Raw genomic sequence first — 72,089 nt, 5'->3', positions numbered from 1 at the left:
AGAATACAAACCACATCTGGAGAAGTAAATTGGGAGTCATTATCCCTCAGATACTATTGAAGCCAGAGAAGGAGATATCATGGCCCTAAGGAGGGGAAGAACAGAAAAGTGAAGAGTAGCAAAAGAAAAACTAAAATCTAGATTTCTCATCTCCTGTTACAGTGTGCTTTCCACCAAGTTTTTCAAAGGGAAACTTACTCCAAGACTAAGGTAAAGAAAATATAAGTATTAAATCATTAATGAAGCTTGGACATCAGCAAGTAGCATCATCAACAACAAATCAGTATATTAGAATTACCTGAACAGCTTCTAAACATTTCAGTACATGGGTCAATATCGTGGATAATCACCAATTAGAAACATTGCTTCTAGAATGCCAATTCCTTCAAGGAATGTCTGCCATCCATGCTATGCATTATGATGGGATATTTTGCAGAAATGTTATACACCTTTATACACTTTTATACACCTTTCTAATGTATCTTCACAATAAACTTTATACACCTTTCTAATGTATCTTCTAATGTGCTTCCCCTCCCTGCCATGTATTCCACTGAATTATAAGCCAACTGATTATCCTTCTTGCTTTCTTTTTTTTCATAATAGTCACCACCATCTGACATACTATTTATTGTACTGAATACCTTTTGTTTTGCCTCTCCCCATTTGAATAAGATCATTAGAGAAGGGAATGTTTTCTACTCTTTTTACTGCGTAGAACATCTTAGGTGCTCATCAAATATTTGTTGTAAGAAAAAAAAGAATAAAAGGGAAAATGATAAAAATTGCTTTCTACTCTTGGGTGGCAAGTAGTACTGAAATGCTGTGTAAGATTTAGCAAAATCAGTTTGCCCTGTCTCACTCAACTAGAGTGTTAGCAAGGAGATAAACTTGTAGAAGCAGTTAAACCACATCTTATTAACATTGAAACATACAATCAAAAGTCATTCTGTTACACAGTTTCTTTATTCTATAGAGAAGCTACCCGAATATAGATAAAGAGAATTAGCTTGCTTGTAATTAGACTTATGGGACACTAAAGGATAACTGTTTCAGTTTCAACATCCTATACTGAATGCATTAAATATACTGTATTACACTGACAAAATGAAAAAAGTGGCATTAGCATGCACTGAATCAGTTCATGTTTGTTAAGAATTTCCCTGTTCAACGGTGGTACAAGCTGTTTACATAACATTTCTGCAAAACATCCCATCATAATGCATAGCATGGATGGCAGACATTCCTTGAAGGAATTGGCATTCTAGAAGCAATGTTTCTAATTGGTGATTATCCACGATATTGACCCATGTACTGAAATGTTTAGAAGCTGTTCAGGTAATTCTAATATACTGATTTGTGGTTGATGATGCTGTCTTTTAGCTCCATATGCTTTTCTTTGAAAGGGGCTGGGTGTGAGGACGATCAGACTGTATTCTCTGATATCTCATTACTCCCCAGGGTCCATTCACTAATCTTCTCTCCAGCCTCAGAGCTCCAGGACCATACTTCCAGAAGCTTCAGGCATATAGCTGATGACACTTCCACATAAAGAACCATTCTGAGAATACCCACAAAGAGCTCAGAACACTGGATTCCTCTCAGCTGGCTACATTTCTACCACCTCCACAGTTACCAGCCCTGCCCAAGCCTTCTTGGTCCACTGTGCTCTCCATCCTTCTGTTTTTCTGCCTGCAGTCTTTTCTCCAAACGTGGAGAAGCCAAACTGCTTACTATGTTCTATAAGGCTCTGTGCGATCAGTCTGAATCTCTCTCTCCCACCTCAGTCTACTACAACAGGGTACTTAGAGAACCTCTTGCCTCCTACTGTTGCTCAAATTTGGAAAAACTCATTCTTGCTTCAGACACTTCTACATTTACTGTTCCTTCTCCCTTAAATAAACAAGATTCTTACTCCCTATTATCCAAAAGACCATGTTCCATAAATTATCCTTTCCATAGATTAATTAATTCCATAAATTATCCATCACTACTGCTTTCCCTTTTATGCCCCACCTCTGAATCATCCAATCTCAGGGGACATGGCCTTTCACCTGTTGCTTTGTAGGAAGGAAGAGAGAGGGAGTATAGAAAGGAGGAATGGAAGAAAGGAAAGAAGAGAGGACAAAAGGAAAGAGTCATTCCCTTTTTGAGATTAAAAAGATAATTAAATATTGTGTATTAACGTATTGTTGTTAGTACTGTCAAGTTGACTTTGACTCCATGCAAGAGGAACCCGGTATTTGAAATACCAGTAGCAGAGCTTTCAGCATCAAAACAACACACAGTGGCCACAGCATGACAACTGTCAGAGAGGTGGTGTGGTTCCCTGACTGGGAAACAAATTTGAGCCAAGGCAGTGATAGGGCCAAATGTTAACCACTAGACCATTAAGACTGGCTGTATTAATGCATACATTAGGATATTAAGGTCCAAGTCTCTTATACGTCTTCTAACATACATCGCTCCTTGTCCTTCATCTTCTCAATATAGTTATAGGGCAATGCTTTTACTTTGAAATCAGTATTCGGTAGGTATGCACATTAATATAACTATGTGAATAAAACTTATTTCTGAGCTACAAAGTACACTAGGATTATATTTATTTTCTTACAAAATTCCTCTCTACTTTTCTTGGATATAATAATTGTCTTGTTTTCTCTTTTCTTAGTTGTCTATGTATTTATCTCCACTTTATCCTCAAACTCTCAAACAGAACACTAAGACTCATTTCCACCTGCTCAAATACCTTGAGAATTTTTCCCCCTTTTGAAACATCTACCCTGGAGTCTCCCCACATCCAGTTGAGATTTTCTTTCTAGACTTTCCACCAGCCACTATTCTGGGAGTCTCCCTCAGTGTCATGTTATAAATTCCTTTCCCTTATCTCCTTTGTTGGACTCCTGTTTCTTGGATCAGCTTCCCGTGAATTTACATTAAAATTCTAGATTTTTAAAGATGCTGCTTCATTATCTTCCAGCCTCCAATTTTACCATATGTCCGCTGCCACTGTGACTTTAATCCCTGATATGAAACCTGATTTTGTTTGTCTGATTGCTATACCAGCTTTTCTTTAGAATCTAAAAGGATCTTCTCTTTATCTATAAGAACTCACAAACAAATTTGAATCTTCGCTGTGCTAAGCATTTGGCTGACCCTTATAATTCTAGAAACACATGCCCTTCAGTTCTAGGAAATGTTCTTCTAATTTTTTTTTAAATTTTACTCATGTATGTATTTGTTTTATGATTTAATGTAATCTTTATCATTAGTTTGATTTACATTTGATTCTAAGCCAAATCCTTATGTACACAATGCCGGAAAACGAATTCCTACTCCGTCCATGGCTTGCCCTGCTGAGAAGAAACAATATGCTCCAACGTGCAAGAACGTCACGGTTTGCTTCCTTTCCTTTTTTATTCCCAAAAGCTTGAGGTGTCTGCCACTTGGTACCATAAGTACAACAAGCCATGCTTTGAGTGGAAGGACAGCAAATGGATGTGAAGTCCTGTAGTCTGAGTCCTTCCTTATGGCCTCCCTTCAAGGTCTTCTTGGCCTGACCTCAGCCACTGGCTGCCAAGGGCTCAGGGAAAGCAGAGGCAGCTTCACTTGGGGCCCCATGTAGCTGATACCCTGACAGTGCCACTCCTCCTGGCACCAGAGGGCACTGCCATCTAGGGGTCCCTTCCACTTTTTTTTTTAAAGTAGAGATTTTACCTTATGTTAGTTAAACATATTATCAGCCTAATCTGTTGGTCTTATTTCTGCTATTGACTTTTATTCTATCTGCTTTGTTTTATTTTTCCTTCCTGTTTTGTGACCTACAGTGATCTGGACATGATAAATCATGTTTTCATCCTACTATTGATTAGATTTATCAGCTATATACCTAAAATTATATTTCTCAGTCTAAAATAAAACATAGCCACTATTAATTGAGCACTTACTCTTTGCTATTCACTTATCAGACATCAACTCATTCATTCATCACATAATGCTGTGAGGTCGGCATCACTGGTATAATTTTATGCGGAAGAAACTGAAGTTTCCAGTTAGTTTGAAGTACTTGCTCTCAAATTATCCAAGAACTGAAATTCAAATCCTTATTGGTCTGATTCCAAGACTATGTTCTTAAACAATATGCTGTACAGGAAAATTACTAATTTTTATGTACTCATTTATTCTCAGAAAACTCACAAAACCTTTCTTTTGCACTAACTGTTCAGTTGCCTTACATTCCCAGGTAACAATCAAATGATCTTCTAATAACAGTAATTTTATCTTGATTTACCTAATATTTACTCATACTTTTCCTGTTTTACTGATTTAAGTACAATATTAAATAATAATTGTAATAGCAGGAACCTTTGTCATAAACTTGACTTAGTGGGGGTTTCTTTAGTGTTTCATTGTTAAGTATCTTTTGGCTGATGGTTTGACAAAGAGATGATTTATCATACTGAGTAAATATCCTTCTATTCTTCTTAAGAGGTTTTCTTTTTAATGAGATGGATATTGAATTTTATTAAATGTCCTTTTGAAGCCTTTCAAGAAAATGATAAAAATTTCTCCTTTTACATTTTAATTTTATTAAAGCTTAATAGATTGATAGATATAAGACTATTATTTCATTCTTAACACATTCAAAGATCAGTATGCTGTTAAGTGTTATCTGCAAGTGTATTATTTGGTAGTTTACCCTTTTGTCAATGCATCAAATGAATCTGTAGTTCTTACTTTTCATTTCTCTTGCTAGGTTTTTGGATTATGATCATGGTAGTTACTTAAAATTGATTTTAAAGCTTTACATTTTTTTTACTCTTCTGTGAAACAGTTCAGATAAAGCAAGGTGTTGTCCGTTACCTTAAAATTTGAGATAACTTAATCTTCAAGTTCTTTAGGTATCTAGGTTAAAAAAAAAATGTGATAGTCACCCACGCAGGAAAAATATTATCAACAAAGGAATGATGTGGACGTAGAGCTTGTATGGAGATATTTCTTTGATAATTTCTTAAATTTATATTTACTTCATTATTCTGATAAGGCTTCCACATTCATCTTGACACATTTGGTTATTTGTATCTCCTAGCAAATTATAGCCTATTACAGCAAGACTTCCAAATTGAGTGCTTTTGGACCTAGCTGATGTATTTTTTTAAATCAGTCCTGTCTCTGGAGTAATAGTCTTATTATCTAATTTTGCACAAATAGTTTGTCAATATTCTTGTAATATTTAGGACAAGTTTCACCTATTTTTTAAGAGCCCAAGCTTAGATTTAGTTATAATTTCTATTGTTTTTTCTGTTTTTGCTTTTTGTACTATTCTTATACTATTTACTCCCTCCATCATGTTGGTTAACGATGTAAATTGTTTTTTTCTTAAAATAGTAATACACTATTGAAAGTTACAAATTGGTGTCTGATATGAATCTTTTAGATTTAAAACTATCATCTTTATATAAGATGATCAATTTTATGTTTTTGCTTTGAATCTCACTGTTGATATTACTATATCCTTATTTTGCCTTGTATTTAACCAATATTTTGCCCATTCTTTTATTCTTAAGCTATCTCGGTCAACTGGGTTTAGTTTTCTCTCTCCCAGACAATATGCAATTTGATCCAATCTGAAGGTCTATTTTCAGTTGGAGAATATATTCACATTCTTTGTCAAAATACATAAATTTATTTTTCTTTCATCATATTTGTTAATTCCTGTATTTCGTTTTCTATGTTTCAGTTTAGATTCCCCCAAAGTACCACTGAATCAAGTTTATTTGGGAGGTGATCACAGGAGGTGCAAGGACCGAGGAAGTGAAACTGGGAACAGTTTTTTTGTTTTTTTTTTAATGCAGCAAGAGTCACATGAATGCAGGGAGTATCAGTGCGAGCAACCGAGGCTTAATTGCACTGAAAATCCTCTATGGAACATGTCGAATGGATCTCAGGATGGTTCTCTGACAGACAGAGCAGTTGGGGATTTTGTCCACTGATTCTCAGCCCTCACTGGATGGGGGCTCTCTCTGAGGGTGTGAAATTGCTGGCACCCTTGAGCTGCTTTATAAGCAGGCTGAGAAAGTTCCTGCAGTTCCAGAGAAAACCCTTGGGCAAAGGTTGAGAAAAGTGTGGGGACTGTCCACTGTAGATGTGGTGACCTGCGCTGTGGGCCAAGAGGATATGGGGCACTAACAGTATCTGCTGCACAGGGTTAGGGAGGGTGCCCTTCATTTTACTCTAATAATATAGAATGTACACATATTATCTTTCATTCTACAAATATCTACCACAGATATTTTTAAATACTTGATTGCATACATTTCCAATTGTCATCACCAAGAAAACATCCTCTTTAGATTTACCAGGATATACTCAAAATACAAAGGGAACATATCTGAACTCTGTCTACCTTGCTCTTTATTGCTACACCTCCCAAATTTGCAAGGAGGAGAGAATATAACCTAGAAGTTTAAACCACTTTCTATTAGTATTATTTTATTTTACATAACTTCTCTTCCATAATTATTTGTAATATGTGTACCATGTTAAATAACCATAATTGTAACAATTCAACCTAATTCATTATTCTTTACTTGCAGTTAGTTTCTCAGTTGGTAACAATGTACTTACAAACACTTGTAAAAAAGTGGCTTATATGTTTTATAAATGTCCTTATAGGCTTTTACATTAAATAACACTTCGTTTATATATTTTTGTTGCTGTTCACAGCACTACTCTTTTAATTCTTTATATTGCTTGTTATTTCTCACATTTCAAAATTGTTATTAGAACAAATGCGCAACTCTGATTTCTCTTCCTTGGTTTATTTTTTGTTCTTCCCAAATGACTATCAGGATTGCTTTAAAAAAAAACAAACAAAACAGAAATCTACACATTTCAGCCAAGTAGGTCAACGTGTAAGTCCCTTTTTTACAAATCAATACCACCTGCCATAGGATGAGCTGCTTTCAAATTCAGCATCAGGGTATTTTATGGTTTTTAGTTTGTTTTAATCTCAGAAAAGTTTTCTTTTAGCATATCTTTCTAAGCTATTTGTATTTTTCTTTTGTTTTTCTTTAGACTTCATGTCTGATGGGAACTGCTAGTTGTTTCTCTTTGCTGGCTTTGTTGTTGTTATTTTCTGAGGAAGATTGGCCCTGACTTAACATCTGTTGCCAATCTCCCTTTTTTTTTTTTTTATCTCCCCAAAGCCCTAGTACATAGTTGTACATCCTAGTTGTAAGTCATTCTAGTTCTTCTGTGTGGGATGCCACCACAGCATGGCTTGATGAGTGGTGCATAGGTCTGCACCCAGGATCCCAACCGGCGAACCCTGGGCCACCAAAGCAGAGCTCATGAACTTAACCACTCGACCACGGGGCCAGCCCCTCTATATTTTTTATTTTGACTTGTTCTTCAGAATAAAATAATTACTCATATTTTAGATCTTTATTATCTGTCTCTTTCTCAGTCTCTCCTCTGCTTATTTCATCTCTTTATTCATTTCCTTATGCATTCAGGATGCTTCATATGCATTCAGGGTGCATATGAAAGCTTCTTATGCTTTTTCCACATGTAACTTGTCTGATTTTCTGCTCTTTATTGTTTCTATTTCAGTTGTTCATTCTGCTATTATAGTTTTTTCCATCTTTTCCTTAACTCCATCAGCTCATCTTTTTCTTTTATTTATTCATTTTTTTGGTCTGAGTCTGAGTTATTTCACAGAGTCCATATTCCTTTGAATTATCTAAGAGCACAACATGAATTTCTTTAAAAATTTCACCCTAGCACTTTTTCCCTCAAATGTACTGTCTTCCTTTACCTCAAATGTTACATTTGTCCTCTTTTATATAAATGATTCCTTTAGTGTTTGTTGTTTTATTTTGCTTACACATAATTGAAGAGAAGGCAAATTTAGACCAGTGGTTACTCACAAAGATGTCTGATCATCTTAGGGTTTGCTTGGAAGCTATTTAAAGCTCATTTCGGATTTCAGGATGAAAACTGGCTTCCTGTAAGTTTGCATGTTCCCTTTTGTGATCTAATTGCCTGCCTAATCTAAAGCCATTATTGTCATGTTGTCATTGGCAAATCTCCTGTGAGGGGCCGCTCACTTTTAAATTATTTTTATTTGGTCTATTCTGCATTTTTCACATGGTGCGACTGTCCTTCTTTCTGGGACTGGTGTCTTCCACCCCTGGAAATACCCTGCAATCATTCTGTTTAAAACGCTCATTCTTGCTCTTGTTTTTCTTAAGTAACCCGATTCTGAATTCAATTGATCTATATTAGTAGAGAATTTCTAAAACATCTCTCTCCTATTCCACAGCCTGTGTTGAACTACACTCTTAATAAAACAGACTAGGAAAATATTAACTTTCTTCAGTTTCTTTCTTCATCATCTTTGTTAAATTCTTGTAATCCCATACTACTTTCTCTGGAAAAGGTTTGTAAGGAATTCCCATTGCCTTCCTTTAACATTGTCCTATCCTTCATATTCCTGGCACATGCATGGCATCCTCCCATATTGCCATCAAAAATGCTGAATTTTCCTTCTGTTTTTATATTCTTTTGTTCATTTGATGGTGATTTGGAAAAGAGTGAAGATTTATATACTGATGCTCAAGTTGCTTTTCATCCATGATTCCTGTCTACTCCATATTTTAGATGTCACCACGCAGATGTCTCCGTAAGTCCCCATCTGCTTCTCATAAACAGTCATTTTCAGGCATTTGCTTTTTTTCCTCTATGTCTTCAGGAAAATGTTCTCTTTCCCTTTTGTTACCATATGGGTTTTTTTTTTTTCCTTTTTTAGGCTCTGTCCCCACCCTTTTGAATGGGCAAAATCTATATCAGTCTAAGGTTTGATGACAACAGTGTGGGTGAAGTGTTATTTGTCCACTTTGCTCTCCACATGGGAGACATTCTCACAGCTTCCCCATCTCATTTCTCATCTGAACACCAGGCTGCTCTGCATAGTATCTAGTGAAATTTTTGATACCTAACAAACAAACATTCATCAACTCTAGGTTCACAGGACTAAAACTGGATCCTTTCTTGCTCAAAATAGCACTTTCTCTGACTAAGCTAGAGGGTAAAATGCAGTTGGTCCATCTCTCAGCAGTATAAAACAGGAAGAGCTTTCCTGGAATACATAATCCCAGCCCTCTTCTGTCCCATCCCTGTTTCTGTAGCTTTTTCATATGTGACTTAGCACCTAAGTGTGCAGTAGGCTTTCACCTATTCCCTTCTCTGTCATTTTTGTTCTGGAAGGTTAGTCTCCGAATGGATACAGAAAGAGATGAGCTGCTGATGACAATGGACTAGAAATTTTGGTTCTAACCAAAGTTGGTTTCCACTGAAACAAAAGTTTCCCTAGTTTATTAGGTTATGGTTCCTCTGCATCTTGGGGTTTTTCAGATGTAAGAACACAGTGAAGAATTAGCACAGTTCCTCTGTTTTCATTTTAAACAGATCATTGGATTTACTTTAAACTGCTACTGCCATTTTTTGCTTATTTATATACTTTAATGAGATAATTTTACCAATCATATCTAGTCTCCTCTATGCAACACAGAAGTGTTCCACTTATTCTTTATGTTGCTATTATTTCACATTTTCCCTATTTAGCCATTATTTCAGTCACCTGAAAATTTAATTAAGTAACTAACTACCACATATCCCCAGTATGCTATGTCCTGGACATATTAGGACAACTAAGATATTTTCATTGCCTTTAAGAGACTTAGTCTAGTGGGAAGAAAGAACCTGTATATAAATAAGCTGCATACTCTGGTATGGATGCTGTCATATAATTAATTCATTATGCTAGATTTTCAAAGGAAAAAGTGATCGCTTCTTCCAAGTAGGATTCAGGAAAGAGAGGCAACACTTGAGCTAAGTTTAAAAAGAGAAGTAAGTCCTATAGAAAAGGACACACTGGGGGCAACTGTGCAGTCAAAGAGGATATGTCAGGTAGTAAGAACAATGTCTGGCATGAAACAGCCTGGCATACGGCAGCAACTGAGAGCAACTCGGCATGGCTGAGTTATACAATGTGAGAAACACCCAGCTATTGTTAAAACTAGAAAAGAATGGCCCATTAAAACATGAAACTGTAAGAACAGTCCAATATAAAATTATTACAGTCTGTGTCTAGTACTATTAGTGTCTTTTTTACACTTCTCCTCCAGACATTGGTCTGATGTAATAGTTTCTACCTCCATTTTTTATAATTATTATCATTTGGGAAATATTTGCCATATAAACCATACTTAAGAAACATTCTAAGTATTCCCATTTGTCACTTTGGTTTGAATAACTAAAATTCACTCTTTTACATTCCTCTTCTCTTAGCATCCAAAAATCTAGAAATACTAAAATGGCTAACTAGTTTTACTTTGGGTAAAATAAGTCACAGATATTTAACTCAAATATGCAGCTATATATTTTCTAGATCTAAAATAGCACAGATCACAATTTTTCCCTGCATTGAGAGACAAATATTATTCATTGACTGAAGTGGCAAAGCACAAATGTATGGCATGTGGCATACAGTTGAGAAAATTAAGAGTGTTTACGCTGGGAGGAGGTCATAACTTAGTGGGCATAACCAGAACCTAGATGGTTTATTCCATTACAGGAATGTCAACCAAGAGAATGGCAAGAGAGAGTATTATACATCAAAAGTATTTACAGTGCTAGAGAGATATAATTTGACAATGAAGAGTGGAATGGTAAAGTACTTCAGCCTAAAAATGCAAGGAATAAAAACTTAAGAATAAAACTAAAATGGCTATCTGCAACAGGCCATTAGTATGAAAAGTGAGTGACAATGAAAAACTGTAAGTCAACCCTTCGTACGCTGTAAATTGCACTCTCTCATATTCAAAGGGGATTTCCAACTCTCCTATATTTTTCTGGGGTGAGGATAAATAACAGTGACAAACAAGCAAGATCAAAGCATTCTTAAATTATGTAGAAGACAACTTTATGACTCATAAAGCAAAAGATCCTGAAAAAAAAGACTATATTATCTCTCTTACATACCAGGAAAATAATATTCAGGCTCGTATCCATAGGCTGCTGTAATTGAGGGTGGCTTTAACAAAAATTTCATGGCACACTTCTGTTGAGAGCCTACTATGAGCCAGGCACCATCATAAGCACTTGGCATGTATCAATGACCAAAACAATGAAGACTGCCCAAACTGAACTTAACGCGTAGCTGGGATTGGCAGAAAACAAACAGGTATTTAATAACTAAGTAAATTATATCTTGCATTAGCAATGATAAATGCTACATAAAAAGAAAAAGTAGAGGGGCCTGACCTGGTGGCATAGTGGTTTACTTCATACACTCCGCTTTGGTAGCCTGGGGTTCATGGGTTCAGGCCCCAGGCGTGGACCTATTCACCATTCATGAGCCATGCTGTGGGAGCATCCCACATACAAAATAGAGGAAGACTGGCACAGATGTTAGCTCAGGGACCAACTTCCTCAGGCAAAAAGAGGGAGATTGGCAACAGATGTTAGCTCAGGGACAATCTTCCTCACCAAAAAGAAAAAAGAAAAAGTAGAGTAGTTAATGGAGGGGCAGTTAGAGTGTCAAAGTGGAGGCAGGGGTAGGTTACAGTATTATGTAGGCTTTTCAGAGTATGTTTCAATAAGAAAACTGGACTTGAGTAAATATTTGAAGGAGGTGAGGGAGTTAACTGAGGATATTGCTGGGGGTGTGAATAGAAGTGGAATCAAAGCCCATGAGATGACATGATTGAGGAACAGCAGATTGAGAAACAGAAAGAATGATTTACCTTATGTTTTCAAAGGATCAGATGGCTCTTGTGTTTATAAGAAACTAAGGTAGATGAATTTAGAAGGAAGGAGAATTGTCAGAGGCTATCACAGTAACCTTAGGTGAATAGACGATGGCTCAGCCAGAGAGTAGCTATGGAGTCTGTTTGGATTCCAAGATATATTTTGAAGGTTCAGTCAACATGATTTGCTGGCAATTTGGGATGTGAGAGAAAGAGATTAGTTAGGTGACTACAGTTTGTGGACAGAATGACAGGAAGGATGGAGCTGTCACCACATGAAATGAAGAAGGCTGTAGATAGAGCTAAAGTTGGGGAAAGGAGGTTACAAATAGGGGTCTGGGATATGCTGACGATTTTGAGAGGATTTTTAGATATCCTAGTGGAGATGCGGAATATGCAGTTAGATATAATAGTCTGGATTTTGAGATATTCTGGGCTGATATATAAATTTGGGCATATCACTAAGTAGATAGTAATGAGACAAGGTTAAATCACTAAAGGAGACCAGGGATTGAACCCTGAAATACTCACATATTAAGAGGGTATAGAGAAGAGAAGAAAGCAGCAAAGGAGACTGAGGGGTAGCAACAAGTCAGATAAGAGAAAAATCAAAAATAGTGCGTCATCCTAGAAGACAAGTGAAGAAAGTGTGCCAAGGAGGACAATGCTGCTGATAGTTCAAGGAACACAGGGACTGAAAATGGACCATCTGATTGAGAAATGTGGATATCATTTTTTTTTTTCACCTTGACTCAGTTATTTCTGTTGAGCCATAAAGACGAAAGTTTGATAAGAGTGAGTTAAGAAAGAATAGAAGATTTGGAGAAAGCAAGTATAGCCAACTCTTTCAAGGAATTTTGATCCAAAGAAAAGCAATGAAATGTGGTGGTGGCTGACAGAATGGGGTTTTCTCCACTTTGATAGGAGAGCAAAATAATTATATGCTGCATCAGTCAAGATTCAACCAGGGAAGCAAAATCACTAACAGTATTATAGAATAAGTGAATTTAGGAATAAGACTTTTGTGACAGTAAATTTTATGTGTCAACTTGACTGAGCTAAGGGATATCCAGATAGCTGGTAAAGCATTATTTCTGGGTTTGTCTGTGAGAATGTTTCCGGAAGAGATTGGCATTTGAATCATTAGACTAAGTAAAGAACATTGTCTTCACCAATGCAAGTGGGCATCATCCAATCTGTTGTGGGTCTAAATAGAATAAAAAGGAAGAGGAAGAGTGAATTTGCTCTCTCTGCTTGAGCTGGGACATCCATCTTCTGCTCTCAGATATCAGTTGCTCCTAGTTCTCAGACCTTCAAACTCAGACTGAATTACCACTGACTTTCCTGGGTCTCCAGCTTGAAGATGGCAGATCATGAGATGACTTCTCAGCCTCCATAATCATGTGAGCCAATTCCTATAATTTATTTACATATATATCTGTCTGTGTGTGTGAGTGTGTGTGCGCACATGTGCATGTGTCAGGGTTCTCCAGAGAAACAGAACCAACACTATAGGATATATATATTATATATGTATGCATATATTATATGTAGCTGAGGAAGTGGGTGTCCAAAAGCCAAAAGGCAGAGTTGAAGGTCAGATAAAAGTAATTAAATTCCTAACTAGCCTTCCTTGAGGCACTGAGGTGACTGAGTAAGCAAACCTTGAGAGGAAAACTGGAAAGCCAGGCATGACCAGGTACCAGAATGGGATCATAATGAAGGGCTAATGGAGAAGACGATGAAATCTACAGTTTCTGAATCTGTTGTTGGGCCTGGAGTTACTGTTGGTCAAGTAGGGCTGATAGCCAGGAAGAAGTGCCAAGAAGGAGAGAGGAAGGAAAGCTGGGATCTGCCAGAACCTCTGTACCTGTTTCACACCACAAGGGAGAGCAAAGAAAATCTAGAACCTACTGGTACCTATGCACCTATCACACAACACATTGATTTCCAATGACCCTAAGAGAATAACGTCTGCTGCTCCACTTCAACCCTCCAAATCTCATGCAAATTTCTCTTTTGGCTAGCTCCACCTACAGCCATACAAAGAAGTTCCTGGGAAACTTCATTACAGCTTAGCGAAATTGATCCAGTGCAAAACTACACATATGCTGATCCAGTAGAGAGGGGAAAAAATGACGTCGTAGGCAACAGAGCAGTAGATCTATAGCAGCGTCCTTGAGTTAGGCGAGAGGGCATCATAGGCAGTACACAAGTGGAGGAATTACATTTAGAACAGAGCAAAGGTGTTTGGGTTTATGAAAACATATTTCCAGGAAATGGTAATCATCTCCACTGAATGCACTGATAACAAGTATTAAAATCAAACATTAAAATTATCAAGTTAGAAAAATTTTGGTATATTTTAGGAGATAATTACCACTTAGCTGAATGCAAATCTTCATAGGAGAAGGTCAGCCACTAATAGCAAGAAATGTTGTGTTTGCTAGTATAACTCAATAATTTTATGGTGTATGAAATGAAAATGAAGGTACAGATGAAAAAAATAACAGATTTGTTTATTTCTAAAGATTAAACAACCTCACACATGGCCCTGATTTCAATTGCCACTTAGAGTCTCATGAATTCAATTCGTTCTCTTTTTTTTCTCTACTGTAGATCACTCCTCTGGTCAGTATATCTGATTGCCTATTTGACAACTCCACCCCTAAATTCTCAAAGTCAACTCTGATTCACCCTGGCCAAAACTTAATCCATGGTTTTCTGTATACCTTACTCTCTCCAATTCTGGTCCTTCTCTAATTGTAATAACCACTCTTTCAAGCCAGAAATATACTAGCACTCCTACATTTATCTCTCTGGCTCTTACTCAATCCCCTATTAAATGGCCTCACCCGGTTCCTTTTATCTCTTACACATCTTTAGAATCTGTTCACCTACCTCAATTTACATCACCCTGTCATCCTAGTCCAAGCACCAAACACTTTCTCCTGGATCATTAAAATAGCTTTGTTGCAGATCCCCTCCATCCTACTTCTTCACTCTCACCTTAGTCCATTCTCTTCACTGTGTCTAATAAATTTGTTTGGTAGTGTCTCTGTTTTATGATTACATCATGCTCTTGTTGATAAATGACATTCTTTAATGGATTTTTGACTGCTCTCAAAATAATTGCCACACTCTTTACTAAGAACTACCAGTCTGTGTGTGATCCAGCTTGTCTGCCTCCCCAAACAGGAACGGTGGGAGAAGAGTGAGGTTGCTGAATTTTTAACTATTTAGTAAAAGACGTAACCAAGTTGTAAGGATATATTTTTTTATGTCAACAGAAAGGGAAAAACATGATCTTTTAAAATATATATGTGAAATGATCAATTTTATGATTAAGAACTTTTCTTCACAGAATTCAAAACTAGTAGATTCCAGAGACTACGAAGATTTTATCAAATGCTTTGAAAAAAGAGAAAAAGACTGGAAAAACATTAAACAAAGGTTTACAAAGTTAATAGGTTTGTCGGAGGATATCTCAGATCTTAGAACATGCTAATCTTTGCGATAAATGTCAAAGAAACACATAAAGTATATAGCACTTGGCAAACTCTCTTAGCCTTGAGCTTTTTGTTACCAGAGTGCATCATAAAACAACTGCTCTATGGCACACTTTTCGGAATGCTGCTCTAAGCATTTAAGGAGGAAATGCAGGTCCTGAAGAAGTTAATGTTGAAGTAGTCAAGAGTATATCAAACAGAGCCTGAATTGCTCTACGGGTGTTAAGGGGAAGAATCCCATATGAATTATGTAGTGAAGGAAAGTTTGTTGGACAGGAACAGGGTAGGAGAAAGGGGAGCAGAACCAGATTACAGGGAGGAGTTGAATATGTACAATATCATTGTCCCAGTCACGGAAGGAGGAAAGAGTTGAAGGAGATCACCAAGTACCCCCTAAGTACTTAGTACTTATGAAAAGAAAATGAAGACTTTTGTTTTCTATTTAAGCTTACACTTGGTTTATGACTCACCCATTTATATAAATTCTAGCCCTTCTGAAGATTATTTTATAACTAGGCTGACTAAACCCAGATTATCTCAAACTAACTGAAACACCAGCATACATTTTTTTTTAAGAGGAATAGCAATGCAATACATTTTTAAAGAAAACAAGCATTGCAAACAGCAAATTACAATACAGTTAAAAATAGAAAAATAAAAAAGGAAACTGGGCTTTTGAGGACCTTGTTTTGATATATTTGAAAGGAAAAGATAAGAGGAACAAAACCACTTTTTACTTAAGCAGTACATTACCAGAATATTGTTGAAAAACAGTTTGAGAACTTTCTGGTCTCAAGTCTATATATCTGGGACAACAAAAATATACATACAGCACTTCTAAAGAGAAGTATGGGCCTTGTAAAATTCCAGTGGTCCTTCTAAAGAAACGAGTTGGATGGCCTTCTAGAGCATTCTCTAATCATTTCCTTAACTTTTCCAATAAGAATGTAAAGGCATATTGTATAATTATGAAAAAAAAATGAACTTAACCAGGAAAAAGACAAGTCAAAGAAAATCTTCTTCACAACATAGTGGCCAACTTTGAGATTCAGATCTAAACACAAAGAAGAAAAACGTGCCCCATGTTATTATTTCCCATGGATTTATGCAGAAAAAAAATGTAAGCACTGCTTTCTGTACTATTATTCTTAAATTATCCCATGAATCATAAATTACACCTTAGATCAATGTTCAACTTCCATCTTCACTGAATGTAGAAAGTTACTACTTTGCTGATCATTTACATTAGAATATGAGAAAGAGATAAGGAAGTCCCTCCCCCAATCAGGACACAAAAACAAAGGTACACGGATGCTTTATATTATTTAAGCATACTCTTTATGTGTATACAAAATCAAATTTCACAACATATTTCATCCATGTAATTCGCAACAGGACAGAAGGTGAAGTTAGTATAGGGACTTCCATAAGATCAAACAAAGTTCCTTGAAGAAAAGACAGATCTTTGGATAAAAATTCCAAGAATGGCAACTGTGTTTAGTTCACTATGCCTCTCCGTCCCCCAACTAGGGTGGTCCTACCACAAACACATTATTTTTTAACTTACCAAATAGCATGAACTCTGCTGCACTTGACATTAATGAAAGCACATCTATATGTTTTAAAATTATTTTTATGAGAGAAAAATAGGAGACAGATTTTGTTTATTTGAATGACTTTCTCTGTGAGCAAACTCTAAATATTCCAAGATAATTGATGTTAGAAGGAACCACAAATATTAAAACTCACATAGAGAGAGCATAGTCCAGACTGTATCCCACTAGTTTTCACTAATCACATTTCCCCTGAAACCTTTTATCAGGGCTACTATCAAGTACAAAATGACCAACCTGAGTTTCACCTTCGTTGCCTTCTCAACGTACTTTTTTTTCCTCCAGTCACTGTAATAAGCAGTGAAATGGTGCAAAGGTAGACATCAAGAAGTAAGAAGGGAAGAGGTAATGGCCTGTATAACCTGAAAACTCTAGAATCAGTTCTTGGGTAATTGAGTGTTGGTGGGTCTTGGCAAAAAGAGAGCTACTGGCTATAATTCATTCAGATGTAAAAGAAACTCTCCTTCCAATATGAAAGCATAATGAAGAACTGAGTGCAAAATACATTGCCAATTTATGATTATAGCATTCAGTGATCCATCCAAGGACTAATGCTGTCCAGTCATGAATATGAGAGAAGGGCATATAATGGGCACAAAGAACTGTTCTAAAGGCAGGTCCACAGGAGACAAGCAATTACTACCCAGTTTATGGATTGGCACCAAAAACACTTCTGCCTTTTTTCTTTTTTTAATAAATCATGAATCAATTCAAGAGAGTATCTCCTATCAAGAAACCATTGTGCTTTGGGGTACAAAGACGTACTTCTGCCCTTGAAACTTTAAAATATAGTGGGGGATATGACCATCACTTAAATAACTTCAACATTGTGGAAGCTCAGAAAAGTGAGCAATTAATTCAGAAAAAACCCTTACTATATACTTGCCAGGTTTGCTTGAAGGTTCAAATAGCATAACATAGGTTAAAGTCTTCGTGTAAAGCAAGATAAGACCATGAAGAAAAAATTATCAATACATTCATTTTACAACAATTTTAGTGGGGAACCTTCTATGTGCCACACATTCTGCTAGATACGAGGATACAAAGGAACAAGATATCACCCCTGATGTCAAAGCAGTTATTGTGTAAAAGAAAATGAAACAGGTAGATATACACACCACCATACAAATAAAAAGATTACAAATCCTAAAGAATGTCTGTTTGTTTTATTTAGTTGAACTTTCTATATAAATTGATAAATCTATAATTCTCTCTTCTGTATATTGATAGAGGCATAAACTTATAATAATTCATAAATTGTATAAGCTAAGTGACCTGTGCTGCAGATTCCCAGGAATTTCTCTGTTGATGCCCAGAAACTTAGTGTGCAGTATGCGAGGAAGATTATTTGGCCAATGGTAGCCAAACGTAGCTGCAAATCAGAGCTATTTGGAGGACTTTAAAAAATTACAGATCCCTGACCCCTGCCACAGTCACCCTGTGAACCACATTGCAAACCAGTGGCCTAGACCATAGGGAACATCTAAATTTCAGCAAGAGCAAAGAGTCACCACTGAAAGAGGGACTGGTTAATGGGTTAGGGAGGGTCAGGAACCACAGGAAAGAAAGGATATCATCGCACATCATCACCTAAATTCTCTCATTCAACTCTCTCCCTACTGCTTCTAGTCCATTTTATGCATTTCTTACATATGCTTTCTCTTCTGTGGGAGCCATACTTCATCTCGGATTAATGGGATAAGATAGCAGTCCAGGTTAACAGTTCCATGTAAGAAATCTCCCTTGGGGAAAACACTGACTACAGGAATTCATTGGAAAAAAATAAGCATAAGAGATTATTCTATACCTTTCTGTAACTTCACTCAGAAAATAATGGACTTAATAAGCATGAACAAATGAGATCGATCGATCGATTGATTGGTTGCTTAAGGGGAAAAAAACCAGCAATGGGATCCTTGAATTCCAGATTTTAAAAAATTCAATAATTCAAAAAACATTTTTGAGTATCTCTCTGTGCTGAATTAAATATTATTAAGCATTACAAAAATAGGAAAAGAGACATCTCAGTGATTATATTCATCTCTCTATTTGATTTAATATTTGATTTAATTTTCATTCTTTCAAATAAGTAATGGATAAGTATTGATCATGTGCCACGTTTTATGCAGGGAACAATATATTGAACAATGAAGTCCTAGTCTTGCACTTGTGGATAATACATTCCAGTAACGGAGAAAGACAAGGATGGGAACTACAACATAGTGTGACGGAAGTAGAGAATGCTCTGGAGGGTCATTGCAAGAACACATAAAGCCACCTTCAAGATGATGGCAGGTCAGTGAAAGAACTTCTGGAATTTTGACATCCAAATTGAGACTTGAAGTACATATAGCAGCTATCCAGTTGATAAATAAACAACAAATGCTCTAGTGAAAGTGCACATGAAGTTTTGGAGGCAAGGTAATAAGATAGATTCAGGCAACTGCCAAATAGTTCACAGCAAAGTACATTGTGGAAGGTGGAGAGAGATGCAACCTAGAAGGGCCAGATTTAAAGTTGTGAAATCATGTTAAGAAATTGGATTATATCTTAATAAGGAGCACCAAGAAGGTTGTCACCATGAAGAGAGTAAATCAGGTTTGTCTTTCAGTAAGTTCACTCAGCCTTCCAGGTTGAGAGTAGGTTGGAGAGAATCGAGACTAGCGCTATGGAATACAACCAGTCAGGAGGCTAATCAAGTAAACCAGGTGAGTGATGACGGAAGGTATGGCTTAAAGCAATGAGCAGAATGATGGAAAAGTGGCTGAAACTGAGCAATGTTAAAGAGATAGCACACAATGTACTGGGTGATATTTTGGATGTGAGTGTGGTGGTTTAAATAAAAGCATAAGACGAGGAATAAGTCAGAGAAAACATTTTGGACACGTTGACTTTTCAGTGACCCAGCACACACCCAAAACAAATATCAAATAAGCAGTGGGATGTGTGGATCTAGACTAAGGTTCAGGAAAGAGAACCAGCTGCAGATATAGTTTTGCAAAACATTAACCCACAAAGAGTAACTGAAGCCAAGGGAGTGAACAATATTTTCCAGTTTTAGTTTTTAAAGGATGTAACATAGAAACAAAGCCAACAAAGTAAGAAGATCCTCAAAAGTAATAAGGAGAAGCAGCCAGAGATAGAAGAAAATTCAAGAATGTAGTATAGGGGACACCAAGGGAAGTTTATCAAGAAGGATGGAGTGTTCAGTTGTGCCGTATACTGTTGACTGTTCGAAAGAAAAGGCTGAGGAATCTCCATTCATCTAGCCTAACATGCTCTCTTTTCTGAGATCTTGGAATGCACACCTAGGCACTAAGTAATTATTTCTCAAAAAAAAATAATGTGCTTTTGTCATCAGTTAGACACAGCAAATCATGCTGAAATCCTGACATGCATTTCTAACACTAGATTATAGTCTCTATGAGGGCATAAAATGAGTTTAGTTTCTCCACCATTATAATGCACATAATGCATTAAACATTATGATTGGCACAAATTAGATGCTCAAAATATATTTTTGAATGAATGAATAAATGAATGAATGAAGCACCAGAGGCAAGAGCTAGAATTGTCTGATATTTCCATTGTATAGTCTGTAAAACGGAGATGGGTTCTGGGGAAAGAATCAATTGAAATGCAAAAATAAATATTAACCGATCTTCTGAGAAAAACTGAAAGTTTCACATTAATTAGCAAAAATAAAAATCCTCTTTCCAACCCTTAGACGCATTCATGCATATATTATCCAAAAGTATTTAGCTGACTAAACTCTTTTAAGGATTACTAGAAAATACAAGAGAGCCAAAAATAACTGAACAAGTGAATAATGTGACAACCAACAAAATCAACACCGACAAGGGCAAAACAGTGCAACTTGGAAGCAACAATTTAAATGGCTCATTCATGATAATATGTTGTGAATTAATGGGAGGTCCTCAATAAATCACTTCTAGTCACTTTCTTTAAAGTACTGGTTACTAACCACCACAGTGAATGTCATCTATTCGCTCTCCTCTTCTCTGATACAAAATATTAAGAGCGAATAACTTCATTGCTGTGATTGCAATCATCAAACTTCCATAGTTTGTTTCTTTTATAGCAGATTCAACTGTGTTTTGCACACATGCATATTCTGAGTGGACAGAACTACTGCTCCAGGCTAAAACAGGGAGTGAAACTTGGAACTGAAAGACATCCCCCACACCAACCACCCAGGTCCTCCAACCCAAAACATCCTTACAGAAGCACTGGCAAGCATGTTGGAGCAGTCTGTAGGATAAAAATAAAATGAAGCAAAAGTGAGCTGGTAGCTAGAGATGGAAATGTTACACCCCTTTTTGCAGCAAACAACAAAGTAGTCAACCGGAATAGTTTAAACAGTAAGTGAAATTATTTTCCTCAACACAAATCCAAAGGCAGGTAGTTCAGGAACTGGCTCAGTGGCCCAGTGAGCCAGGCTTTTTATTTTCCTGCTCTGCCATCCCACTGGATTATGGCCTTCATCCTTTGCCTTGTCTACTCATGTTGCAAGATGGCTGCCACAATTTCAGAGATCTCACATAGATAAAACAGAGCTTAAGAGAATTTTCTCTCTCTCTCTCTTCTTCTCCTTTTCTGGGAGATAAATATTTCCCAAAAGCCCTCCAAAAGGCTTTTTCTCAAATTTCATTATCCAGTGAAGGTCACATATCCTTGCCCTAGGTGCACGAACCCAGAACTTGGCAGAACTTGAGTTCTGCCAACAAGGACAGAGGGAGATGAGAAGTGGCGGCAGACAGTGTCAGTCTCCTCTTTTGGGCAGATTGCTCACAGCTAACAGTTGGCATTTTCTTTCCTCAATCTCATTTCTCCCACTCAACTTTTCTAAGCTGACTTCATTGCCTTTTATATAAGCCTAAATAAAGGTAGTATTTTGTCTTATATTGAGTGTATATCTGAATAATATTTCAATTTCCCTGCGTAAAGTATTTTTCCCCTTAAATTTTAGGGTTTGTAATTGATTACATTTACAAATAACATATGAAAGTAAGACGGTTTAATTGCCCAAGGAAGAGAGTTGGAGAAAACCCATTCTTGTAGCTATAAAACTGATTTCTTCTGTTGGCTAAGTGAAACATGAAAATTTTCAGTGATTTTAACATTTTATTTACAAAGTATTAATTTTTTGGTAACAAAGTAAAATCTTAATGTGTTTGGAGTATAGAAAATGAAAATGAAAAGTCCTATCCAGAGTCATGCAATTTTAAATTAATGACACTAGCATTGTTCTATCCACTACAAACTGAGAACTCCCTAATGTCTATTCTTAAAAAGGATACAGTCTAAAAAGCAGAGAGGTTTTGTAACACAAAGAATAGGATGTTGAAAGTGCTCTTAAATAAAATAAAATAATTTTTAAATCTGGAACTGGCTACTAGTGCAAACCCTTTGTTTCATAGATAAGAAAATGGAGACTCTGGGATATGAAGCGATTTGCCCAGGATCACTCAGTAACTAAGGGACAGAGCTGAGATTTTAAGAAGTTGTCTAACTGAAATTCTTACTTTTTTTCTGCTTCAGAATTGCCCTTTACACTAACATTTAGGTAAATTCTCAATTTCAACCGAAAAACTAAAATGCTCACCGACTAAGGCAATCTGGTTAACTGAAAGTGAAGCAGAATATACTTTTTATTTCAGTTTTGACTACCAAATCTTTCTAAAATATATTTGTTTCCTTCTTTGCATTATTGAAAAGGTTAGACTGAATATTACTTAATGTATTCTGGATTATTTCTTATCTGGAAGCATCTTGATATCTTCACAAAGAGCACCATTTCTTTATGGTTCTGTGACAAAATTTTGAGTTTATAAAGTGAAGCTGCAATTTTTTTTACTGCTGGCCCTAGGTCATTTCTTGGACAATGTTGATTTGGATAGTTTTATGTTCATGTAGTTATTTTGTTTGTAAAACAAAGACATGAGCTCTTTTCTTTAGATGTCCATCTTTGCATTAAATAAGATGTCACGCACAGCATAAAGTTCTGACTAGGATTTTTATATACTTTTATTTTCGCCTTTCCATAGTTCTAATATCATCCGGTTTTTTATAGGAAATAGCAGATCAATGATGAATGATTTGAGAATACGAAACATTTAGTCACTGTTCTTCCAATTTTCTGATCTGACGATCAAAACCAGCATTAAGAAAGGGCATCAGGAAGCCTTCCAAGGGATTGTTGAGGGGAGGAAGAGAGTTTTTCTCTTTTTTTGCACAGGAGAGCTGAGCCCGTCTGCTCTGCCTCGCTTAAAATTAAGCCAGTTAGGGTACCCTTTAAGCATTCTTCTAGAAGTGGAACAATTACTCTTGCACACATGCTCCATCATTTTCTGTGCTTCTTAGAGAACCATTTGTGAAAACATCAAGACTGGTAGCTTCCCACATGGGCTGCAGATGCAGAAGTAACTGCTCTTCCCTGACTCAATTCAGGGTTGGGTAGAGTCAGGTTGGGTGGGACAGGATAAGACGGGGCAGGGCAGAGCAGAGTATGATAGCAGTCTAAATTGGGAAGTATTCCAAAGGATGTCTCCAACCACTTAGAAACGTATCTTCTCACAATGCATAATTTAGTCAATAAATAATATTTAAAAAACCATGAGGACACATTTAAAAATATTGATTCCTTATTAAAATTTTGCCCTCCATGTTTTTGCTATGGGATTTACCTATCAATAAGATTAACTTAAAATGAGGTCCTCTTCTTATTTTGGTTACACAACATAAATAAGATATAACATGCATCTGTTTTAGACTAATTACAGCATAAAAGGAATACTGTTTTAGTAACATTTAGCATGCTTCAGCAAAGTGAAAACGAAGGAAGATGGTATCATCATTTCCAAACCACAGGCAATATGACTAAACAGCGAGGTGGCTGAATCATCATCATCAACTTAGATGATTGAATACCTACTGAGCCCTGGATATTATTCAAGATATCATGAGTTCTACAAACTATGACTTTAATTCTATGATACTGCCTCAAGTGAACTCAATAGGATTCACTGACGTAGAACTTCCCTTAACTCTATTTTTGGAAGTTTTGTTCTACTTCATGGAAGTTCTAATTTCCCATTTCCAAAAGCGTGTGTTAACTCAGTAGTTTGCTCTGTACATTTGGTGCATTACATTTATTTTCTAGCTTTATGGCTGTATCTTTCTCTCTCTGCGTATAGTTTTCTGTCCCATGTTTGCTGGACATTTCCTAACACGTCATTGATTATTGGGTGTACATCAATAACAGCACTGGCAAAATAAATAAATAAGTAACTACCTCCAATTTAAGATACTTTCAACATCCTTTAGAACAAATCTTTTGTAAAGCACATCTTAGAGAAAGGACATATTGTCTAGTCATGTTGCAAGATGGCTACACTTTCCCACTCCATCTCTATCCCTGGAACAAATTATTTCTGAAACAATGATGGAAGAGACTAATAACCTATAAATGAGTCTCATTTAAAAACTATAAGTAATAATTAGGTCCCTAAAATTAACAACTTTTTATTTTATTAAAGATATTGATAACTGTCAAACCCAGCATTGATAACAGGCTTTTATCAACAATTTGAGGAGTGACATCAGCAAGATGGTGGAATAAGAGATTCCAGCCCTCATCACCACACAGAAACACTGATTTTGGTAACCTCCTCCATATGTGAGTATCTTCTTCAGTAAATGGTGCTGAGAAAACTGGACTAGCCACATGTAAAAGAATAAAATTGGACCCATATCTTATACCATACAAAAAACCAACTCAAAATCAAGGCTTAAATGTAGACTTGAAACTGTAAAACTCCTAGAAGAAAAGATAGGGGAAAAAGCTCCTTGACACTGGTCTTGGTAATGACTTTTTTTTTATATAAACCCAAAAGATAGGCCACAAATCAAAAACAAACAAGTGGGATTATATCAAATTAAAAAGCTTTTGCACAGCAAAGGAATTCATGAACAAAATGGAAAGACAACCTACACAGTGGTAGAAAATATTTATATATTCGCTGATATATTTACATGGCATACTATATATCTGACAAGCAGTTAAGATCCAAAATATGTAAGAACTCATACAACTCAACAGCAAATAAATAAATAAATAAACCTGATTTAAATATGAGCAAGGGTCCTGAATAGACATTTTTCCACAGACAACATACAAATGGCTAACAGGTACAGGAAAAGGTGCTCAATATCACTAATCATCACAGAAACGCAAATGAAAACCACAATGAGATATCCTCTCACTCACATTAGGATGTTTATTATTTAAAAAGGAAAAAACAAATGATAACCAATCTTGGCAAGGAGGAGGAGAAAAGGAAACCCTGGTACACATTAGTGGGAATATAAATTGGCAGAGTCATTATGGAAAACTGTATGGAAGTTTCTCAAAAAATTAAAAATAGCACTACGTATGATCTAGCAATCCCACTTCTGGGGACTTATCCAAAGGAACTGAAACCAGTTTCTCAAAAGATGTGTTCACTGCGGCAATATTCATAGTAGCCAAGACATGGAAACCACCTAAATGCCCAGATTGGATGAATGGATAAAGAAAACGCTGTATATACCTACAACAGAATATTATTCAAACTTTAAAAAGTAGAAAATCCTACCATTTGCAGCAACCCGGATAGACCTAAAGGTCATTATGCTAAGTGAAATAAGCCAGACACAGGAAGACAAATACTGCATGATCTCACGTATATGTGGAACCTAAAATAGTCCAACTCATAGAAGCAGAAAGTAGAACGGTGGTTGCAGGGACTGAAGGGAGGGAAAAATGGAGAGGTGATAGTTAAACAGCACAAAGTTTCAGCTACGTAACATAAAGAAGGTCTGGAAATCTACCATAGAGCATTGTGTCTATAGCTAACAATACTGTATTGTATACTTAAAATGGGCTATGAGGGTAGATCTTATGTTGTCTTCTTACCAACAAAAATTAATAGTAACAAAGGAGGCAGGAGGAAGCTTTGGGAGGTGATGGATACATTTACAGCCTTGATGATGGTGATGGTTTCACGAGTTTATACTTAACGCTAAACTCATCAAGTTTATGCATTAAATAGGTAAAGCTTTTTATATGGTAATAATGCCTCAATAAAATGGTTTAAAACAATAAAAAATGAAACAAAATAGATTAGCATGGTAAAAAAATACAAATTTGATGGAGTTAGAAGGTTTGAGGGATAATATCAAGGCAGCTTAGGGATGCTTTCTCATCTTTGCATTTGCTCTGAATTGACAAGTGATGAGTAGTTTCCTCACTACTCTTATACAGCTTAAGTTGGAGGCTAGAGAAAGAAAAACAGTCTCAGAAGCAGTCAAGTTTTATTTGCTACTGCCAATAATATTTCCTGATACCTTTTTTCCCCTCAAGAAGGAAAAGTTATCCATCTGATGCAGCCACACTCTCCCTATGTCTCAAGCTATTTCCTCAAACATATTTCTCGGTGCTGTCTTGATCTAATAAGATAGTACACGAGAGTATTTTAATCATTGATATGGACCTGGTAGGGTGCCTCCTGGATATAAATACTTTCGGCTTGCTCAGAGGGCTTCCATTTTTAACATTCTATTTTATCCCAGAAACGATTTTCTGGTATTAGAGCTAGAATGAAATTCCAAAACCAAGGAGCCCAAACACTTCCATTTTCAGAAGACACTCAGCTATGACCAGCTCAGTGATTTTTACAAAGCTAAATTCAACAAATTCCCGGAACCACAGCTTTCTCACCAACCCAGTCTATTTGGGGGCACTATACCATTAGGGATTTTAACTGCAAGCAACAAAAACCAATTCTGGCTAACTTAAGCACAAAATAACAAACAAAAGGGGGTTATTAGAAGAATATGGCATAGCTAACAGAAACACAGAGCGAGCCAAAGAACTAGGTCAATAAAGGGAAGGAACAAAACTAGAGCCAGTGATTGGGTAACAGGAAGTAACAAGAGTATCTCTTAGATGCTTTCCTGGTGATGAAAAAAATCACTACCAGTTTTGGTCTTTGCATCTCTGCTGAAGTTTATAATTCCAGGGATCTATTTCTTGAAATTTGCTATAAAAAAATTGGATATAGCATATTTTTCAACAATTGGCTCGGAACTACTTATCACAGTAAAGGTGTTAGGCCAAAGGAAAACACCAGGTGCTGATTCCAGAAGAGGAAGAATGTATGCTGGTTAAGTTAAAACAACACTTGCCCAAAACAAGCATAATAGTTAATCTTACACCATTCCCATAAAGTATTCAAGGTAGTTATTACTACCAAAGTTAAGGGTAAGGACACTGAGGAAAAAGGAGTTAGGAAATTATAAAAATAATCAAGAATAAACAGAGTTACGGAAATTTTCATTTTGATGTGTTTTCCAGCATACAAACAGCATTTCAATATATGATAATAATACTTGGCGCAAGTTGTGAGTGCAATTCAGATTCCTAGCATAAGAACTAGAACAAATGGGGGTAAATTTGATTAACCCAGGAAAGTCTATGTTAGTGAAATGTCTATTTTAGAATATTGATGTTACTGTTAAATGCATAAACTTGATCTAAATCACAGCAGAGGTCTAGACTAAATTTCTCTTCTGATGGTTAAACAAGTCCCAGAAATAATGTTTTATATTACTAACAAATAGTAATGAGCATACTGCTAATAATAATTTTTCAAAAACAGCTAAAACATTAGAAGAATTATATATGCCAGGTAATACTTAAGTACTTTATGTACATTAACACATTGTCACAATTCATGATGTAAGCTCCATTAGTACCACCATTTAATGGATGAAGGAGTTGACACACTAAGAAGTAGATACTATTATTATCACTGTTTTACAGACAAGGAAATTAAGATCACACAGCCAATAACCGGAAAGGTACAGATAATTATCTGATGATAATGATTTTCAGTCTAACAAATGTTTAAAGTGAATTATAGTACATTTTCTTTCTCAATCAAAATCACTCCAAAAATCTTATTAAGACTGTTATTTTGCTTAGTAATCTATTTCTTTGGGTGACAATAAGAAGAAAACTTCAGCCAATTCCCTTTGGAAATTATCCCCAATGAATAATTAGCAAGGTCTAGGCAAATGAATGATTACTGCATTTATAACCACCACTAACACACCAACAGCACCAGAACAGATAGAAGAATGGGTCACAGACAGCAATACTGTCAACTAATGTCATAAAACAGTTCAAAGAACGAATATGCTTGCCAACAAAGATTTTGGGGTTTTTTTCTGGGTAACATAACAGAAATTCTTTAAATACTACTGAGTCATCTCTTTAAAAGGGGGTTTCATCTGAGTCATTCGAGCTAACAAATCACATCCTTAACAAAATTTAGAACCAAGTCTAAGGGCAATTGTGTGCCCTCCTGAAAACTTGGGTGCAAGTAAGGCTAAGAATGCAACTGGGAACTGTCATTTACTGAGCTGATAGTGTTTGAATTAGAAGAAAATCATATTCTTTGGCAAAAATTCAGGAAACAAATTGTCCAGAATGCCTTTACATAGTATCTGGTTTTTGAAGTAACAGTGAAAGTTGCAGAACTTAATGACCCTCAAGCTATGCTTCTTAGTATAGGACCCTCTTAGTAGGAGTTTCATGGCCAATAGTTTCAAGCTTAACCCATTAGCCAGTAAATAAAGTATTGAATACCAATTACTTATTTACCATGGTACTGCTGCTACTAGCAACGCAAAGGATGTGACTGTTTTCCCCAAATAGCTTATCTCACCAATCAAAACTTTTCAAGTGTATAACCGGGGAGGCTGAATTTCATTTAGTATAACTAGTAATCAAAATGTCCAACCTTGCCTTTAGAAGTCCCAGGACACATCTCACACATAAGCTCTCTGAATTCAAACCAATTTTCTTTTATTATTTAAGACCACTAGCCAGTATTAAGAGACAAATAGAGGACATCAATAAATAACATAGAATATTTGTTTGTTTAAACCAGTTATTTTCTCACCCCCAACAAGTTCCTGAAAATCTCAAAGTAGAAACTATCACACGTTAAAAACTACATCATTAAAGCAATGAGGATCAATAATTCAAAGACATTTTAACACAGCATTTTTTTCCTGGTAATTCTAGGCAACTTGAAAATAAAAAATGACTCAATGTAAAAAGGTACTTTTCCTTTATAATTGTAAACATTTCTGTGTAAAATAAGTTGAATAAATTGTGTAGTTTCTCTGAGAGCCAAAAGCCTAGACAACTTGTCTTTTTTTTTGTCTTGTTTTGTTTTGTTTTGTCTTGTCTTCGACCCCTCACTGAGGTCCTGGTATACCGCAGGTTTCAAAAAGCATTTGTTGAACAAATGGATAAAGACAGGAATATGATAACACAACTAACTACGCACAGATAAAATATTTCAACATTGCAAAATTGTATGCCTAGGCCAGCATCTAGTGTAGAGGCAGGATGGATGTTTCTTAACTCCCACCCACTTGATAAGAGATTATTAAATGGTTAGGAAGCTGTACATCTTACTTGAATACCTCATTCTAATGGCTGAACTTTCTTGTCTTTTTCTCCTACAAAATGTGTAACAGGAGGTAGCAAGTTAATCTGGGCATGGTAAGCCCATGTTATGGAGAAAGAGTCAGTGAAGACCACATCCATCTTTTCTTTTTACCTGCAAATGAGTGTTGGAGAATTCAGACATCTAAATTAGTGGTTTACAAATGGTGTTCCGTGGACCCCTGGGGGGCTGCCTCAGCAAATCAAGAGAAAACTGAATAGATGGCATCTGCGTTTCCCACCATTACCATTGCCTCCACCAAATTGCAACAAGAAAAAATCTGTTTTTCATATTTTATACATAATCTAAATAAAATTATCTTTGGAACAAAAAACGGGATACTAAAAATTGGAGATCATTTATTTAAATGAGTTGTTTTCTTTAAAGTAGCAAAGTTGAACAATCATACATTTATTGCAGTATTTTAGCCATTCAAAATATTGTAGACACTTCTATGGAAAGTGTCTTTAGACACGATGGTCCAAACCTTTTAGTTTCTTCTTTGATGGAAAAATATTCAACTCTTAAAAGCTGACAGTCTTACAAGGCAGTCAATTTATTCAGACCGATTCTGATGTTCAAGGTAGGAGATTAGGCTGGATAATTAATATCATGTTTGATCAAATGTGACTATAAAGCAATGAGATGTTCAGTTCCCATGTGGATGAGGGCCAGGGAGTTGCAGGAAGATGGAAAAGGTGTCATTTAGCATTGCTCACATATTTATGTAGATGAAAATCCTGAACAGGACAGGAGAGTGTAGTTAGAATGTTTATATGACCATATTATTCTAAATCTTCAGTTGGCTTAACGTGTGTTTGTGTGTGTGTGTGAGACAGAGAGAGAGAGACAGACAGACAGAAAGACAGACAGAGAAAGAGGGGAGAGGTGGGGATGTCCCTATTTCCTTCTCAAGAACCAGAAACAATTTAGCAAATGTTTGTTAGCTATCCCCTCACAATAAATTTCGCTAATTCATACTCTTCCGTGAATGGCCCTTGAAATCCACTACTTCCTGCCAATGGAATGTTAACTTTACTGTACCTGGGTCAGACCGTGATCAACAACCTTCAGATATAAAAACGAAGTTAATAAGAAGATTTGCTATATGTATTTGCTTCCAATACCACAGGCATTTTCAACAAATTAAAGGCAACTTTTAATAGCAGGAAAGTAAGATATGCTAAAGCACTACTTTAATTATTAGTTTGGGTTTATTAATAATGTATGTTATTAGAAGCTCCCATTTTTTGAGTCCTTACTGAATGCCACGCAATGGGCCTTTACATACGTTGTCCCACTCAATCTCCACAACAAACCTTGCCCACAATCACGTGGCTTATAAGTGGTAGATACTTCCAGTGAACATGCTCACATTCTCCCTTCATTCAGCTCTCTGCTCCAATCTTGCCTGCCTAGCCTCTTTCTCTATCCTGTTTTGTTTTCCTTCACAGCACTTATCCTCCCCCAACAAATTATACATAGGTTTGTTTGTGTCTTCCACCCACAGACTGTAAGAGCAGTATTTTTCCTATTTGTTTACTACTGAATTTCTAGTGCAGGGTAACATTTTTTTGGCCTATAACAAGTCCTTGATACGTATTTGTTACATAAATAGATATATGAATGAATGTTTGATGAATGAAAAAATGGGCAAATGAACAGATTCCTCTCTCCTTCAAAATCCCAGATGTTTTCATTATACTGTATTACTTCATAATTTCAACAACATTTTACTATTTCTAATAATAGCAAACTCACTTCGGCCTATTACCCTGAAATCCTGATTCCCCAATCATTGCTGACCCTGTTAATAACACAGGGCAGGAAGGCTGGATCTCCGACTAGAGGCTATAGGATAACAACAAGGCAGCAACACTGTCCTGCTGGTGTAGCGAACCAAAACAAGGACTGCAGCAGCCAGACGCCCTCTCTCCTGAGAGTCCTGCTCGCACTCCATAGGACTGGGGAATTATAAAGGATGGCTGCCTTCTCAGGACAAGAGCAGTGCTTGAGTAGAGAAAATGGAAAGCCATCTATGGTAGGGAAAAGGGAGTGGTGAGCATAAGCCCCAAACTCACCAGCACTGGAGTTCTAACCCACCCAACAGATGGCAGGCCCAGTCTTCTGCTGTTTCCTTTCTTTCCAGGAAATAAAGACTGGCTTCAGAGAGAAATTAAGAGGCATTTAAGGAACATGAAAAGTATTTTAGAAGAGAACAAAGAGAAAAACTTCTAATGGAAGAAAATAAACTATAGGGAAGAAACAATACAGAAATTTAAAACAAGAAAACAAGTAAAATATATTTAAACAGAAAAAGGAATATGTTTGCAACTGCACTAAGACAATCGCATATTTCTAAAATGGAAATATTGGACATGAAAGATTTTTGAAATAATCCAGTGGAGTAGCAGAATGAATATGGTCAAAAGTACATTACTTAACGGGAAGACTAGGGCAGAGAACTCTCCCAGAAGGCATGCGGAAAAGATAGTGAAATAGAAGAAAAAAATGAGAAAAAAAGACAGGAATGTTGGAGAAAAGAAGCAGAAGTCTCAAAATTCACTGAGTTGGCAAACCAAAAGCGAAAATAAATGGTGCAGGCAGGGGATAAAATAGTTGATAAAATTATAACCAAGAATCTTTCGAAAACTAAAAAAGCCTTTATAATAGGCTTCCATTTGATAGTGTTCTATGGCAGAGACAATTCTGTTTGTACCAGACTGTTTCACTGACCTCCTGGGCACACAAGAAGACTACTGTTCCTTCCCTTCCCCTCGTAGGTGGAGCTAAATAACTAATTCTAGATCAAAGGAGCCTGGTGACTGAATGACCACATCGGGCAATTATCTGCCCAACAGCTAACAGGTCTGTGGTGAGTGTGAAAAACATACCTTTATTGATTTAAAATGCCTGTACTTTGGAGTTACTTTTCATAGCAGTTAGCCTAGCCTGAGCACATAGTACACTGGGATAGATAATCAAAAATCACACCTAGACACATATCCACAAAGAAAACGCCAAAATCAGATCATGTATAACGGAACAAAAAAATCATGGTAACATGTCTCTTCAGTAGTACCATGATACGCAAATTCTGAAGGAAAATAAAATTGAACCATTACTTTAATACTTATCTAAACTAATATATACATTTTTTAATTTAAATAAAGCTTCAGCATAAAAATTCTCATAAATTTTATTATAAGATGAATCTTCTTTGAAATATTTTTTAAAAGATATATTCCTGCAAGAAGAAAAATGAATAGAAAAGAAACAAGTGTTATATTGCAAATAAGAATACATAAAGAATTTACATTGTAACTAAATAAGGAATAGCAATACAGTCCTAAAACTCCTTCCAATATCAACACAGGGCCAAGGAGTGGGTGGGACGATATTGACAGAGAAAAATATATAATTATGAGTCTCGAAAGTAACACACAATTTTCAGGCCAGGAGGGATTTTGTTAGAGGTAATGGTAGAACCCCCAGACTGCCACCAAGTACTCACTGGAAAGCACAGAAAGCTAGTCTGAAACTTGTAGGTGAGTGCATGGTAAATAAAAATGATCAAACAATTACAGAAACAAGTCCTAGAATAATTGAAATTATAGTAAATAAAAACAGGCTAAACATGCAACATAAGATGAGGATTCTCAGTCTGAACTTAAAAATATAAACAAATCAAGCCATGAAAAGACACAGAGTAACCTTAAATGAATATTACTCAGTAAGAGAAACCAATCTGAAAAGTCTACATACTGTATTATTCCAGCTATAAGACATTTTGGAAAAGGTAAAACTACGGAAAGAGTAAAAAGGTCAGTGATTTCCAGGGGTTGAATTGGGAACGGGATGTTAGGTAGAGCACAGAGGATATTTAGGGCAGTGAAAATACTCCGTATGAAACTATAATGATGGATATATGTCATTATACATTTGTCCAAACCCACAGAACGTACACCACCAAGAATGAACCCTAATGTAAACTATGGACTTTGGGTGATTATGATGGGTCAATGTAGCTTCATCCTCGGTAACAAATGTACCATTCTGCTGAGTGATGTTGATAACGGGGGAGGCTATGAATGCACTGGGGCACAAGGTATGTGAGAAATCTCTTCACATTCCTCTAAATTTTGTTGGGAACCTAAAACTGTTTTTAAAATACACACACACACACGTTGTCCAAAAGTGACACACTAGAAAGGGGCAAAGGCATAGAAATACTGTGGGGAAAAGAAAAGTTTAAAATATACACCTTTTGCACGAAAAGATTATCAGCCAAATATGAACCAAAAGAAAGCTGGATATTAATTTTAATGTCAGCCAAAATATAACTTAAGATAAAAGCAAAATCATTTCTTTATTCTACTACTATTCCTTTAATGCCAGGCACTGTTTTCAACAGTGGGGTTAGGGCAAGGAGCAAATCAAAACTGTCCCTGCCTTCACGCAGCTTATATTCTAAAAGCATACAAATCAAAGAAAAACATACACATAAAAGAAAACATACAAGATATCATGTGGTAATGAGTACTTTTAAGAAAAGTAAACCAGGATACAAGGAATTAAAAGGCAAGGTGGTGGGGTCGGCCCTGTGGCCAAGTGGTTAAGTTTGGTGTGCCCTGCTTTGGCCTCCCAGGTTTGGTTCCCAGGCACAGACCTACATCACTTGGTGGCGACCATACTGTAGCAGCCAACCACATACAAAATAGAGGAAGACTGGCACAGGTGTTAGCTCAGGGCAAATCTTCCTCAGCAAAAAAAATTTTAAAAAAGCAAGGTGGCACTTGAGCTGGACCCAGAGGAAAAGAGGTAAATAAACATGAAGCTATCCAAGGGAACAGGATTCCAGACAGGAAACAGCAATTACAAACACCCTGAGATGAAAGCGTCTTGCATATTCAATATCATCAAATAGGAGAGCGTAGCTAGAATACAGTTGGCAAGTACAGATGGGTAGGTGAGGTTAAAACAATCATATAGGACTTTTTTTTTTTGTCATTGTAAGCGTTTGGGTTTTAACTGTGAATGAGACAAAAAGACATAGGTGACTTTTAAGCCAGATGAAAAACATGTTTTAAAAGGTTACTGTGTCTGTCAAAGTAGATGGGTGTAATAAGAGGCTACTGAAATAATCCAAGCAAGAGATGATGCTGGCTTGGAGCAGAGGAATGATGATCGAAATATAAAGAAGATATTTGGATTCTGAATAAATACTGATAATAAAACCAAAAGAATTGACTGATGGGTAGGTGGTAGAGTACGGGAGAATGCTACAAGTCAAGGAAAATTTCAAGAGTTTTTCACAGGCTTAGCAAAATGGGAGAAGACTGGCAAAGGAGTAGGGCTCTTTTGGAGGGAGGGTGTGGTGATCAAAAGTTCACTTTCGGATAAGTACATTTTAAGATACTCATTGACTATCCAAAAGGACACATTAAGAAGGCAGTTGGATATAAGGGAGAAGTCTTGCCTGAAGATATAAATTTGTAAGTCATCAGGACATGGATGGTGATCTTATCTAGACTGATGGTTTTAAAAGTCAAGAGAGTGATTATAGATTGAGAAGAGATGATGTTCAAATATAGAGCCTTCTGACACACCAATATTTACCATTCAGGGAGATGCTCAGGAGGCAGTCAAGGAAACAGAGCAGTACCGGCTGATGAAGATGTGATTGGTGGCCAATAGTAATTATATAAAGCAATTCTCGATCTCACTAATATGATAAATGTAAATTAAGATAACAATATGGTATCATTTTACATCCCTAAATAGGTAGAAGAAGCATATCAAACACATCTTTTGTTGGTGAGTATTTGCAAAATCTTGTCAGCGGGAGTGCAAATGGATGCAGACACTTTGGAGTATAACCTTAGTACTCACTAAAACAGAGTATGCACATAACCTATTACACAGCAATCCAGACTCTGGGTTCTGTACCAGAAAAACACATGGATGCACAAGGAGAAAGAAAATAATGAGAGGATATTAATAAATAATATGCGCTATATGCATAAATAGAAAGCAATGAAGCAATCAAAGGGAATGAACTAGATCCACATATAGTAACTAATATTTTAGGAACACTTTTTTGAGAGAATGAAGTTTAGAGTACATCGCTATTATGGAGATTAAATATATACACAAGGAACAGCCTTACCCATATTTTACGAAATACATACATACATATATGGAATGGAAAAGTAAAATCACATACATTAGATAGAGGGATAAGATATATATAGGAGGAAGTCTAGGGGTATAGACTCGGTGATAAAACATGAAAGGAAATAATGATAAAATTGTATAGAATGTTCTTGCCTAGACCAATTATGATTCTGTGCCTTGAACTGAATAATCATCTGAAATCTCTTGATCCATTTCCTGAAAAGAAAATAATAAAATTTTCAGTAGTCAGGCAACATTTACTGTGGCTTAAATATAAAGCTTCCTATTAAAAGAATTTTTAAAAACGGAAAGTCAAATTATCCCTGGGAGTCATATTCATTTAACAACTAGATGAAATAAATGGGAAATGTACTCTGTCTTGAAGTAGGATGCATATCAAACTTTTCCTGACCTTTTCTATGCTAAGAACCTCAAATAATCATGACGCCCAAACATCAGAATCACTGAAGAAAGTCCTCTTCTCTGTGATACAAATTTCCAGATATCTGAAAGATAACTTTCTAGATAACAAAGTTTCCTATTTTTTAATGATAACAGGCATTGGAATATGTCTAATACATTCTATATTACTCTTTCTTAAGTAGAATGCAATGTTAAGATTTAAAATCCATTACTAATTTGTACTCTAATAGCCAATAAGATAATAATTTGCCACTGCTCAGTAGAATCTTCCTCGGTCCTACAGATTTGATTATCATTTTCTCTCTGCTACCATTTATACTATTGCCCAGATACTTATCTTCTTTCTACTTTTTCTTCCATTTTTTTCTCTCTACATTTCTTCCTCTTTGAACCCTGGATCTTATGACTCCTTTTCAGTCTCTGAATTTTCTCTTAGAGTCCCTGGCTTTTGTTTCAAGTGAGTCTGACCTCACAGCCAGCAATAGTCAACTGGGTCAGCAAACCAAAAAATTAGATTTTCCTGGGAGCGGCCATCAGATTTGGGTCTTCCCTAAGGAAGCAACCATTCAGAGCACCAGAATTGGAATTGGAAAAGAAATGGGCATTCCAGTCCTGCAACTTAATAGTTGGGTGAATTCACTCAAATTAATAAATTCTTTGAAGTTTCAGTTTTCTTTCATCTTTAAAAAAGGACTAATAATAACACATCTCATAAGACTATTTTGAAGATTAAATGAAACAAGTACATGTAAAGGACTGATCTCAATGCCTAGTGCATAAAATACTTCATATTCCCAGTAATTTTGATATCGATTTTCAAATGTAAACCACCAACTGTGCTTTTTTTTCTAGATTCTATAATGCTTTAAGGTTCTAAAACAGCCAAATATGAGTCTAACCAAGAAACTATGATGTTCTAGGTAACTGAAATGCTGGTTTTACACCTAAACTTCAAAACCCTTTTAAATATTTTTAATAAAACTAGAAAATGTATAATTATCTTAAACTACCTTTCAAGCCCTCTAAAATATATTCACCAACGTGAATACGATATTGCAAAAATGAATAAGTAAATAAAATGCTATAGTACCCAGATTTCACTAGGGTGACCACTTTATATTCTCATGAGACTGAATAGTTTTTAAATACTTTAGCCTAGGATCCTAAAAAGCTTTATTGCAGTGAATTATATGTATACTTCTTCTGGTTACACACCCAGAACAATTTTTAATCTTAGAATGATACCTTCTATCTAACACTTGAGAAAAACTGAAATTACATGGCACAGATCTAATCTCAACAAACTCAAGGTTGGGTCTGAGAAGGAATTTGTGGTTATTTGCAAAGTTGGCAATTGGGTCATCTCCAACTTAAACTGTGGCTCAATTAAATTTATTTCCCCTCTACATAATTTTTAGGATTGCACAGAGGAGAAAATATGGTATGATTTTTACCAGACTTGATGCTATTCTATTGCTTTGAGGGGAAATTACAATTAATTAAAATTTTCATGAAAACTTTCTAGACATCTGAAATTCAGACTATCTTTCTCCAGCATTTAACTTCACGAGCAGACAGTGTTTGTCCAAAAGCCCTTGTCTGTGGGCCAACAGAACAAAGGTCATGGATATATCAGCAGAGAGAAGACTGAAACAAGATAAAGATGGATGATACAGTGTGCGGAACACAGTCTCATATATTGGGATATTCTTGGTTTCAATTTTGAGGAAACATACCCTAATTAAATTGCAATTCTTTATCAGTAAATTTATTTATAAATAAATAAAATAAATGGAAGAAACAAGTTTTATAGGGCCTCTCTTAGCTCTAGTTGCCCCTAAAAAAGCAGATCTAAGGCAAGAGTTTATGTGTGAGCAATTTATTGGGAATGTGATCACAGGGAACAGGAGAGAGGGACAAGGAAGTTAGACGTACCTCAGTTTAGGTCTGAGGCACTGAGATGCAGTGGCGAGGTGCTGTTCCGTTCACCTGCATGAAGATGCTGGAAGCCTGCAAAGAACTGATTGCTGCAGCAGTGGTTGGAATGGAAAGTATGGCCAAAAGATTTAAAAGGATGCACAAAAGGTAAACATATTAATCATCTTCCATAGAGGAAATAGATGACTTTTCCATAAGAGGTAATTACTTTTCCAATCTGTCAAATCACCAACACAATAGTTGCCAGGAACACAGTCTAATGACTGGAGAGTTCTGGACCTGAGGGTGGAGGGGAGTGGTTAGAACATAAAATTTTGCTCTTAGAATTTTAGTATTATTGTCTTGGGAGAGTATCGATAGAAAAATATTTAGTTTCCTAGTCTTTAACTCAACAAAATAAAATTTTGAGCAACTTTCTTAAACCAAATTTCAGCCTAAGTTTGTCCTGCCTGTTAATTTATTAAATAACATTGCATTTTCCTCGAAACACTCTTCGGTGCTGTTAATTTAAATCAACATATTTGATATTGAATAGTCTATGTCAACTTCATTTCTGAGTCACTCAGCAACTTGGAGCAAAGTCATAACTAACCCCTACCAAGAGGAAAATTTAAATAAATAAAAAGAAAAAACAAAATAGTAATCCCACATGCCTTGGTTTCATAATCAATATAAACAAAAACATGTTTAATCTGCTTTCAAGTGTAAATAACACCAACAGCATATTCACAGCTCACAAATGCAATTTGTGAAAGAATTTCACAACAATAAAGGAGGAAAACAAGTTTATCATAGCATGCTTCATGCTTCAAAAAAAGTAAGCTGCAGGGCTGGCCCGGTGGCGCAGAGGTTAAGCTTGCACATTCCGCATCTCAGGGGCCCGGGGTTCACCGGTTTGGATCCTGGGTGCAGACCTGGCACCACTTGGCAAAAGCCATGCTGTGGTAGGTGTCCCACATATAAAGTAGAGGAATATGGGCATGGATGTTAGCTCAGGGTCACTCTTCCTCAGCAAAAAGAGGAGGATTGGCAGTAGTTAGCTCAGGGTTAATCTTCCTCAAAAAAAAAAAAAAAAAAGTAAGCTGCTATAACTTTTAAAAAGGCAATTCAGAAAACTTAAGTTACAATGGCGGAAATGAAATCAGTCTGGCTTTCCAAGAAAAATTACAGCAGTGACTATTTATTATGTTTTAGGATATCTTTTAAAAAATCTAAACAATTTCTAATTAAATGTATTTCCTCTCTTTCCTTCTCAGTTAAAAGACAAAGATTGTTTCCATGGATGGAATGCATATATTCCATTGAATTAATATATTCATACTAATTTGAAAGAATGACAAATGAAATTAATTAATATAATGAATAATTAATATGATATTATAAGTTACTATTATTATAATTGGTGATTGATAGCATTTACTGGCATACTTTTAGTGAGAATTCAGCAACTATTATCTACTCTAAATCCAAAAGCAACCTACAGACTCAAATTCTTTGCCATCCTATTCTGGTAGGCCACTCTGATTAGAAACAGTCTTAAATAAAACTCAGCTTAGGGTGAAATTATCTCTGAAGCATCTCCCTCCTTTTGTGAGCTCTTCATCACTATAAGCTTCTTTCTCTAATAAAGGACAAGCCAGAGACTTCTTTGTCTAGCCATACCTTGCCTGGCCTGTCTTCGCATGCAGCTTACAGACATTAGAATTGTCTTTCTCATCTGCCATCTCCTCAGGATTTAAAGAGATAATTTAAATAAATCAAGAAGTCTTTATGATGGATTAAAGATGGCCATAAATTCTTTAACTCTTCTCTCATTGAGAGAGAGGGTTTATTTTTCCCTCTCCTTGAATCTGAGCTGGCTTTGGACTACTTTAACCAATAGAGAACAGTGGAAGTGGCATATGCCAGATCCAGGCCTGTCATTTAAGAAGACTACCAGTTTCTGCCTTATATGTGAGAGCCTTGAGCCACCAGATGATACTGAGCTGCCATGAAAGATGTTCAACTGCCTTGTTGGAAAGACTACAAGGAGAAGTCTTGAAACTACACAGACAGAAAGAGGGGTTCAGTTGTCTCTACTAAGATGCCAGGCAAATGTGTGAAGCCATCTTGTATACTCCAGGTAAAACTAGTCTTCAGTTAAATATCACCAAGCGGCCCAGTCACACTAGATGGGACAGAAGAACTGCCCAGCAGAGACTGTTTGAATTCCCGACATACAAAGTCATGATATGTAATAAAAATGGTGAAAAAATAAGTGTTGGGGCAGCTTGTCATTCAGCAAGAGATAGCTGGAACAATCCTTCCCGTATCTCACTGATCTACAGACTAGCTACTTCAGAAGAACATGGAGCAGGGAGTTGTTCTGGTTGTTATTGCTGCTATTTTTAATGTATATGATTTGACTCCATTCTTAGGAAATTCTTTTTTGATGGGTCTAGAGCAGAGCCTAGAAATATAAGCACATCTTATGTTCTAACCTGAAAAGCTTTCCTTGAAGAAATCCCCTCTAAAACAAACTTGACAGTTATGCATTCTCTGCTTGAACATTCAAACAATAGGATGTATCCATCTCACAAAGTAAACCCAGTCTTAATTATAGAAATGCTTTCGCTGAGGTCAGAAGAGAGTGATTCTTAGGTCAAATGTCTCTGAAAAAACTCCGTGGCAGGAATTCATGAGCCACTAATGCTCTCCTATTAATCGATTCAACTGCATCACATGCTTCTTTTGGTTCAGCTTTGAACTGAGACACTTGGTTCAAAATCATAAAAGAAAGGATCCATTTGGCTCAGTTCATCTATCTTTAGGCAGAGCACTTTATGCCAAACCTTGTCATAGGCAATTGATCAGCCTAGAATCTGTCTTCCCTAGGTAAAGGGCCCACCCTGGTTCAATCAGCCGTGGCCATGGAACTAGGTCATGTGCTCCAGAACATGCCTATTTATGGGGGTAGAGTATAGAGTCAGACAATCTCCAAAGAAGGAAATATAAAGAAATCAGAACAGTGAAGTATATTGAATATATATTCTTTCACATGCAAGTCTTCAGTATTTGAAAAGATCTATTAATTGCCCATATTCCGTAATCTACTCATCTCTGGTTACAATCATCAGGGTCCAATCAAAAGACAGAAACTACACACGATTGCAATACAATTTGATTAAAAGAATTGCTACCCAGGTATATTAGAAAACTGAAAAGGCAAAGGGAACAGTAAGGTATCACGGAGGGAGTAACTGCAGCCACTACCCTAAGGCTGGGGAACAAAGGGAGAGGAGAGAATTAGTAGAACTTTGAAGCTTGTGGGAGGGATACTACAGTTAGGACTCAGACCTCTGAGGAAAAGGTGTAGCTTTGCTGGGACTGATGCCTCAGGAGCATCACAGAGGGAACTTATGAGACTAGGACATGCACCTCTGAGAAGCAGGCGTTGAGTATGGCTAACTACTGCAGCAATAGATCTAAATAAGTAAACGAATAAATCTCAATAGAACTATTACTTCATTCGTTCAGGCCACTATATTCCTATCACAGGCATGGTGACAATCACGTCACACTGTAAATTTACATTGACCTTATTGACCTTTCAGTGAACTGTAGGATCTGCTTTTTTACTATGAATTCCTACTGTACTATGTTTCACCCAATCTTTGTTCAGGTAGTTGTCTCTAAACTCAGGCACTAGATTATAATTTATCCACAAAAATGTTCATGCTTAATTTTGATCATTCTACTGAGATTTTTTCCTTTTTTTTTTTCATCTCTGTCATCCCAAATACTTACTGTCTCCCCCAAGTTAATTAATTTAGAGCAGCTCGGTGCACATTTGCTGGGTTCTCACTTACTCCAGATTTTAATTTCTCTTCATGTGTTCGATGGTAAAAAACAAAGAAGCAAATTAGATGTTAGATCATTCAAAGTTGTCTGAAACTTTTCCCATGAAGTGGCCCTATTTCCTTCTTGCTCTTTCTCATTTCTGAACATAGCTTTAAAATATGTTTCTTAATGTCTTTACTATCCATTTCACAGGTCCACTCGCATTCTGTTCATGCACTTTAGTGCTTTGTGCTCCGCTTCAGCCTTCATCTTTGACTAGACATCCTTACACCTACATATATTTATTATTTAAAACTGAATTTTTTCTTAATATCATTCTAGAAAAGAAACAGGGAGAATTATAACTATGAAGGTAAGACAAACTAAACTCAGGAAAGCTACATGGGAAGTTGTGGTCAAGTGTCTGAAATTCAAACGAGAGAGATTTAAGCAGAGGCATTTAATGTAAATGACCTGAGGAGTTATTTCATTGATTTGTGCACCAAACATGTCTGAGAACACCACTGAAGATCCTAATTTAATTAGTTTGTGCTAAGGCTCTGGAATACATATTTTGAGGGGAAAAAAACTCCCAGGTGATTCTGCTGTGTAGTCTCAATTAAAAACCAGAATTTTAGAATATCTCAAATCACCCTTTACAGAAAACTTTTTTGTATCTAATCTCAAAAACTCTTTACTCTAATAACCTAAGAAAAACTCAAATTGTATCTAATCAAATGACTTTAAACAAACATTTCCATCTTGGATAATTAACAAAATTGTCACTGAGAATAATTCCCTACTAGATAAAGTATTTAATTTTTTAATTAAAAAAAAATTTTTTTTGGCCAATTAGCCCTGAGCTAACTGCTGCCAATCCTCCTCTTTTTGCTGAGGAAGACTGGCCCTGAGCTAACATCCGTGCCCATCTTCCTCTACTTTATACATGGGACGCCTACCACAGAATGGCTTGCCAAGTGGTGCCATGTCTGCACCCGGGATCTGAACCGGCGAACCCCGGCAACTGAAGCTGAATGTGTGCACTGAGCAGCGCCATCGGGCCAGCCCCTAGATAAAGTATTTAAAGTGGAACCATTTTTCTTATTGAAGTAACTGTATTCTTGCTTGGTTCTTTGGTTTAATAATTTGAATATTAATGAGTGTCCATCTGCACTAGACACTGGATGTGCAAGTGCTTTGAATCTCAGTTTATTCATCTGTAAAAAAGAGAATAATAAAAAACTTCTCATAGTTTGGCTATTAAATGAGAAATATTTATGGAAGTGATAAATGCTTAATAAATAATAATTCCCTGCCCTCTAAATATATATGGCTAAACAGAGTTGAAATATAAGTCTCTAGCATAGGTAGAATTTCCCATTTTGATTATTCAATCCTATGACCATATATTAGGTAACAGGCACTATGGAAGCACTACAGAAACAGAAATGACTACGATGTGACTCCTGTCCCCAAAGGATGCAGTCTCATGTGAAATGGGAGACTAGTCCCTTCTCTAAGGTATGTTCTCATGCACTCCTTGGAAGTCCCCAATTTTGGCATCTTAAATAGTACTACCTGTAAAACAGTACTAATCACCCTCCATCACTGGGACAACCATCACAACTTATTGTCCCAGTTATTTTTGAGGTCACATTGACCACAACTGTTGTCTGATCCATGCATCTATGAAATCCTTGGCATGACCCTGAGAGATGGCTGTCCAAGGTTAGCACAGGATTTCAGGGGTACAACATAATGATTTGATATTTGTATAGACTGCAAAATGATCACAATACACACCTCCAACTACATGCCAGGAAAGGAGGAGGAACTGTACCTGAAGCAACACAGAGAACAATCCTTATGGTGGGTCATTACAAGGAGCCCATCGAGGACATGCCACACAGGAACGTCGTGGGCCCAGCAGGCCTTGACCAGTTCCTGGTGAAGATGGGCACCATCACCAACTTCGGGTACTCTCATATGTGGGCGATGAAGTTCAGCGTGAGCCCAGAAGTCAAGGTTGCCATGGAGGCCATGAACCTGGACAATCTGCCCAAGCTGTTGGAGGCCCTGAAGCTACTGGCCAAGTCAGACCGCATGGTGCAGTGTATCATCAAGGAGCTGGGAAGCACATCTTCGCAGGGGCCAGTGACTATACCTGCAGATCTGCCTGAAGGACCTGGAAGAGGACCATGCCTGCACCCAGGAAATCTGACTCAGTCATCTCATACTGTTAGACCATCATGCTCTGCCTGTCCAAATGCCACAATAAGCACAATCGGCTATACATGAAGGTGCAGCCCTTCCCAAAAGGCCCGGCTGAGGACATCGACAAAGGGGAGGCGTCCACCCACCAGGAGCTCAAATAGCAGGCCGCTACCCAGCCTAGAAGTGCTTATGGAACGTGGCCAAGGCCCACAAGATTTGGTGCTTTGGACCCACCATCACCAGCAGCAACATCCTCACTGACGACACCCAGGGCAAGCAGTACCTCAAGGAGATCAAGGACAGCATGGTGGCTGGCTTCCAGTGGGTCACCAAAGAAGGGGTGCTGAGACAGGAGAACAGGCGGAGCAGGGATTTCTACATCCACATCATGACACTGCACACAGATACCACCCAGGTCTTCCCCACTCTACACAGCACCCGGAGCACAAGCCCGGGCTCACGGGGTCCCTCTACCTTGTGGAGAGCCAGTGTCCCAAACACGCAGTTGGTGGCATCTACAGTGTTCTGAACAAGAAAAGGGGCCACATCTTGGAGGAGTCTCAGGGGGCCAGCACACCCATGTTTGATGTCAAGCCCTGCCTGCCCCATCAGAGAGTCCCTTGGCTTCACTGCCCACCTGAGGTCTCTGGGGGCAGCCAGGTCTTCCCCAGGGCGTGTCTGACCTCCCACCTGCAGATCCTGCCTGGAGACCCCTTTGAGAATACCAGCCGTCGCAGCCACGTCTTGGTAGAGACGTACAGGTGCAAAGGCCTGAAGAAAGGCATCCTAGCCGGGGAGAACTTCCCGAGCAGCTTGTAGGCGGCCCTCCCGGCAGCACCCGCACGGCGGATCCAAAGATGGACCACAGCGACAAGTTCTAGTCTTCCTCATGGCACCGCGAGACTGTCCAGACACAGTGATGCTCTACTTGACAGGTTTCTGGGGCTCACTCTGTGCCACCGGTCAACATGAACACTCGATATTGTTTCTTTTGATATTTATTTCAAGATTTCAGAGGCAATGGAAATGTCCCTGCAATAGGGACTTATTTGGCCAGTGGGGGAGGGAATGGGATACCCAACAATTTTTTTTTTATTTTTTCAGAGGGAAATTCAAATGTCCCCCAAAATTTTAGAATAAACACATTAAGCAGCTTTAAAAAAAATGAGTCCCATAAAAATGTTCATTTATTTAACCTATAAGGTACAATATACTTTTCCTCATTCCTGTTTGTTTCTTTTAATGTATCCTTTATCACGTTTATAATTTTTATCCTTAAGATCTTAAGCCTTCTTTTGCTCTCCTCAAGAATTTAAGAAACAAATAAGATGTTTTCTTCCTAATAGCTATTTTGGTATCCACTCTTTTTCTCCTTTTTGCTGAGAAAGATTCTCCCTCTGCTAATATCCACTTCCAGTCGTCTTCTTTCTTTTCCTTTGATGTGAGCCGCCACCACAGCATGGCCGCTTACAGACAGTGATGTAGGTCCACACCAGGGAATCCAGTCGGGCTGCTGAAGTCCAGCATGTGGAACTTAACCACTAGGCCACCAGGGCTGGCGTAACTCTTATGAGCTCTGCCACTCATCTTCTAAAACCATCAATAAAAAGTTTTCTTATTTTATTTTACTTAATAAAATAAACCTTTAAATAAAATGCAATAATTTTGAAAGGAGAAAACCAAACAGCTAACTGGATAGTTAACTTGAATATACCACACTCACATCTGTTCTTGGCCTCATTAGAGCCTTACTAGCAAAATGTGAGCTCATAAGGCACAAACATTAAGTCTAGGAAGTACCTAAAGAAACCCAAAGGATGACCTGCAGGTTATTTTAAATGCATACTAAATATTTCTTGACTGGTTGCTCTCTGAGAGGAATAAGACAAAACGGGATAATAAAAGTAGTTATGGGTACTACTTTAGCATTTACTTATTCCTCTGACTATTAACTCAATCTCCTAGTCCTCATCAAAACCTTGTTGGTGGGAATTTAAAATAGTACAGCCACTTTGGAAAACAGTTTGGCAGTTTCTCAAAATGCTAAACAGAGTTACCATACGAATGCAGAATTTCCATATGAAGCAATTCCACTCCTAGGATTCTACTTAAGGGAAATGAAAACATATGCCCACATAAAAACTTGTACACAAATGTTCATAGCAGAATTATTCATAATAGTCAAAAAGTGGAAACAATCCAAATGTCCATCAACTGATGAATGGATAAAGAAAATGTAGTGTATCCATACAATGGAATGTTATTTGGATCTAAAAAGTAATGATGTATTGATGCATGTTACAACATGGATGAACCTGGGAAACAGTAGGTTAAGTAAAAGAAACCAGTCACAAAAGACTGCAAGTTATATGAAATTTACACAATAGGCAAATCTGTAATGAAAGATGGCAGATTTCTGTTCACCTAGAGGTAGGAGTGAGGAGAGAGAAGATGGGGGCAATGAGTTATGACTGCTAATGGCAATGGTGGTTTTTTTTGGAGTAATGAAAATGTTCTAAAATTAGATTATGATGATCCTTGCACGATATTATAAATATACTAAAAACCATTGAATTGTGCACTTTAAACAGGTGAAATTTATGGTGTGTTTGTAAACTATAAACCAAAAAAACTGTTTAAAAAGAAAAAACCTTGTTGCTGACTAAGGTGCCATTCTCATTTACAAATGAATAAAATAGGGATTCAGAAGTTAAATGTCTTGGTCGAGTTTCAAATTCTAGAATTTGCTAAAACAGAACTCAACCACTTTATGAGCATTTCCCTCATAAAGTGGGAACGAGAGCTTATGCACAGAGACTACTTGGACATCGAAAGAGTTTGCAAAATATTACCTGTGGGAAAAAATTAAGGGAGTTAAAGATGACAAAGACAATTATAGTAATAGTAAATTATTTGTAGTGATGGTCTGTGGAAGAAAAGGTAGAATTCTTTTGTTTTACTGCAAAAGACAACTAGCGTCAAATAGCATAAAGCTTGGGACTGGACAAGAGAGTCAGCTTAATATCATAGGTTTAAAAAGTTGAACTTTGGAGTAATCAAAATCAGGATTGAAACAAACCCCCTACCTAACACTGAGAAACATGCTTAACATCTCTAATCCTCAGTGGACTCATCAGATATAATCCAGTTTGGGGTTTTTTTTTAATGTAATTCTTAAATAAGTAGTGGTGTTCTTTGGGTGGTCCTTTAGCAAGCACCTAGTAGGTATGAAGAGTGCTTAGTGGCAGGCCCCAGACACACCCTCCCAGGACTCTAAATAAAGAATCCAGATTGGAGATACTGCTAATATCAAATATTGACAGTCATTGTTTCCTTCTGCTAATTTGCTCAGAGAGCACACAGGTGACCTTGACCAAAATAAAGGCATGATGGTTAGCTCTTACAGAGATCTAGCAGCCCCCTCAGTGACAAGAGATACAAGAGGCATAGGGTTAAAACAGCAGAAACTATCTTACTGTTAAAACTTCAGTTGACAAAGCTTCAATAGTAAAGAGACACACATTAAGTCTAGGAAATACCAAGAAACACACAGGACCTGGAGATTCTTTAAAATGCATATTATTTCTTTTACTCTTCGGTTTCTGGGAGGAATTAAACAAGATAATCATGAGGGGGGGAAAACAGAGCAAACTTCAAGTACTCTGAAGATGACCTCACCTACTTTACAAATAGAAACCATCAGGTATGAATCCCCTCAAATTCCTATTCCAGACACACACAATCTATCCCCATTCTTGCCTCCCATATATGTGAACAGGACTCCTTCTTGATGATAATTAATTCTTTTATGTTCTGGTTCCAAACCATTTTCATCTCAAAGGAGTTCTTTAATTATTTCCTCTATTTCTTTTATCGCCTTCTCCTTCTGGTGACTTTTTCCCCTTAGCATACAAAAGTTCTTGTCTATTTCCCTAAGGAGGAAAAAACCCTTCCTTTCTACGTCCCTTCATAGCCAAGCTACTTGACAATAATCTTTGCTTGTCTTCGCTTCCTTCCCTTCATTTTATTCTTCATATCTTTAGAATATGTTCATTAAGATCAGCAGTAGCTTCCTAATTTTATTAACAAATCTCTTTCTTGATATTTGTTTCTTCCTTAGATTCTGTAATACCTGGTTCCTCTCTTACTTCTTGTACATTTCTTATATGTCATCTTTTCAGGTTCTTTTTTCTCCACCAGCCCATGAGCAGGTGAGGATTGCCCAGTGTTTCATCCTCACCCACCATACTGTCTCTGCCCTTCAAATCTGTTCCTCATTGCTATTGATTGCACTGTCCAACAGTTATCCATCCAATTGTCCCAAACATCAACCTGAGTATGATTCTAGATCCCTCTCTTCTTCTATTTCCCCTCTCCAGCCAAATGATCCTCTAGCGCCATCAATCCAGTTGCTTAAATATATCTCAAATGTGTTCTCTCTTTTTCATTTCCATAGCCACAGTCTCTAGGACCTCATCAAGCCCTCATATTACCAATTATAAAAGCCTTCTAGTCTCAAGTCTTACCTTCCTTCAGCTAGCATTCTAATCTATCTTTGACACTTATGTTAAAGTAATATTGCTAAAATATAAATCTGATCACATTAGTTTTCTTTTAAAAAAATCTTTTCATGGATTCCAAAGTCAACATGATTAAGTCTTAAATACTTTATGTATCACCCAAGGCTCTTTGTGACTTCACCCTTTACCTTACACTCTACTCCCAGTTACACACATGGCCCCATCCATAGTTTACTGAGTGGGGCATACTTTTTTAAGACTGCCTCCCTTTTCAAATGCTACTTCTGCTGCCTAGGATGTTAGGACTTTCCTTGTAGGTTTAGTGAAATACTATGTCTTCCTCAAGACTCTGTTCAAGTCTCGTCTCTGCTATGAAACCATCCTTAGCCCCTCATGAAGGAGTGTTGTAGTCCCTCCTCTTGAACATATTTCTATTTTATACTTATTGTAGAGTATTATAATATTTAGCTGTTTGTGGCTCATGTAATAATAATAGTAATGTCAACAGTAATGCCCAGAACTTTTTGAGATGACTGTGCCTGGCCCGGCTTATTTAATCCTCACAAAAGTCTTGAGATAACATTTATCATTACTCTCATTTTACAGATGAGATCACTAAGATATAGAAAGTAAAATAATTTGCCTAACATCTAACAAGTGGTAAGGAGAAGATTCAAACTAAGGCAGATTGGTAACACAAATCTATGCTCTGAACCACTATTTCAAGCCTAAAGCCTGTGAGCTCTGGAAAGGCCAGGTCCATGCCTTACTCCTCTTTATGACCAGTGCCCACTATATTGCCTGCCACATTGCTAGTGCCCTATTATTGGTTGTTGAATTAAAGGCCAAGCCCAAGGGAAGCTGCACTAAATTCCAAATATGTTTTCAAGTAAACTTGATTTATGTATGTCTCCAAAGTAATCAAGGAAAATATGTTTTATATAAATAAATTTAAGAACCTGTACAAATATTTTTAAAATAATTTACAGTTGCAAGAGACAAAAAATAAATATACATGTAGGTATTAGTCACTGCACATCAACACAGTAAAAATGTATCACAAGACAGATGGCAACTCCGAAAAACCACGGGATTATTGATCAGATAGGCACTGAAACAGAACCTCTGTTACTCCATTGGCCTTCAAGGACATGAAATAGGAGTTTGTGCCATGAAGCATTTCTGCAAATACACTATGAAATATGGTGCTCCTCTAAGCAGCAAGATGCTTCAATCCAGAACCATCGTCTTAAATCACCACAGGGTCTTTCCTCTCCTCTTTTTTTCCATCTTATAAGGCATTAAAATTTCAGAAATGAGAAACTGCTTCAATGGACAAAATTTGGGTGTTGTTCCTTATACAAAGGAGCAAAGAATGTTAAAGAAAATAGTGTTACTGCTTTCAAAGACCGGCCAGTGAGAAGTAAAGCAATGGTCAGCCCTAGAAATTCTGTTTGAAAAATAAAATGGTGTAGAGTTCTGTTTCATTTGCAGAAACTATATCAGAGAAGAATGTATCTATTGTGTAAATTGCAACTTGCAAAATTTCAAGTCACTCTGGGCACGGGGTCACGTTTGGAGTAAAAGACTTGGTCACACTGGTTTTCGAGCACTGCAAAAAACTCTGGAGGTCAGCCATAGCTTTAAAAAATGTATGTATACATGGGAAGGTTGATAAGTGTCCCGTCCCTTCCCTCTCTCCTCCCATTCATAAACATATAGAGTGGCCAAACAAAGACAGCATATGATAGTGGATTGGGCACAGCAATACAGACATATGGATTCTCATCTGGCTCTACTATTTGTTTAATTTTTGGTAAGTTACTCTCTCTGTTTTAGGGGTTTTTTTCCATTTTTAACATGAAAGAAAGTACTTTCCTTACAATATTATTGTGAAAATTGGAGATGTTTATAAAGTTCCTATCCTCATACTTAAAACTTCATATGCACTCAATCATTGGTGTGTCATTATTATTGATAAAGAATATTCAGCATGAACGTATATGGGTATAAAGAGCCTAAAACAAGTTCCCTGAAAGAAAGGTAACTGAAAACTAAAATCACATATGACAGAATAAAACAAAGGAGGAAAACAGACATAAGAGTGGGCACAGCAGTGGAGTGAGAACGTCTGGGGGTGTTAAGTAACAGCACTTGGTAGAGGTGTGAAGTAGAAAGCTGGCTTTATACCCATCCCAGCATTTTCAGAGAGGCCTGCTTCTTCCCAACAGCCTAGAGCCTTTAGGCCTTTTCCTCTATCCCTTATCACGCTTGGTTCACACAGAGATGTAAATAACTGATACAGGGATCTTACCTGCTCTGTGGTCTTTGCATTTTATTGTGAATCAGAGCCCTGGATCCCTGTGCTAACAGTCTAAAGATTCTTTGTGTTGGCAGTATAAAAACAGGCAAAGGTCAGTCAGCAAAGAGTGCATTAGTATCACAACATTAAAAACACTGCTCAGGGGCTGGCCCAGTGGCATACTGGTTAAGTTCGTGCTCTCTGCTTCAACGGCCCAAGGTTCTCAGCTTCAGATTCTGGGTGCGGGCCTACATACTGCTCATCAAGGCACTCTGTGGTGGCGACCCCTATATAAAGTAGAGGAAGGTTGGCGCAGATGTTAGCTCAGGGCCAATCTTCCTCACACTCACACACACACACACACACTCACACACACAACACTGCTCAGCTCAGTCTAACCTGCAAAACTGTCACGTTCAATTCTAGGAACACAAAAACTTTATCAGATATTCCTAAGGAAACTGTGCCTTAAGCTCCGAGACCCATCAGAGACATTACACACAGCAATTTGAATTCTAGATCAGCCTTATTCCATTTTTTGAAAAACTAAAATAGCCACTAAGTAACCCAGGCAAGAAACAGATAAAGTTATCTGCAGAAATTATGTAGGGAAAAAAAGAGAAAGAAAATCTAGATATTTAAGGTAAGTAAAAGATGAAAGGAATTATAAAGAATAGAAGCAAAGAAGTATAGTGATGCTAAATGTTATACTGCAAATAAGTTAGTCGTGTATAATCAAAAATGCTCTTGATGATGCCTAAGAAAGGTACCATATTGGAGAGGCACATGCCATCTCTCCATCAGTCTAACAAAGTCAGGTTCCTCCTCCAGCACTGGAATGAATCAATGTTTATTTGAGTGAGCTTGAATTTTGGGCCATGTAGTATTAAAAAAATATGTTTTTAAAGCAATAGGAGCAAACTCAGTGTGGGGAGATGCTCCAAAAATGAGCCCTGATAGAAGTACTCCTTGAGTGGAAAGGCACGTATAATCAGCTATGCTATTTAAACTCCTTAAACTCATATTCATTCTCTTTCTCTCTCTTTCCCTACTGTGTATTTGTAGTTGAATTTACGTAAGTTAAAAACTCCCATGACAGGAACCTGTTGCATCTAAGAGAAAAACTGGAAAGAGAAGAAGAAGCAGAGAGTTTGCAATTTACCAAATCCTCTAAGAAATCCCGGAACACTTTGCTGGCCTGCATTAACAGGAATTATCTTAGCTTATCTTCCATTATTATTAAAGTTTTCACTGAGAATGGTCACTTATTGAGGGAATCCTATTAGGTGCTGACACTCTCTGGGAATAGTATAAGGCAGATATTCTTTTACATTTAAGGAAACTCTCTCAGAATAAGGGGTAATACCCCAGGTTAAAGTTTGCAAGGAGCAGAGCAAGAATCAGAACCCGTATCAGTCTCACTCCCAAGTACACACTCTTCTCACTCCCTAAGTCAGTAAAGCAATGAGACCCCAAACCATGCTCACAGCAGACACACATAATTGAGCAGATCATTCTTTCCCTTCATCACGGATGTGGCCTTAAGAAATCTCCAAGCATCCTCTAATGGTACATCTAAAAAGTCCTAAAAAATGAAACCTGTGGGTCATGCCGACGACCATGCTGGGACGGTATCATTCATTTCGGAGCCTAGTCATGCCTAGGGATGCTAGAAATATTTGTTCAAAGAATGAAGTACTAATACTGAAAGAGAGAAAAACAAGTTTGGGAATAAAAATGGAATAGAAAACTAACAATGCATACGAATAGAAAGGAAGTCTTTTGTTCATTTCATGCACATTGGGATTTGCATGAAATGAATAAGCTGAATAGACCAGCAAACTGAATTTTAGCAGCGGTTTGACTATTCACAACAGAAACATGATGAATATTTCAAACTAAAGGCTCACCATATTTACTTGGAAGAAGGCTTCTCTTAGATCACCTCACTTTCACGCTAAAAAATGGAAAGGTCAGAGTATTTTTGGAAACAATTTCCCCTAGGGAGACAACATTTCTTAAAATGACAGCCTAGCAAGGCTGCATAGCATCCCAAAAGTTTGGTGGCATCTCTAAGTGCCTTTTCGGCAATGGGCTATTTTAATTTCCTTCCAAACTATCTCTACAAATTTGCTTACTGACCCAAGATAAACCTCTTTTAAAACTATATGGTTCTTTCATTCTTTCTAACCATTTAGATGTCCCGAGGGCTGGGAGTACGGGGAAGGATTAAGATAAAGGATTGAAATAGATTGGATAGTTTTTGTGCATAACTAAAGCAAAACAGTAATAATTATCAGTGCAACCAGTAATTATCTACCTTTTAGCTGGTATGGTTTATATTAACATTGATGGGTTTCAGGTCAATATGAGGCAGGTGTATGTTCTCAAAAATGGAGTTACAGTAAAGTTTCTTCTTTCGAGGCGGGCCCTGTGGCAGAATGGTTAAGTCCCTGTGCTCCACTTGGGCAGCCCAGGGTTCAGATCCTGGGCGCGGACATGGCACTGCTCATCAGGCCATGTTGAGGTGGCGTCCCACATGCCACAACTAGAAGGACCCACAACTAAGATATACAACTATGTACTGGGGGGATTGGGGGAGAAAAAAGCACAGAAAAAAAAGAAGATTGGCAACAGTTGTTAGCTCAGGTGCCAATCTTTAAAAGAAAAAAAATTCTTTAATTAAGTAGTCTCTATTAAATAATTTCAGGGAAAAAAATACATACTTCAATCTTTTGCCTTAGACAGGTTGTAATCAATTATAGCCATTAGTTGTTATAACAATCAGAAGAGCTTAATACATGCTCTAAAGAGCTCACTTTTGTTTGTTTTGTTTTGTTTTTTGAGGAAGAGTAGCACTGAGCTAACATCTGTGTCCACCTTCCTCTACTTTACATGTGGGACGCCTGCCACAGCATGGCCTTCTGAGTGGTGCATCTGTCCGCGCCCGGGATCTGAACCTGCAGCCACGGAGGCGGACTGTGCGAACTTAACTGCTAACCACAGGGCGGCCCCTAAAGAGCTCACGATTCTCCAGGTCATGAGCAGATATGGAGGAAACACAAAATGTACATATAATACATGGAATTTTAGTGTTTTTGATGCTGTGGTAAACATATTGCTGAATGCAAGGAAGCAAATATCCTTCTCTGCGCCTAACATCCCAAGCTATGGAGTGCAGGAACAGGAAACAGTAAGGTACGGTTTGCTGGCCCTCCCCGCTGTTCGCTGTTCATACCCACCTCTTCCCTACCCACTCTCCCTGTGCAATAAGCCACAACAGCCCCGTATCACCACTGTTACTTGCTAATGTGTCTTTCTTCCTCTATTGAAAATACTTCAAAGGCTAGAGCTTGTCTTAGTCACCATTTTATTCCCAACAGAGTCGTTGGTTCAGAGTATATTCTCAGAAAGTGTCAATGGAATGTTGTTTGCAGAATGGCTGCTACTCCCTCCCCATCGAGGTCCCTTAGCCATCTGTGAATGGAAAGGGCTGAATAAGAAGTTTCAGGTGTTCTCTGGCCCTGGGTATTAATATCGCACCAAGATCCCTAGGTCCTACATTATTCCAACCTAGCATAATCTCCCCCAAACTCTTTTCTACTTTAGAACCTCACGAAAGCAGGAGGAAGAGCACAGCAACAGTCAGTGCGGGTTCCTCTGGTGTCCTGGATGGAGAAGGGAGAGGCAGCAGAGACAATCTTAGGGCTGCCTCAGTTGTTGCCTCTCCTCCATGACTCTCAATCTCGATACCGTCCAGTGTCAGACAGCTGTAACAGACACTGTAGCCAAGTCACTGAAGTCCTTTGTCTCACTCAGGTGTTGAACAGCACCTTCGACTCTGCTCTTCATTTCTTTCTATATGCCCATTCTGTATACACAGAGAGCACAAAATCCAAACATCTCAAATTACTGTCCCATCCCCTCCCTGCAGAGTATTTTAACAATAAAAGGATCAACATTGTCTGACTGTTACCCTATTTATTGAAAAAAAAAATTCTTTCATTAAATTCCCTTAAAACCCAAAGCATGCCATTTCCAGGGATCTATTCCCATTCATGAATATTCTATATTCATTATATCACAAATATCATTTATATTTCAATATACGACAGCATATTTCTTTCTGGGGTAGAAGGGAAATATTTCTGGCTTTATGGCTTTATTGTTTTTCTACCAGATGATTAGAAAACCAAACTATGAGCTTTATGGTCGAAAGCAATCCTGTTCTGTCATTTTTTTATGCACATGCTGACTCAATGTCATAGAATAACTGTGTTGCTTTCTGCTTTCCCTGACAGTCCAAAGAAAGAGTAGTGCATACAAATCATTTTACTGTTTAAAAGTTTTGAATAAAACATGCTAACCTTGTCATACTAAGTGACAGACAGAAATGTCACCATTGTTTGCCAGGGACAAATAATCCATATACTTCATGTATAATTCATCTGATCTTTAAGAATGTTTAACAATATTGAATTTAGATAAATTTCAGTATTATGATGCATCAAACTTCCTTTATCAATTTACACATACGCCTCATCAATTCAAGTCTTCATTTGTATTACTCTATTTTTGTATTAGCTATGACAGATCTAGAGGATATTCTTATTTCCAGGAAAAATTTATAGTTGCATTGTCCATATTACAGCTGCCTCTCCATGTCCCTCTCTCCATCAGGTCTTAACTTGGAAACCTCAAATAACCCAAGGGTTGTAAATCTGCCACAGAAGCCACTGTCGCAAGTACAGGTATCTACAAGTCTTTTGACATAGAGCCTTTGGTCTCTGAACAGAGATTGAAGAACTCAGAGAGATAAGATTTCAATCCTTTCTAAAATAAGATTTCAATGACTTCCAAAGCCTTTCTGTCAATCAAAGCTAACCAAGGGCAAGTCTGAAAATGAGCTGACATGGGGTAAAATAGGTGGACAAGAATATTTTGCACAAGCTTCAAAGTGGGCTGGAATTCCCAGCGCTGTGAATCAGGAGAAATGATGTCAGTGGTCTGCTGCTCAGTGTGATGTCCCAAGCAGCTGGCAACAGAGCCAATCCTGCGGTTTCCCTGAGTCTGACAGGACTTTCTCTCTGTCGTCACCACGTAAAACCAGTGCCTTGAAGAGCAGAGGAAATCATTTGGTTGACAGTGTCCTCAATACGGTTAGAAAATAAAATACTGCAGAATCATTTAAGAAATGATTCACTGAGCTTAGGAACAAATTAAGCAATAAATGTAAACCAGATTCACATATCCAGAAGCAGCTTCTGAATGCTTATTTCCTATTTAGGAAGAGTAACTAATCATTTCCATACAACTTAATTTTGCCAAGGACCATCCCATTGTCCCCTCCTCCTCTATCTCAAAATTTTTCTTCCTCTGTGACTCTTGGAAATTTCTTTCTGCCTTTGGAGATCTTTAGTTCATTTAAGAACATTTGATAAAAATTTTCTTCGCAATTTATATAAATATCAAATCGTTATGTTGTAGACCTGAAACTAATACGTGTAATAATACATATTACATTTCATAAATTAACAATTCACATATTCCCCTCAGGTTCTTACTTTATCTAAAAACTTATGCATATGCCAGTTCACCTCTGAATTACACCCATTTGTGCACATGGGCACATAAAGCATTTAATTATCAACTTTTTTCTTTTCTTGGTACATTGCAAAAGGCAAACGATTTTTCCCAGTTGAGCTGTTTCCTTTGTGGCCCATTGACAGTAGTAGAAATTTATATGAGAAATTCATTTAAATCTTCAAAGGAGAAAAAGCCAGTAATATAAATAGAGTTAGGTAAATAAACCTATGGGAAATTAAGTTTATATGTTGGACTTCAGAAAATCTTCCTTCTGAGATAATGCTAAATGCATTAAGAGAGTCTGCAGAACCCCTCTTTCAAAAAACTATTTGGAATACGGAGGGTTTTTTTTACTGCTCAAGTTGCTTCTAGCCAGCCCTGGTAGCCTAGTGGTTAACATTCGGTGCTCTCACCGCTGCAACCCAGGTTCCTTTCTCAGTCAAGGAACCACACCACCTGTCTGTTGGTTGTCATGCTGTGGCAGCTTGGTGTTGCTGCGATGCTGAAAGTTATGCCACCAGTATTTCAAATACCAGCAGTGTCACTCATCATGGACAGGTTTCAGCAGAGCTTCTAGACTCAGACAGACTACTAAGACCTGACCACCCACTTCTGAAAAAATTGGCCAGGAAAACCCTAGGAACAGTAGCAGATCATTGTCTGACAGAGAACCAGAAGGTGAGAGGATGGCACAAAAAGACCAGGCAGGTTTCTGCTGTGCCGTACACAGGGTCACTAGGAGTTGGAGTAGACTTGACAGCACTAACACAACAAGAAGTTGCTTTTAATTTCTTGCATAGCATCTTTCTTCTGTGTTTAGTGTCTGTATTTTTCATTTGGTATTCTAAAGGGGCGTGAAACTCATCAAAAATATTTAAGAACCACTGTTTGGCAGCTGTGGGCTCTTATTGCTCTAGAAAGGTTTGAATTACTTCTACCTGGAGGTAGGAAATTACATCAGTGGTAATATAGAAACTCAAGTTTTACTGGTCTTGAAGATTTAAACTGACCCTTAAATAAGTAATTTATACCAGATATCATCAACAAATTTTCACATTTCAGTCACAGTATACATATGTCCATAGATTTCCATTATTTTCCAACAGTTCTAATTTCATTGTGGAACATTTACCAGATGGAAAGGGGCCATTTTATGGGCTTTTGGCAGGTAGAATATAGTTGGCTCTGCTAAATGAAAATCCCATGTTTGAGGAGTCCATGAAATTGGCAATAATTGACTTTTGAGCACACAGGGAATTTTAAACTTTATTTGCAAGCAGACAAGAGATTACTTTGAAGAGATTTTTGTTAACCCTTTAAACTTTTTTTTTTTGTTAAATCTAGGCCTTGAACTGTCTTCGATTTGGATACATTTATTAAACGAGTTCCAGTACCAATTCTTATCATTAACACTACCAATGCAATCATAATTTTGTTTACACTATTAAGTGAATATTTAAAGGATGGAAACTATAATTCATTGAATGAGACTTTGGAAAGCCCCTATTTTCCAGAGTACTTTAGCGAAGTGGCAGAATGGAGTGCACTTATTCTATAAATATATCATGTGTGTGTGATGGATACTTGCTCAAGTTATCTATCCCTACTTCATAGAATTGTTATTTCTTCTCACCAACCACAATTTACTTTCCTTTCTCCAACTTCTGGGGTCTTTTAAAATTCCTTCTGTTATTTTAAACCTACCTCTGCCTCTACTGTTGTTTTATTTTGGGGATTCAGTAAAATATTTAGAGTTTCTTTAGGACAGACTGGATCTAGGATTAATATTGGTATATTGGCCTTATGGGATCTTCCCCCACTATGTTTTACTTAACACATTTCTGCTTAGTATTTTTTTTTTCCACTTAGAACTAACAAGCTGGTGAAAAAAAAAGATATTAACATCTAAGTAGGAAAAAAAGAAATTAACCAGGCCAATGCCAACAGTCCAGGAGAAAGTTGGATGGCTTTGACTATGGGTTTTTGGCATGTTCTGTGTGTAATTAACAAGGCAGTGTGGAGACAAATGTATTGCAGTTATGATTCTGATAACTATAAACAAGCTTAAAATTTTTAGGACATCAAAGAGCCAGGAGGATAAAAGGTGATAACAGATGCTTCACAGCATTCTGTTCATCATTTTAATGGTAAAATTAAGAAATAAAATCATGAAACCTCTCTTTCATTTGAAGGAATACTTTCTATTAACCAAATTCTAAGAAAAAAGTTCACAGGAATGGTTATATCAAGAGTATGCTTTTCATCTACTATGATTAAAATATTTCTCAAAACCATAAACCTCCTGCATCTCCACAAAATTCATAATATTAATGTTTCATTATTTAAAACTCTTCATTCTTCATGCTGTCTCAACAACGTATGAGATCCAGTCACTTAATGCATTTCACAAAACGAAGTGTACTAGTCAAGAAACCCTGAGCAGGCAGCTGGCAGCCCTGCCTGTCTTCTGCAACTCCATTTTGGAAGCCCAAATGTGAAGCTACCTTTCCTGTGCTCACGTTTTTCTGATTTGGTTCAGCAACTGTTTCTTAAAATATCCTAATGAGGACTTCTGATCTTTCTGATGAGTATACTTAAACAAGGAAGGAAAGTGCTAAAAAGTGAGTAATCAAAAGAAGAATGAGGAGAAGAAGGAAGAGGAGGTGTTCAACTTATGTAACAAAAAGCAGGCCATGGGACACTGCAGTGTCCACTGCACGTACGCAGTGCAGCGTAGCATGACCCTGTAGCACTGAGGGGTAAAACTTACTTATAGAAAGCAACCACATAATGAACCGAATGGTGAGAATTTATTTCATTTCACAAAACATCTTGATGGGTGATTTTGATGTGAAAAGATTAGCCCAAGGAAAAGAGTGGAAGGTAAAGAAGAAATGAGGGAGATCTGAATTACTTTGCAGACAAAAATAAGCTGGATGTGGAGCTTGAAGCTTGGGGAAAGTGTTAGGGATTCTTAGCCAAATATCAGAGATGATTTCTCCTTGCCAATGCCCTATATAATCAGTTGGCTGCTTTTATAAGGCACTAAGGAAGAGATTTAGAATTCCAAAACACAGATACTAGTCGAAAAGCTTTTCCAATAATGTCTCTTTAATTTTCTACTCAAATGAATATTAAAGAATAATCAGATATTACCCACTCAGCTGTCCTAGTGATATGCTAGTAAGATTTGTTCCTTTTGGTTACAAAAGGCTGAATAGTGACAACTGGTGCCTTCTGAATTAAGCTGGGCAAAGAGAGGTCACTCCACAGTCTAGGTGCATGAACATAACCTTCCCTGGTGGCAAGGTGACCCAATACTTTGTTTTATAACCAGAATAATTGTACAGAGCAACTTTCAATTATAGCTTTTCATTTTTCAGGTAGGTCACTGAGAAACTTGTTTTTTCTATTCTCTGAAAGAAATGATTCAAAATAGTAAGCCTACGTAATTTCTCATAACCTGGAGCAAGACATAAACATTTCCCAGGACACTTATGCTTTCAGTTTCTCCTTGGTTGGAACTTACATAAACTTATCTTTTGGAAATGGAACCATTCCTGTTCTAGGAGCATTCATAATAGTAGATCGAGTCTGTCTCTTTGTAGATGAAGGAAGGGTTGTCATGTCATAAACTCTCACAGCCTGTTTTTCCAAGAATCCACAAATAGGACATGGAAAAATAGGAGAAGAAAATGAGAATTTGGGAAGCTGTGACACAATCTAAGAAGAATGCAAGCAGTCTGTCCAGAGAGAAGAAGGTTGAAGCCACTGAGAATAAAATGATCATTGAGAAATACCTGTGGTGGTAATGCCTGGGAGCGCTAAAAACAGGGATGTCTAAAATGCAGCAGCTCTTCTGCAGTGCTGGGAGGCAACATAACCAACTTCTGATGCTCAAGAGAATCTTAAAGTATAGAAATACATTTTGCTAATGTTACTTTGGCAAAAGTACAAGGATAGTCTTGATATGGATAAAAAGAAAAGTTGCAGGAAAGGAGATACACAGCAGAGATTTAAAAATACAGAGGAAAATGAGAAATCAGGGCAAAGGTGACGAAGAGAAACTTAAGCTGTACAGGAACTCTCAGGGGTAGGAGTGAAGGATGGGATTTCCACCAAAATGTGCACATCGGCCAGTTGGTGATGGTGGTAGCAGGAATTTTGTTTGTTGCTTTGGTTGGTTTGCTTGTTTGCTTATAAAATTAAAGAGCATAGGATATCTAGCCAGCTGATGCTTGGGTAATGCACATAAAATGGATCTCTCTCTTACTCTGATGATCATAGCAAGCCCGCAATGGTATAAGACAGATGACCAAATTGGAGATATTACAAATTAATATATTCTGTGTCATAAAGGAACAAACAAAGATGGATCTCTTCTGTTACATTGTTTTGACGGGAGGTCACACAAGGTGCTTGTTTATTTCTTTGGTTTGACCTTTTTGTATTTTTGCCTGAGGTGATAGCTAGAAAAATGGCACATAGAAGGGGGAAATTGAACAGAAAAGCCAAATGTCTAAAAGGAGACTTGTATGTAGACTAAGAATGAGAGCTACAGGAAAGTAAATCAGGCGACTAATAAATCTAAAACACTGACCCCACAAGTAAATAAGGTTCTTGCAAGTCCATGCACAATGAATGTTGTCTTCGCCCATGCCTTTGCTTTAAGAATGGAACTTGGTTGAGAGGCACACTAACAAGCTGTGTGATCAGCACGGTCCAGAACTCCATGTATTCCTAAGAAAGCAGTTCAATCTTTCTTTCATCCATCTAAACACAAATTCTAGAGCCTCTATTTGAGGCCATTTATGAGAGAAAGGAGTTGAAAGCAGGGGCTCAGGGAAAGTACATTTCTGGGCTGAATCTAAACTTGGCCACTATGTAGTTCTGGGATGCATAACCTATCTGGACCTCAGTTGCCTCATCTGTAAACGGGGAACATAAGATCTCAACTTTACAAGGTTTTTTTTAAGGACTCAAGGAGTTAATACATAAAAGTACATCAGAACAGTGCCTGGCACATAAAAAGCACTGTAAAAATGTTAGCTAGTACTGTGATTTTTATTAAAAGTAGTGCTTTATAAGGAAGAAAAATACTTGTCACATAGTAGCTACTCAGTAAAAGGAAGTTCTATCCTTTCTTTCCCATCACCTCTCTCCTTCATCCAATTTTAGACCAATATGGACACCCCTTAGCCTTCTCTTCCATCTGCACAGTTCCTGGCACATTCCCCATCTTAGACAATCTTACACTAATATAGTTATGCCAGAACTCAGACGTACATGATAGATTGATGGAGACAGGTGATAAATAAAATACTGGCGAGATATTGACCACAGTGCTACTTAGAGACTTAGAGTTTTAAAGATGGAAAGGACTTCATACATTGCTGGTTCCAAATCTGTTACCTTCTTTGTCTAGTCTTTAGACACCCATATTTAGTTCAGCCCAATACCCTACACTGGTCTATACTTTACCCCTACATCTAATTTCCCAACTGCTGTAACAGTAGTTCTCATTCCTGGCTGCACTGTAGAATCATGCGAAACTTTAAAATACCAAATTCATGATTATAATGGTTTTAAAATATGGCTGATCATTAAAATCACAGGTAAGCTCTTCAAAACTGCATATTCCACCCCTGACCAACAGAATCAGTGTACTTGGGGTTGGGCCCTAGAAATGTTTTTTTCAGAAGCACCTAAAATAATTCTAACATTCATTTTCGTTTAGACATCACTGTTCTATTGAGATGCATGACCCTGCCCTTTGTCTCACCTCACCGTCATATCTAACACTTGAACTTGGAGGTAGGGAAAGAGAAGTAAAAATCCATCGCACTAAGAGGGAAGAAAAGACTGTTTTAAATGTTTTGTTGATGTCCTGCTATTCTTTTTGATGTTTTAGATATGAAGAAGCATATTTAAATGTAGGTACTGTCTGCTCGGGAAAGGTTTTTTCATCCCTCCTGAGGCAGTTTTTGGAGTTATTCTGACTTGTTTAAAACTTCTACTCCTGGAACATCACCAAGTGCTCAGTCTGATGCCAGTTCTCAGAAACCTATTCAACAATGAGTGGAATTCCCCTCACTCTGACAAGAACACCTATAGACTGAAAAATGTAAAAGACCGAGTGTGAAAATTGCAAATCAATGTTCCTAGAGCCACGATAAATATGCAAGCTGGTGGTATAAAAAGGAAAAGCATGTAAGACAAGCATTGAGGGAAGTACCTGTACTAAACATGACTTTTCTTTGGTTCGTCTCTTTCCCATCTCTCACCTCCTCCTTCCAAGTTTATTTTTGTACATATCACATTCCGAAAGGAAATGAGCTATCTTGCCAAACAGGTACTTGGGAGCTGGCTGGTTGCCAGAAAATATTCTATATATATATATAACAGATTTTTCCTTAAATTAGCCTGGATAAGTGCTATTGCACTATATTTCTTTTTGTGTATATTCGCTTCTTGTTCTTTTGGGGACGGTTGGTAGGGATAGAGTGGTGAAAAAAAATTTTAATATGGACCATTAAAGACATTAAATTCTGTCCCACAGAGTCTCATACCTAGATGGCTATTTCTCTCACCTTGTTTGAAGATATTCAACTTAGAACACAAGACCAAGGAGTCAGATTTGCCCACCCACATTTTGTTTCAAGTATAGAGAATCTTCCTCACTAGGGTCTGAATAGGAAAGTGTAAAAACCATCTTCCCTAAGGTTTCATTTGATCTACAGACCACAGTCCATGAAGCAGCCCATCTGATTTGAAAAAGTCAAAGAGCTAAGTACCAGAGAAAAAGATATAAATACGAGGCTTTGGAAATCATAGGCTATTTAGGGCCTAGAGCCCTGAACCTTGTCTCAGGACTTCTCTAACTCAATTGTTCTGGCATCAAAAACAGAAAGAAGAAATTCCCCTTAAAAAGTAAGAAGACTCTTAAAAGAAAAGCCTGAGTGAACAGGAAACAGGTTTGTTCTCCCACAGCATGCTGTGACTGCTGCTCCTGCGGGACTTGTCACCTGCTTACCTGCTGCCCACCCCTCCATGACACCAAGAGCTCCTCAAGGGCAGAGACCATGTCCCACCTGGCACACTGAGATCTAGTGCAAGCACTTGCTGAATCAGTGACTATAATAATCCCCATTTCAATCTAGAAAAAACTAATCTTCAACTTATAGAGACCAAAGATAAAGTAATAAGGTGGGGAGCTTAAACACCTGCTTTCTATGGCCTGACTGCCTGGACTCTAATCCCAGGCCCTCCACTTACTAGTTGCATGACCTTGGGCAAGGCGCTTAATATCTCTGTACCTCAGTTTGTTCATTCTAAAAATAAGATCGTAATAATACCTACTTCATAGGGCTGTTACAGGGATTACATGAATCAATATATGTAAAGTGCCTAGAACAGGGCCTGACACATACCATGCACTAGAATACTAGCTATTGGCATGTGCTACTCATATACGCTTCCTCAATCTTCCCAACAATTATCTGAGCACTATTAGCCCACTTTACAGGTAAGAAAGCTGAGGCCTAACGAAGCTCTTAATTGGCAGATGTCTTATTTAAGTTGGTTCTGCCTATTTCCAAAGTTTCTGCTCTTTGCCCTACTCCAGAGTATCTCCCTTTTGAGCATCTATTTAATTAAATTCAATTTATCAGATTTCTACTAGATGTAAAGTATTGCGTGCGATGCTGATTAGAACATAAAAAGATGAACAAGGCATGGTGTCTCTTTCCAAAGGGGATAAAGTTAACACCAGAGGAAGATGTGGATACAAGTAATTTTAGTACAAGTAAAACATTGTAAGTAATAAAATAGAATTTCAAGGTTCTAGGAATTAAAGACAGAAGGAAGATTCTGACTAAAGTCACGAAAGGCTCGGTAGTCTTTCAACTGGCCTTATAAGACTTTTGAGTGGAAGTGACAAGCAACAGAGAGTAGGGAGGGGGAGGAGGGGAAGACCTATCAGATAGCAATCATGGGTGAGCAATAGTAGAGAGGCAACAAATAGACCCACATGCCTTTCTCAGAGAGAGCGAGACTAGTTAAGTTTGCTGCCATGAAGCATAACGAAGCTTGGAGAGGTAGTCCGTGGCCACTTCAGGAAGGGCTCTAAAAGTCATGCTAGGAAATTAAAACTTTTGCTTTGTAAGTCATGAGGAGTTAGTCCAGGTTTCATAAAAGGCTTATGAGAAGAAGGGTGTGAAGGTTGTCATATGACCAAAGCTATATCTTAGGATATGCAGGATATGTTAGTAAGGGAAAGGAGAGGAAATGCTAAAAAGGAGGGCAAGGGAAAAGAACTAGAAGGAAAAGTAATAATGTCCTGAATCAGGACAGTAACACTTAGAAATATAAGGCTAAAAGAGGTAGAAAAAGCAGGAATAGAAAATGATTAGAAGTAGAAAGTGAAGAAGAGGAAGACGAAATGTGATTCCAAAACTTACAGAGCACTCACATAGTGCCTGAAAATATACTACATTAGCTCATTAAATTCTCACAACAACATTGCAAGAGAACTTAATGTCATTTCTCAGAAAGGGAAATCGAGGTCTGAGTTTGAATACTGACTCTTGGCACTTACTGTATGAAATTAGAAGAATTATGAAATTGGAAGAATTACTTAGCCTCTCTAAGACTCGATTTCCTCATATGTAATATGTAGATGACAATATCTATCTTACAGTGGTGTTGTGAAAATTGAGAACAGATAATGCTTGTAACTTGCCTTAACGGAACTAGCATATTATCTGCTCACTAAATTACACCAATACTGTGAGAACAATTTTACTCTGTGAAAGAATTGTTAAATTGCCCACAATCATGTTGCTAGAAAGAATCAAAGACAAAACTCAATTTCATATCCTTGTAACTCCAGTGTCTGTCCTCTTTCTAACATTCCATGCTTCACCTCTCAATGGAGGGGAACCACTGTCATGTCTTTAGAGTCGGCACGGGAATGAAAATAATGGATGGGAAAATGAGATCACAGAAGTCCACAAATGAGTCCCAAATTAGCATTTAATCAGAAGATGGTTTGTTTTGTTCAAAATCTGAGCTTGAACACTATTTATCAAATAGACCCTTTATAAATTACATACCATTCCACATGTAAAAATTATAATTCAAATACTGTATTAGAAAATTAGGATTCACTGCCTAATCTATAACTTGCCAATGAAAGTTTCATGAAGCGTAGAGCACTTTGTGGAAATGTTTTTAATTGGCAATACCCATTCATCAGAGTTTGCCTGGTTTTCAACCCCATTAGCTATGTGCGATTATTGGGAAATATTTGACAGGATTTTTAACTTTTCATCCAAAGGTGTTATCAAAATATTAAAGCTGGTACTCACTGTGTGTGTCAGGGCTTAGAAAGGGAACACTTTCCTTTCATGGCTGGAATGACATCTAGAATTTTCTTTTTTGCAGACGTGCAATATTCAATCAGATTAATTTTTAATTTTCTAATTTCTTAAAGGGCAAATCTTAAAACTGAATTTTCTCCGTCACAATACTGAAAATGTAAAAATGTCAAGATCATTGATCAAGTAGCCATAATTACAGAAGGGTACGACTTCTGCTTTAAATCCACAGCACTTCGGGCTGAGTAATTGATGTTTGGATAATAGAACACCAGCTAACCACTCAGACACCAGAAGGTAAGGGCAACCATAGTTTTAGGCAATTCTGATTAAAAGGCATAATTTTTCTGCTTCAGCTTATTTGGCCTCATTCCCATCCCAATGTTCAAAAGAAGGTAGCTGGTTGGAGCCACAAAGTAGGCTCTACTCTCAACAGTATCCTGAGCATTATTAATGACAGAAAATGTTCCACAAGTAGCCAAATAGCTCGCCACATGTACACTGCATGTCGTGCCTTCTTCCTCCATATGAACACCGGAATGGAGACAGTGGCACGTATAAATCCAAGAGGAAAATTGTTCTCTCTTATCAGATGAAGCGAAACACCAAGTAAAAATAGAAACAAAAAAAATTCCAGTCCCATAAACATATCATCCAATTGATAAATCTGCCATCAGTGAATGACAAAAAACAAAAGAGAAACAAGCCAGGAAAGCGGTTCCATTAAAAATAATTAAAGCTTTCCTTCATCCAGAGAAGATGTTACTGACCTTCCATGGGGAGCACTATTCACATGTGTATTCCACGCAAATCCACTCCTACTCTATGGCGAGGTTCCCACTGAGATACACTACACATATTTATAGGATGACTGGGCTGAGGCAAGACAGGAGTCTCCACTTCCAGAAAAGAAAGCAAACTGCCATAACCAACAACAGTAACTGGCTAACCAGATAGTGAGCAAGGAAGCAAGCAACTTCTCTTACAAGACAGTGAAAGAAAGGCTGAGGTATTATAGTCAAGAGTAGCAATATGGAGGGGAAAAAGGTCATTGAAGGAGCTTTCTCTTTTTTTTGAAGGAAGATTAGCCCTGAGCTAACATCTATGCCCATCTTCCTCTACTTTATCTGTGGGACATCTGCCACAGCATAGCTTGACAAACGGTGCATAGGTCTGCGCCTGGGATCTGAACCGGCGAACCCCGGGCTGCCAAAGCGGAGCAGGCAAACAACTGCTATGCCAACAGGCCAGCCCCTGAAGGAGCTTTCTTAAAGTTAGAGCTAAGATATAAAATATTTTTGAACAAAACGTTCCCATGTTTAATCTGTAAAATTCTCCTCCAATACCATATTTTGATAATTAAACACCACCCCCCAAAAAGTGAAAGAATCCATTTCATCGACTCCATTTGCCTGAAACCAAAGATTTCTATACAGAATACAAATGAAAAAGTTGAGATGAAGATTGTTTTTAAAAAACTACTCTGTTTCAGTGTGGTTTAAAATAACCTAAGATAAAAGAAAGCATTTGGTTTTACTTACACTTTACATACTCTTCGCCTTCTGCTTCTCACATATTTCCACTATACGCCATTCTCTTTTGCTTTGGGACCAGGGATTTTGTCAGTAACACAAATGGCCAATCTGGAGGAGACCAAATACAGATGTTAGACTGTCCCACTGGAGCCAGATCAGACAGATGGAGAGGCTGTTAGGAAAATCCTCACAGCAAACTAAAGGAAGACTGGCTGGATAAGGAAGGAAGTTCAGTCAGACAGATGTTAAGCGTTAGATAGGTCTAGAAGTAGACAACAGGTGGATAGCCCTGCAGGTGAACAGAGTTTATCATCAGGTGACTCTGATGGCAGGCAATAAGCAGAGCTTCAATCAATCAGACAGACAGCATCTGGGGATCTAGCCACTCATGGTGGAAACCTAACCACAGCAACCAAAGATCAGCAGCAAAGCCCAGCTAGGGCATCCAGGACCAAATCCAAAAGCAGAACTGACTGAAGGCAAAACCCATGAGCTCTGGATCCAGAAAGTCTAACGTTTCTACCACTAGGGCAAATTTTTTCCCAGAGCTAAGGGTAGGGACCAACACACAACAAGGTGAAGAGTCTCCATGAAGTATCCGATTCGGTATCTTAAAGATAATCCCTAAACAGAAAATAATTTCAGGAAATCTAAATGCTTTCACCTATTTGACCAAACAAGAGAAAAAAGGAAACACTATGCTAGTCTATAGTAGGATCTAACCAGAAGAGGGGAGGCCCTTATTATTCCTTTAGGCTCACCAACGGCTGACCCCAACCACTAGCAGCAAGAAAGACTTATAGGAGTCTATTGATTACACTTGCTGTGCTGGAATCTTGCCACCAAGTGCCAGAGGAATGAGAGTAGGAAGAATGAGCTGTCTTTAACTCAACCATGTAGGAGCGGTGTACAGTGTTATGACTTTAGCAGCCCGGGCAACTCAATATTGAAGGTTCTACCCCACATCATTTTAAACATTATAAAACACAGCCACATATCATCATAAATAAAATTTATAACATTTTAAGGGTTGAGTGGAATTGCATTCAGCTACATAGTATTGTTGTATTTTATATATCTATTTAAATATTTATTAATTCTGATTCTATAGGTTTTTAAGTTATTTTCAACTGCCTTTTTTCTAATTGCAAGGACTTGTGTAGGCTCAGGCCTGATGATGCAATTTTTTGTTAGTTTCTTTTGTTTTGTTTTTCTAAGTGGCAGACTTTAGCAATCCTCCAATGAGGTATTTTAACATTATACGAGGAGAGAGATTTCACAGATAAAAGGACTCTGAGCAACTTACAGGTACACTTGTCAGTCTCAGTAAATGGCTCAGATTCTGTGTGTATTAAATTGCTTTGAAAGAATTGACTAGCATTTGGAGTTGAGTTCAACACACAGTGAGTGTCCTCTCTGTCTGAACACTATGCTTGAGACTAGAAATGCAGCAGTGAACTCAAAGACATGGATTTTTGAACATGAAGTTTTCCATCTAGCCACCCAGATATGCAGAAATATATGATCCACTACTTAATTGCATCCACTGTTCCTCCTTAAGTGACTTCTGTTTCTGCAGAGTCTTACTCACCTGATGAGATCACATTTATTAACCAACAAATGGTGGAAGTGGCGTTTAACATGTGCAGAGCATGAAGCTTTGGTTCTTCTCAGGAACATTGTGAAAAATTGTGTCCATCATTTCAGAGAGTCCATATAATGAAGCTGTGAAGTGCATCACGAGACTAGGGCTTGAGTGGGATGTTAGGCAAGTTTTACCTGACCATCTTAAACCTCCCTTTGTTCATCTGCAAAGTAGGTGTAATAATAATGTCTACTTCATGGGATTGTCATGAAGATCAACTAACATCATGTAAATGAAGGGCTTGGCACACTGGCATACGTACTCAGTATGGAGTTGCTGTTGTTGTTGGTATTTCTACAGATGAAGTTGATTCACCTAGTTCCAAGACAGGGAAAATGAGAAAAACAATTGAAAGGCATTTGAAACTATCCAACTGAATGAAGCTCTTATAGAATTATCATCTAAGCTCACAGCTCTCTCCTTCAGAGACTCCATGGCAATTCAAGAAGAAGAATAATGTTATTAATCTCAACCTTTCAAAAGTCAAGCAGTGATAATTCCACTTTCTGAATCTCTTTTAAGAAAATAAATCAAAATATCTACGCACGCAACTATTCATTACAGCGTTATTTGAAATGCTGAGGAGTTGCAAGCAGCCCAAATGCCCAACAATAAGACATGTTTAGGCAAATTATGCCATGTGCATTAGCAAGATAATATAATATTGATACTTTGAAAACTCTAAACTGTAATGTGGGAGTATTTCTGAAATAGTATCGGGAAAATCAGTATACAAAATTGCGAATACAACTATTTAAAAATACAAGTGAGAAATGATTTAGAAGAGTCCACATCAAAATGATACCAGATGTGTTAGAGCAGTAGTGAACTGGTAATTTTATTTTTCCTCCTTTTCTGCCATTTCATAATGTCTCTCTGGTACTTCTACACTTAAGGTCATAAAATTGATACTTAAAAGATAGCACCTGCACATCATGCTCCTGACATTAAATCTTGGCAACCTATAAGAGAGCTAAGGAATCTTCTGAATATTTGAGAGGCTAAGGAGGATGGTAGTTATCTCTGACATCACCAAATCCATCATTATTGCTATGTCCTTCTCAGCATCTATGGAAGATAAGACCAACGTAGCACCCAGACTTGTCTCTGTGGATTATACTGATGCCAGTGGGTTGAGTGGGCTGGAAACAATCAGGTTAACTACACAATGTATTCAGTCTCCAATAAGATTCTCATGCACAGTGAATCCTTGTTAGCAGAAGGGCAACTGACTTGTCAGGACTCTGAAGATTAATTTTATTCTGGTCTACATTTAATTAATTATTAATTGGCTGATAACACTCATGCCAAATTTGTCAAATGGAATTCTCCCCCAAAAAGAGAAAAGGAGAGATCTCTGAACAGGCCTTTTTTATAGTCTACTGAGGACTTGTGCCTCCTCTGAATTAACTGGGGTGGCAGGAGAGGGTGAGGGATGCAAGCCCAGAGCTCTCCGGAGCTGGAGGTGCAGAGCTGAGCAGATTTGGAAACCAAACGCTCTTGTTAATTCCCAAAGTGATTTTTAAGAGCAGAATCCTGGAAGGACTGCCAAATAAAATTAATCCCTTAAAATGACAATGCAAATTTTTAAATCACAATGGAGAGCTTTAAGTTTAAAGAGAATGTTTCAATATTGCGAATATCTTAATTGAAGCCAACCAGGTCACCTATCAACAGATGCTTCCAGTATTTCTTCCAGTTATACGTTCAGATCAGGAATTGTATATATGTGTATGTGTGTGTGTGTTTGTGTGTGTGTGTGTTTGTGTGTGAGACAGAGAGAGACACAGAGAGAGGAAGGAAGGGGGATAGAGAAAGAAGAAAAAGAGAAGGAAGATTTGGAAAATTCATAGTTAATATCACCCTAAAAAAATAAAGGACGTTCTTATCTATCTTTGTGCGTGTGTGTGTTTATGTGATATGTAACCTTACAACGTTTTATCAAAAGATTAATTCTAAATACCACTAGTTTGCAATAAACAATGCAGACAACAGAAAGCAGTAATGACTAATTCCTATGCTTGGTCGATGAAGGCAACAGGGAAATCCAAACACGAAAACTGTTCTTCAGCTATAACATAATTAAGACTAGATTACTACACGTTTTCTGTCATTTGCAGATTCAAAAACCTTAAAAGTAAAAATAAATCTTAAAAGGCAGTAGGGCATTACAGACAATACGAGTTCTCAGTGCTTTTGAAAAGCTGCCTATTGAGTCAGTCAGCAAATATCTATTGTTACTACACGCCAGGCACTCAGGTGAGTCCACAAACTTCTGACTCTACAGATAGGACCCCTAACCACCTAGAGCTTTCAGTCTGGTGGGAGTCAGATACCTTATATACATTTAAAAGATTGCAGGAGCCGGCCCAGTGGCATAGAGGTTAAGTTTGCACGCTCCGTTTCAACAGCCTGTGGTATGTGCGTTCAGATCCCAGGTGAGGACCTACACACCACTCATCAGGCCATGCTGTGGTGGCATACCACATACAAAATAGAGGAAAACTAGCACAGATGTTAGCTCAGCAACAATCTTCCTCAAGCAAAAAGAGGAAGCTTGGTAACAGATGTTAGTTCAAGGCCAATCTTCCTCACCCACCAAAAAAAGAAAAATTACAAACTGATGGTACTGGTTGGAGGAACACACAGAAATATAAAATATGTAACAGGTGGATTTGTCCTTACCTGGTGCATCAGAGAAGGCTTCTCTGAGTAAGTTTGACCTGAGATATGAAGGACTGGTAGAAATTTACCAGGTAAAGAAAGAGAGGAAGATCATGGGAACAGCATAAGCACAGGCTCTGAGCCTGGATGGAACTCAACCTTAAAGGATGCTCAACCAAGGTACATGACATAGTAATAACTGAGTTTGGGATAACAAAAGAGGTTACTAAGAAAAAAAATAAAACTTAGTTTCTCCTTTCCCATCCTGACGTAAAGAAAGAGAGGCCAGGATTATTTATCCAAAGGCTACAGAGTCATTTTATCTCCACCTCCTTGCCCTTTTGCTTCTCCCCACCCCACCATCAGGTCC

The 72,089-nt window shown here is 37.5% G+C and overlaps 1 pseudogene; it reads left to right on the top strand.

Moving 5' to 3' along the window:
- Window positions 1-43,662: 43,662 nt before the first annotated feature.
- Window positions 43,663-44,909, top strand: LOC106824684 (elongation factor 2-like; annotated as a pseudogene).
- The last annotated feature ends 27,180 nt before the right edge of the window (window positions 44,910-72,089 follow it).

The sequence above is a fragment of the Equus asinus genome, chromosome 23 (genome assembly GCF_041296235.1).
Source record: "Equus asinus isolate D_3611 breed Donkey chromosome 23, EquAss-T2T_v2, whole genome shotgun sequence".
NCBI lineage: Eukaryota > Metazoa > Chordata > Mammalia > Perissodactyla > Equidae > Equus > Equus asinus.
Note: the sequence above shows the minus strand (reverse complement) of the source record. Positions and strands in the feature narration are given on the sequence as shown.